The following is a 55,049-nucleotide window of genomic DNA, read 5'->3' as shown; positions in this document are numbered from 1 at the left end:
GAAAGCTGTTGGAATAGAAGGTATATTCAAACTATGCTCGAACTACTAAGGCTATTGCCTTCTCAAACGAGCTTTTTAACTCGATGTCGACTGTATCCTATCTTCTAAACTTTTGTAGGTTAATGCAAGGTATCTTTACTCCCATATTTAAAAGGCCGAGAAACTTGTTAGGGCTATTGGCACATAAGTTTGTTATCCTGTAGTGGTAAAGCCGCGGGAACTGTGATACTCGCTTGAATAAATAATTTAAAGAATAAAAAAGGTATTATTTCAGAGTTTCACTTTAGTTTCCGTAATATGCATTTTACTACTCAACAAATCCTAGGACTTTTAGAATGTTTAACTTTGGTCTTTCACGATCAATTTAATACCGCCATAGTATTCGACATAGAGGAAACCTTTAAGGAATTTACTATAACGGGCTTGTGTTTCACTTTCCTATAGCCTTAGTCCGTGTGATGAAGAGTTTTGATCGAACAGAAACCTAACAGTGCGCATAGGAAGGGTTAATCTTATTGTGAAAGCAGCGCAGTTGTATTTACATATATACTTGTAAACAACGCTATTCATTTCACCAGACATAGTGCACAACGCGTGTGGTAGGAGCCACACCTGACTCTACAAGAGCGGCTTTATACTAAGACATATTACACCGCACTTATTGCGCCAGGTCTGGTTCGAGCTACCTATGATTCGAAAAATGACAGAATACAGCATAACTGTATTATGGTCTAGGAATGGGGCAAGGTATTATTTTTGACCACTCATTACAGCCTGTTCTTACGTTTGCTTTCGACTTTGTTAGCCATCTTTTGAGGCACGTCGACATATGCAACTGCTTGTGCAAATCCTTCATTATTAGCCTGAGTTAATCTCCTCATGAATGGTTGGAGAATCTTATTGCTAATTTAAAATGTCTAGGTTTCCTTTAATTAACTAGCAGTTATATAGTTAACTTCTCTTAGTGAGCTGTTGGGTAACACTAGCTAAACTATTTTCCTTATGGTTAACGTTCCGAGTACTTTCAAATTATAACCCTTAGTGATTTCATAAAGAATGATGATAATTTAAGAGTGCTAACTTTAAAACTGGTATCTAAAATAGCCTTGATGGCATAACGCCTAGGTTTATTATGGATCTTCTTAACTAAAAACCCCTAAAGTTGTTCCTCACCACACCAGGGGTAAAATTTCATTAGTTAACTACAAGCGCTAACGCTATATTTCGACAACCCTAGGGCTAAAGGAAACCACTTTAGTAGAACAAAATTAATTAACTACTTCTGAATTGTTAGCTAAGTAGCTTGTCCTACTAGATTAGAAGGGATAAAAGAAGGGAGGAATTTATGTTTCTCTCATAATGGCCATTATTTTTTCAACTGCCCTTTAGTTGTTGAAAGTTGGGCTACCGTTTGAGTTGGTACACAATTTTTGTTACTTGCTACAAACTGAAAGGGAGAAACAAAAGTTTTCCCCTTTTTTCTCGTTCTTCTTTGGTGGAATAAGCTAATTAGTATTTCTAGAGTGTTCGTTAGTTTTGTTTTGCCAAAGTAGAACTTTAGTGTAGTTAATTAAGTAAAAATTCATCATTGGAGAAAAACTAGTTCAATTCTAGTCAGTATTATTGTGTAAGTAACGAGCTAACTATCTTCCAAACAACCTTGAGATTCTGCCTACTTTTTGCTTACATAGCCATGGGTAGGTAAATTAACTAGTACTAACTTTAAGGCTAAAAGTACTCAAATTAAGTCCAGCGATGAAACAGTAGCAGAGATAAATTGACCATTGACGAAAGCCTAACTCTCTCCCAAGGGGGCTATCAAGGAAGAAGCTAACAAACTTTGCTTTTAAGTCAACATACTTCATTTCGATACTGCGCTTAAGCACAGCTAGGTAGATAGAAGCTCTCCTGGAAAGCTCAAGTCAGTTGCGTAGGTTGGGTGTCTGGTCAGTATTCAACTGGGGCCTAATAATTGAATAATAATTGAACTTACCTTTTAACTTTGAACTAAAACCTTTAAACCTTTAAACCTTAAACCTTGTTAGCCTGACAATCATAGAAGTATACTAGATACTTTAACAGTGTTTTTGAGTTTCTAATCCCATTAGGGCGATTATAGTAATTATGCAGCCTCTAACGGGTCTTTCATAGTTGAGTGCAAACTCCTTAACTCTCCTTAAAATAATCACTAACTCCGGTTAGACCGCCATCTTGGGGAAATTTCTTGACTTAGGCAGTTTGAAAAATCATTGCTGTGGTTAGTAACCCTCTAGAATTAATAGCTTGTTTTTGCTTTAGCTGAACTATCAAGTAGATCCGAGTTAACATTTTTGCATACAAAGTAAGGTCTCAGTTCACAATAATAAAACCTAGGGGAAGAGAGAAACCACGGAATAGCGTTAACGCACGGTTCGGAAGGACTACTAGTAAAAATACTGGTAAAACCTTATCAAAACAGCTTTCGGATATCCATCTAAGCTGCGGTTATTTTAATTTATTAGCTCTATTGCCTACTTGACTCAAATGGTTATCTAAGTGATAAAGTAAATCCCTATGGGTTCTAGGAGCTAAGTTGACAGAATTTGAGTGTATTCGTACTCACATAAGCCAATATCGTATCGGCTCTACTAATGAGTTGCACTGGATTATAAATTTTCCATCGATCCCAGGTACTTACTGACTAGTAGAACGTGAAAGTAAATAAACTGGCTCTAATATTAGCATTATCAGAGATATGGCACACTCTGGTATGGTTCTGAATAATAGTGATAATAAAATAGTATCTTTCACTGGTGCAGACTATGTAAACTTTGCAGCTGAGCTCAAAAAGAAAAGCTTTCTATCTTTAGGATATTGCTGAATTAGACATTGAGGATAAAGTAGTAATGATACAAGCTTGCACCGCCGTCCCGAGTACCCTTCTAACAACTTGGGACGGCGAAGAAATAATTAACAACTCTGAGTATAAGCACCTTTCAACCTTCAAAAAGGGTCAAGTTGACGCAAAATGATGCTAAAAACCCTATATAAGAGAGACGGAATTTCAACCTTGTCTGGTTTCTTTCGCATGTCCCCGCAGGCTAATTATACCTTTATAACTTATACTGAAATACTTTTAACTCAACCTTCGTCATTGAACTTTGGCACAGCAAGTAAATACTCTTTAGGATACTAAAACTAAATTTGGAAACTGTGAAGGTCAGGCTTGTGTTAGGAGCCATTTGTCTTTCAATTTTTTTTTGCATTCGACTATTGGCTATACCTAGCAGCCTTTGTTCATCGTTGTAAACTCTTTAGCGAAGGTAGGATTGCTTATTGCCCCGTTACCGGGCAGAAAAAGATCGATGCTATGAATAGGCGTTCTGCCTTACTTTTTTTATTTCTCTTAGCTTACTGTGGGTAGAATATCGAAAGTTGAAGAAAGGGTTCCACCTGGAGGTGAACTATAGTCAAAATGTAAATTATTCTGCTCAGGTCGTGTCACCTCCTACAATGAAGCAGTTCAAGCCCAGAAGTGATCACCTAATCGCGACGTTGTGACTACGGTACCTTCTCGGGTTGGGTTGTACTTGGAGAATTACGTGAGGTATCGGAAATATTCGAATAGTCCTCGGACCGAAAGCTCTGCACTTAGAAATGGTAAAAAACAAGGTTGGCTGAAGTCCTGTGGCAGGTTTTAGCTTATCTGTGTTTTGCTGACCCTGACAGTTAAAGCTGTCTTTTAAATAGGCTGGTCCTGCTTAGACACGAGCCCATGAGACGAGACCTTGAGTGACGACTTTTTTTGTTACTTTGAAAACTGTTAGGCTACTAATCCGGCTGAAGTAGAAGTTTATGCCGTGTATACTGGAGATGCTTGTGAAAACTGTCTATCTTTACCGGCAGCCCTAGGGCCATTGGCGAAAATTAGCTAAGTTATGTACACACAGTCCACCTTTTAACCATTCGGTGCTCCTGAAGGTTCTCGGTTGTAAGAGTTGCATAATGAGTGGCGACAATAGCACTATGGAACCGTTAATACAATAGGACTAAGGTATAGCTAAATAACTGAACTTAAAAGCGAACAGTATGAATGTGTAAGAACGCTGTGGAATACGATTGGAATACGGTTGTATTTGAGCAGTACTCAAAAAATAGTGCTACTAACCAGTATATTATATACTTAAGAGCGCAGCTCCCCCAATCCAAAGTCTTTCAGCTTTATAAAATTATTTATTTTAGTGCTTTTGCCTAGAAGAAATGCAAAAACCTTTCAAATATTGAAAATATGCTATTTTTATCTTGGTGTAAGCACTGTTTACAAAGTAATTAAGGCGCCTAAAAATGATATATAAGAGTTACGAAATTAGTTGGGGATTCGAAAGGGACCATTATTGGGCATTGATTACAGCGATCTAGTCTAATGCAAGGGTCATGATTTAAAGTTAAGCTGTTAGGCTTCAGCTATGCAGGTCAACCTCGTAGTGGGAACACTTGACTTCATTGGGGGCCTTCGACTGTTAGCTCTACCTTGCATTTTTCGACCAGTAATGCACACATTTAATTATAGTGAAGGTTGTTCTTTGTCCCTAGGTTAATATCGTATAGTGAAGGTTGTTCTTTGTCCCTAGGTTAATATCGTAAAGCGCCCGAAAAAGATCGTACCTATGTCGAAAATGCGCGTTCACCCTTCGCGTTGGCCCTTGCGACTTCTGCGGGTTACGGCCTAAGGTTAACCAAGAGGTTTCATCCTAAGGTGGGCTCCAAGGTAGATACAATACTAACTGTCTAGGGTCATGTCACCCTTCTACTCTTCCTAGGGGTCGGCGGCGCAGTTTCAGTAAGTCTCTTTTTCGTTAATTTTTACTCTTAGCTGAATACGGCTAGTATCCGATTTAATACTTGAAAATACTTATGACGGTTCTAGCTCATTTATTATAAAACCAAAGAAGCAGGGTTATGGCACCTTCCTGAGGTCAGCTCTAGTCTGAGGGTTGTCTCAAACTTTGTAGAGCTGCAGGTGATTAACGCACGAAAAGAAGGAGCTGCTCTTAAAATTAGTAAAAACCAAAGGTTGGTTTGAGCTCTGTGGCAGGTTCTATCTTACCTGTGTCTTAGGAAGTACGTTATCGTTGGTAGCATATGTTGGACTTATTACTTGGCACCTTTGTGCTCACTAACTATACTCGTATGGCTCTAAAGACTAGTTTTTGTAGTATTTTGAGTATTTAAGCTCATAACTTTGATACTCAGGTGCTGATGCGTTGTATACTGGCATTGCCTTTTGAGGTTATTTATTCTCATACATAATTTAGGAAGAGATGTTAAACCTTTAGCGAAACATTGGGGAAACTTGCTAAGTTGATAACCTTCCATGTGAGTAGCAAAGTTGAAAGCAAACTTAATGACTGCTCTGGTAATGGGTGATGACAAATAACACCTATTCTGATCCGGAGTCATTAATACAATTAAACTAAAGTAATAAGCTAGGTAACCTTGAATTTAAGTAAAATTGTATAGGTGTAGTGGTAGTGTGTGACTCGTGCCACACGCTGCGCAATGACAAATAGTATTGTTTACCAGTATATAAAAAGATATAATCACACAAAATTTCGCAAGAACCGTAATCTTAGGATTCCTCCCTTCTGGTTGGGGGCGCTAGTTTGGGAGGCCTGGCTGGCAGTCGTCTCCAGGTTGCCTCGGGACTTGTGGCTAAGGCCATCTCTCCCGGCGGTGGTCTTTTGCCGTTTTTATACTACACTAGGCCGAATAGCGGGAGACCAGGCCCGATATTTTCCGTTTTTTCGGTCCTTTGGGTCAATTATTATAGCTTTCTAAAAAGCGTACATTGGTGGGCATTCGCGCCCCAACCCCTGCAGAAAAGGAGAATTCAGATTAAGCGGTTTAAGGTCTTAAGAAGACCGGCCGTAGTACGACAGCTATTATGCATTTCTGATACGACGACTTTGACTCTAAGACATTTACAACTTCATGTGCACACTTTGGAAATGTGGGTTTGCTGCTTGTAGGATGAAGGTTAATCTTTCTTACAGTTTAGCATTGCTGTTTACAAGAAAAAAAATTTAAAATTAAAGCCGAAAAGTCCAGCAGATGTTTTAAAGCGCTATTTTGTAGTTAAATTGGAAAATTGTTAAGTTACGTCACAAAAAATATGAATCGCTGCAGAGAATGTTTAATTCCCGTCAATATGTAGGTGTAGCAAACTCCATACCGAAAAGAAGCTGCTATTATATATATAATCGGGTCAGTTATAATGTATGCTCCCTTTTGTTGCTTCTACTTTAAGTGCCATGCAAGTAGATTGGAAGTCCCTCTTAGGATGATCACGGGCGCTGTTTATTGAAGACAAATGAAATTTTGTTCCTAAATCTGCAAGTAGATGCTATAAAAAATATGGTAAAAATTTGAATAGTTTATTAATTCTAAACTAATACAACAGATATAAAAGACCCAAACATTTTTGGAGGTCACTTTCTATGAGTCTTAATTTACCATTCTACTTGTTTGTTGTTAATTTATTTTCAATATTAGATTGTACTATACACTTTTTTGCATACCTATAGATAATCTAATTTAAATATAGATAACATATTTGTTATTTTAATATACTAAAGTCAAAGTAATTAGTATCATACTTGAGTTAACATATATAGGAATATAGAGTATATTTTTATATAACTATATATATAATACTGTCATATAGTTAACAATATATAAAATAGATTTATTTCTTTACCTTATTTATTTTTAACTTTTAACTTTATTTTATACTATTGCTACTAATGTATACTTATTTGTGGTACTCCACTTGTTTAGTATAATTTGCTTATGGGCAGGTACGCAAACCACGACTCTTCAAAAGGGGCTTTACCCCTTCTTTACCTCTCTTTTGTCCTTGAACAGGAATAAGTAATAAGCAGTAATGATGCGCTGCGTATATCCACTGCGAAATGTGACAGAAAAATGAAAGGAGTGATCAGTTTATTATTTATTTATTTATAAACGACAGTTCCTGGAGCTGGATCGAGTTAAAAAACTTCGAATACTCGAGCTCTCAAGAAATAGTAATCGCAGACTTATTGACATAGTGGTTTTTGTTAGGACTTGACACCTTAATAAATAATTTTCTGCCCCCTCGAGGTGGGAGTCCACTTTTGGGCGTGGTGGGAAGTCCAACAGTTTTCAACCAAAAAGGTGTCATTATTTTCTGACATAAACAAATAAAACTAGCGCTAATGCGGTCATGTGGACGGCGATAATGTACCTTCCCCCAGGGCTCGTAAATAAGTTCGCTCATCAGTAGGCGACTACTGTGCCTGACTAGCCTGTCGGCGGAAATTCGTTCTGTCGCACTTGAAGTGGCGACGCTATTGCAGTGGAGTCGTAGGTTCAAGAAGCAGACGCATATATCATTATTAGCTGGATGTAAGACATATACAATCCGTTTGTTTCGCAGAGAAAGCTTGCTCTTACCGCATAATGAAGGGTGAAGCGTCTTAGTTGCTGCCTTAACCTTCGCCATTGATAGTCCACGTGCGGCTGCCAGAAAAGTTTGTTGTCTATAATGACTCCGAAGTATTTCGCTTAAGAACACCATGGAATCTTTGCGCCATCAAAGGTTAAAAGGGTGCCAACAAAGGAATGCTCTTTTTAGTAATCAAAAGCGCTTTGCCCTTCATAGGATTTATAAAAACTTTCCAATTACGGGGCCAATCAGCAGGAGAATCAAGATAGCTCTTGGTTAATTGAAGTTAACACCACATCGACTAAAGTTGATTGAACTTAGCTAAAAATTGACCAAAATAAAGGTTCTCTTCTTCCAGTACAGTTTAAACAAAGCTTAGCTGGTGTTTTATTTTTAACGGACCTTTGGAAGGCATTTAGCTTGCTTTTGATCCGTACAGGTAGCGCCTTATGGGTTGTATATTATGGTGTCAGTTTAGCTTTGAATTGCGAGTCAGAGTTATACTGCTGGTGCAGGTACTCGCCCACTTACTAGGTAACCCATCGAGTTGTGCAAGTTATTCAAGCATTTTATTGGTAAGTATTGTTAGAGTTCATTTCCTTCCCCCTATGAATTAGGAATTAGTACTATTTAACATAGAACCACTATCTTAAGCCGTCATCCGAGGCTCGAAATCTGCTTGATTACCTAGGAGAATCCATAACTCCATCAGGGATTTTGTATTTGTCCTATTTTACAGGATAAGTAAGCACTCTTCTTCTTTGCCAAAATTACCAGTTTTATAAGAGCTTAGTAGCTTCCATAGAAAGGCGGGTGACTTCGACGATGTGTAAACGGCCGTATCACCGACCTAGAGGGCGATTTTTGTGTGCGAATTTGATGGAAGGGCACGTCGCTCATATAAAATGCAAATACAAGGGGCGATAGAAGGTAACCCCACGGGGCTCCGGCTGTTAAAGATCGTAGCGGCGACTGTGTTTCTCTCACGCACACACCGAATTCGCATTCAATTGAATATAACTTCAGCACGTTGTTAGGGCCTTGAGGAAAGGATAACAAGCGTAGTTTCCGCAGCAGGCCTTCCTGCCAAACTTGATTAATTTTCAACGTTAAGACAGCGCTTATTGCCTTCTTAAAGTTAAAAGCGCTAGTGGTTCATTCAGTTAAGCGGAGGAGCTGCTAGGCCATTGATTGCCCTTGTCGATATCCAAACCGACTCCGGCAAGGCGTCCCGTACGTCAACAACCTCTTTTAGAAGGCGCAGTAAAACGGTCTCACCCTCTTTGCCAACTGCTGACAGGAGACTGATGGGTGGGTACTTGCTAGTTGCTAATTCCGGTTTAAATGTCTTTAGCAGCATCACAACGGTCGCCCTCTTCCATCGTATCGGGAAGGCGCCAAGGACCATTGCAGATTTTACTAGGTATTGCAGATAATACATCCCTGTTAATAACAATTTCTTCAGCATCTCATTACTGATGGCATCGGGTCAGGCGCTTTTCGTTTGGGTAGTGCTTCGACAATCGCTTGAACCTCGCCAACATTAACTAGCTCAACTGGTTCGTGGACACCGGGAAGAAGGAAGCCCAGCTGTTGGAACGCTTCATGGGTAGGTAAGTGAGCAGCTGGTACGTTTTGGGTGGCAAAGAGATTAGTGAAGGCGTAGCTTTGTCTTCATCACTCTCGGCCACTATATTTCCTTCACGAAGGGGCGGTAGTGGTTCATGTCTCCGATTTTTTGTCTTTTCAACACAAATTTACAAAAGGAGGGGGAGCGGTCACTGTTGCCTGACCCATGCATATGGTGAAGCGTGCCCTCCAACTTATTGTTAAAACGGACCATTGAGCTTCTTTCTTATGTATTTGTGCAGTCGATTAAGCGCAAGTTTGTCTTCGGCGCTCTGCGATAACATAGCCACTCGGATAAGACGTCGACGTTGGCAGATAAATGTCTTTAGTTCGTTAGGCAGGCAGTCGGGGCGGTCGTTACCTCACGAGTTCAGTAGTGCGAGTCATGTTTAGTGCGCTTTAGAATAAGGCGACAGCATCATCCGGCAGGCCAGGTGTAGGCGGTAGTGATGGACACAGCGGGAAAGTGGTTTTTAAAAACCTGGGCCTATTTGTTCCAGTTGGTAAAAAGCGGGTGATAATCTTCGGTGTCCTCCTCGCGCCTAATTCGAGAATAACTGGAAGATGACAGCTCGTGGTACCCTTCAATTGCCGTTGTAAGACCTACACCTTCTAGTATGACGATACCTAGAACGTCCATTGCGCCTGCGGTCGCACATTGTGTTAGCTGCTGGGGGCCTAGTATGCACAGTCCGTTCTCAACAGCGTAGGCCTCAAGATTGTGGCCATTCAAATTATCGGCTCGGCTGTTACTTGAAGGGTACTTGTAATTGAGATCCCCGCACAAAACAGCAGAGGAGTCACTCTCAAAGATAACATTAAAATCGGAGGGCGGTAGTAACTTCCAAGGAGATTTGTAGACAGCGTTCTCAGACATGGGCCCCTTGTCGGCCCTACATAGAGAAATTCCCACTGCCTCGACATTTTGTAGAGCTGGCAGAGATATCGAGTGATGTTGAATGCACCGTTTTACCACTCGACCACGCCCCCGCCGCGTGCATCGATCCGGCCTTGAGGATACGTAACAAAGTTGCACAGGTTAAATGCGACGTTAGGAGGATGCATCCCATTGATGGCGCACACATCAATTCTTTCACGTTGCAACAGCTCCTGAAGCTCATGCTTTCTACTTTGAACACATTCGCATTCCAGAATAATAGAGAATTGTAGCGGCGCGTCTTTGGTTGAGAAACTGTCTTGCAAACAGACTCTAGTCCTATCACAATTTCAAGCATAGTGTATAAATTCGTCGTTAAAATTGCTAACAGCTGCCGTAAGGTAGGCCGTGGTTGTTGCTGTTGCTGATCAGTTTTTGAAGTAGAAGCGTGGCCAGGAGCTTATGAAATTAATGGAATAGTGGGCAAGTATTGATGAGGTTTTGTCCTCAAACGGGACGCGCAAGAGACTCCCGGAGTAACGGTGTTGTTTGTAATGAGCACCGACGGAGTGGACTTTGCGGGCTGACTGGCTGCCGTTCGCGGGTAGTATTTGCAGCTTTGATGATTAGCGGTGCGCTTCACCGCAATTTGCACAAGTAGCAGGACTATTTCGTGCTTTCTGCATAGGCTGTCAAGTGACCCTCACCGCAAAGCAAAAGCTTGCGGTGCGCCCAAAGCTCTGACAACGATGGTCTGGCCAACGCGCTCTTCCGAAGTCCTCCAATTGAATTTGAAGATGTCTTCAGTTCTAACATTTATCTCTCAATTCTGGGTGTATGTATTAAAACTGGTGGTAAATAACGCTTCTTACTTTCGCCATTGACGATGTCCTCCGTGTGCTTTCGCTCAACACGAAGGGGTGTGACACCCTGAGCGCGCAAATCCCCTTCAACGGTTGAAAGGTCGAGTTCACAGTAAATCCCACGGGGGACAAATTTAAAGGCTTTCACTCAGGTAGTTGACACGTAAACACTTGTGCTCGCAAGATCGCGAGATACCCACGCCGCTGTTTTGCAAAAGTTAAATAGTAAGGGCCAACTTTTGTTTTTCGCATAGAACAACGAGAGGAATCTTTCTTTTACGAAATCCCGTTTCATTCTAACATTCATTTTTCTTAGGAGCAGTACCAGAAGCACTACCCACCTCAACGTCTACTCTGTGTTTTAAAATTTTACAAGATTTTCAAGTCTGCGTAGTTTTCAGTACTCTCACTACTTTTATTTAAGCTATTATAAGTTATACTACCACCATAAATATTACTAAAATTTTTACCACTACTTAAATTATTATTAATACTGATAGTGTGGTCGCTCTCAGCTATATATTTAATAGAAACGCTATTATGAGAAGTATTAACATTAATACTACTACTACTATTAATACTAAAACCTACTTTACCGTTAAGAGCCTGGTTTTTGGTTGGCTCTCAATTCTCGCTTTCTTCTAATATTTCAAAAGTCTGTGGCTGACTAGATTTCGCAAAGCCGAGTAATCATTATTATTAGTTATCATACCAACAAGCTCCTTTCGTCTCTTAGATTTTAATTTGTTCTGAGTAGTTATTATGTGCTCATTGTTTAGCTTTGGTTGAGTCTAACTCTCTTCTGAGTTCTTCGTTGACAGCTAATAAGTTAGCAATCAAGGTTCGCAGCTCTTCTTCAGTAGAGGGACTCATTTTTAAAAGCAGATATAACGTAGATATATTAAGATAAATAAAGAGAAAAGAGGTTACAACGAAAAAACAATAATAGTAATAAATTAATATAATAATGTAAGCTTTAACAAGTCTCTCAACTGTAAGTAAAAAGTAGTCGAGGCACAGGCCACATCCGAAAAGGTAAAAAGATAGTGCGAGGACAAAAAAAACTTTCTTTTGGGGTCCAGTTCCAAATTATTTATTTTGTAGTTTTGACATACTACAGCCGTTACATCTGCTCTAAACTTAAACTGCTTAGTCTAAATTCCCTCAGTACGGAGAGGGTGGACGAGGGTAGTCTCTTGTAAGATAAAGACAGTGATGTCTTTGCGATTTAAGCGTTTAACACATTTTCCCCTTTTAAATTAATGTTATAATCAAGTTATAGATGTTCTAAAGACGTTTCCCTACTTAGTTTTCTAAGATAGGTACAAAAAATGTTTAGGTTGTTTATTATTAAAAAAAATGTTCGGGAGTATAGTTCAAGGCGTTAGTTATTAAATTTATGGGATGTTCTTCATATTGTGTAAAACATTTTATAGCCGTTTAAGGTAAAGCAAAAGAGGTTCAGTTTCACATTCATGATGTAATTGGGAATTCCGCAGAAACTAAGGAGCGCCTGTGAATATTCTAAGATTGTTTTGATGAATTTGAAGTCTGTATATGCGAAGTGGCGCAGTAAGGCTATGAAAAAGGTACGTAGTTAATAATAGGTTTGATAATAGCTTTATATATAAGGAGTCTATTTGCAAGCTCAAATGACTTCTTTTGCATATGAGAGTACAGAAGCAGAAGTTATATTTCTTAATTTTATTAACAAGAAAACCAATATGAGACGACTTCCAGTTAAAGTTAGAGTCAATAATAGCGCCAAGGTATTTTACTAAATCCACCAAGGAAGAGGTGCTTGCGATAGAGTTAGAGCTTAAATTTTTCCAATTTTTCTATTCTTGAGATGATCACAGCATGGCATTTGGCTGGGTTCCTCGCAATTTTCCACCTTGCAAACCAGTTTTCAAGTGTATAAAGAAGGACCTGCACATATTTAATAGCTAATGTAGTTGATTTCGAACCACAATATATGGCAGTGTCGTAAGCGTATAGAGCTAAAGAAGCTCTGTAGATAAGGGAGAGAATGTCGCATATATACAGGGAGTATAATGAGGATGATAGTAGGGACCCTAAAGAGCTCCAGCTTTAAGGACCCCTGAGGGTGGACAAGTGTTCTCTTCGTACTTCCAATGATCTACTGCAAAGAAATGAATATAGCACGCGCCTAAGATATTCTGGCGACTTGTATATAAATTAATTTATAAATAAGTCCTTCATGCCAGACTCTATCAAAATCTTTTCCAATATCTAAGGATATACCATAACTGTTGACTTCTTGTAATTAAAGGCTTTTGTATAGTGCTCTACGATCCTTAAAATGTGCTGTGTTGTGGAGTGTCCTTTTTGAAAGCCACATCAGAGTGGGGGGTATAAGATTTGTAGAATTTGCGAATTTTTTTTTAACTAGAAAGTACTATAGATCCAGCATTTTTGCCAACACTAAAGTAAACCAATTGGCCGATGATCTTTAGCATAGCTGCTTGTATGGTTACCTTTTAGTACAAATATAACGTCTGATTGTTTCCATCTTGTAAGAAAGTAACCCTAATGGAAAATAGAATTAATTGGTTTTGAAAGATACACAACAGCCACTGGAGGAAGATTTTTTAGCACCCGATTTGATATAACGTCCAGGCCCCTACTTTAATTAATTACAATTTGAACATCCTTTTCATTCGTAAAACATCTGAGAATTCATAGGTGACGCGACTTTGAGGAAGTAAGATAATATCCGGTTATGCACGAAATATTCATTTGTATTATTAAAATAGTGGAGGGCTTGTGCTGAGGGGACGAGCTTTCTGTGAATATATTGACCTTTTCCTTATTGGAATAAGCAATTTCTCCTTTGTCATTTAAAAGTTGTATATCAATCATTCTTGTTTGAGTTTTAAAAGATTTTTTGTCTTATTCCATATAGAATTATCGGACGAACTTAAAGATCTTAGCCAAGGGTTGCTATAAAAAGCATTTAATTCGCATTTCCGCATTACTCATTTTGTGAGAGGCTAACGTGTCCCATTGGACCCTTCTTCCTATAAATTCTCTTTTTAATCTTCTACATTTATTAATAAGTTCTTTAAGGTGAGAGGGAAGGATAAAATTTAAAGTTATATAGAATTTTCTGTGCTGGTGTTGTTTTCACTGAGTAATTTAATTTGTTTTCAAAAGAAGAGACAGCAGCATCAGCTTCAGAGGAACAGAAGGAATCGGATAGAGTGGTAAGTTAATCCACTGTGTTTCTAAAAAGATTCCAATTGGCTGCCTCTTTGGCTCCTCTCTGTGTTGGCCTGACTTAAATCTCCAACCAGCAATAACACCCAAGTTAAGCAAAAAGAATTCACAATCTTTCAAAAAAACTAATAATCACTTTTATGATTAACCCTTTGGTCTTATGTAAGCTTCTGTATAACTTAGTAATTATATATAACGTAAATTACATTTTGTAAAAGGTTAATGACAACTTTGAAAGAGGTAAGTTTTTATGGCAAGAGTTTTTAAAAAGATAATCTAAAAACGCATGTAAAATGGCAATAATAGCCCAATATGGGTAGATAACAATTTTTTTAGACAAACAATGCAGCATATCGACTACTTTCAGTTATGCTCATAAGCCTTATACCCATCTCATAAGCTCAACTGAACAGTGATCCACATAACAAACAAGATTATTTGTTTGACATAAGAAATGTCCTTCCTTTAGAATCAAATAGGCTAATGAATTTAAAATATACAGAATACACTTGAAGCCCCGGAAGATGTCCAATGCGATATATTCCTATAATTAACAGCAAGCTAAGCTAAGCATACTAACTCTTAAGCCCACAGAGGCTTTTATATTATAAAAAATAAATGTGGAAACTTTACACAAAATATTTAATATGTTTTAAAGAGCATTCATGTGATGGTCTTTAAAATTATAATAGGTCAAATGATTTACGAGTATATTTGTAAGCTGTTATGATAGATGTTTAAGCTAACTTTTCTTGGGAGCTCCCTTTGAAAAAAGTTTTATCAATGCAAAGATACACTAAAAGGTTTTGGTTTATTTTTATTTAAATACACAAAATTTTTAAAAAAAGGCTACTGAAGCTTCAATGGAGAACTAGATACAAAGGCACCACCACCACTAGCTATAAAATTGAAGTGTAACTTCTTTGAGGTTGATTTATAAGGTGTTACTCCTAACTGTTTAGAGCTTAGATAAAGTTTCCACTTCCAAAGGGTTATCAACTTACATGGGCAAACTTTTTATAACGGTGTACTAATTATAAGTTAAATAGAAAAGCTTCTTTTTCTTTATTATATACTCTGTAAAAAATACTGCGAAGGAGCTACAAGCATTGCAAAATATATAAATTTAAGAACTTTAATTTCACAAAATGGGGATGCCATGAATACAAAAACTGAAAGTAAGTGTACCAGATGGGCGAGTGGCCGAGTGGTCTAAGGCGCTAGATTTAGGCTCTAGTCTGTAAGGGCGTGGGTTCGAATCCCACCTCGCTCAGGGTTTTTACATACCTCCCCCCTTGAGGCGGTTTAGTCATTCCTCTGCGGTTTCCTGGTTTTTTTTCCACCTGAATTTCTCTTGACTGTCAACTACTTATGCATTCACTTTTCAAGACAGTTATAGCCTCGACTTTTTATAGATTTACTTCACTTCGAGATTTCTTTTTTTTATTAAAAAGATAAAGCACAAGTGTCACCATTTTTTTATTTTAATACAACTACGCTTTTCCTGTAAGTTACTTGACATTGAACTTTATCTTTTTAAATTCTTCTATCAAGTATAATTCAATAGCAATTATTTTTCTATTAAAAATTTTTGGTTAGACCATACCTGTACACTAAATTTTTCTTAAGCGAATCACGTAACTTTGGACTTTAAATTTAATATCAAATATATAGGAGTCCGAGGTCTTATTACAAAAAAAATGCAAATTATAAACTCCTTTTAAAAGACGCCTTCATATAAGAGAACATTTATATGGTTTTAAACAAATCCCACTTTAGAAAAGTACACTCTACTATACATGCTAAAAGCAAAATCTTGCTATAAGTTTCTATTCTTGCAAACTTAAATCGAATATAGAATTTATACTTTTACAAAAAGATTCCAAGGTGTGAAAACATAATTTCTCGGCTATCCAACGAAGACCTTATTTCTTGCTTTTTCATTATTTTTTTACTAAATACAACTGATACTCTAAATGTAGCTTAAATTCTGAAGCTCCCCCCTTTATAGGTACAACTAGCACACCTTCATAAAAAGTTTTCTATATAGATAAAGGGTAGTCTTTTAGCTAATTTAGAGTTGAAGACAGCAAAATAGCGTAGATTATTATAAGCGTGTTTTATAAATAAGAGAATAAATAACTATTCAAAGATTTAAATATATAAAGAAAGCAAAACGACCCTGCCTAACTCCAAATACAGCCGTGCAAAAAGTTTCTTTAAAAACAAACAATAAACGCAGATGGGTTTAAATACCAATATAATGGTGCTTTCTTCTAAATTAAAACCCACTAAACCTTATTCTTTAAAAAAAATTACATTAAGCTCTCCTTATTTTTAAATAGCGAAAGGTCAATTAATAAAATAAGGCCAAAAGTTTTTTATTAAAAATAACAATTTAAAGCTGCCCGCAATTTTCTATAGCAATCTTTTTTGAAGTCTTTCCACTCTGACTTCCGTACGACTCTATCACCTTCACTACGTCCATCCCTATTAACGTAAAAGTGAATAATGCTACAAAATCTACGATTTGCTTTAAACAAAGGAAAAGCGTTTATTGTCTTCCTACTATAATGCTAGTAGTCGGAGAATAAACAAAAACAATAAGGCAAAAAAAAGCTAGAAAATCCAACAATGACGATAAGAAAACAATAGCGGAAACAGAGTTGAAGAACAGTCTTACAAACATATAAACGCAGACCCCTATACAGAAGCTATACAAACTTCATAACAGAACTTATACTTCTATAAATCTAACTGAAACAATCCCAAAGAAATTATAAGTTGAGAAACTCAAGAAAATTTTAAACTCAACATTAATAATTTGCAAGCGTACCTAATAAAAGTTGAGTACAAACGTATATAGCAAAAAAGCTAAAGATTTTACACGTTACAACTCAAAAAAAAATAAGAAAACCAAAGAAACCTTCAGTGACTTCACCAAAGACAACATGCTTTCCATTCAAGTGAGAACACGAAGAAGTGCAAATGAAAAATTGGGATCCGTTGGTGTTCGGGCCGCAATTAGCCATAGAGAGAGCGCCTAACCAATAGGAAGTTATTTATTCATATAGTAAAGAACAAGTATGAACTATAGCGACTACAGTACCGACTTTGTGCGGAATCTTAAAGCTTTCATCTTCAAACTTGCTGCCATATATGGACTTTCCGCCAGTCCCGTTGTGGTTGGTAAAGTCTCCGCCTGAAATTCATATTTTTTTCATAAGTATAGCTTTTAAGGCATAAAAGAAGGCAAAAAGAGACCTTGACACATAAAGTTTGGAATAACTCTGTGAAACGTCGAGCCTTTATAGCCGTAGCCATTCTGGCCAGTGCAGAGTTGAAGAAAGTTTTCAGTCGTTTTAGGACAAACATCCTTTTTCAACTAGAAAAAAATGGTAATAAAGGTAAACTGAAAGTTAATACTATCTCTACCGTAAATATAATTCTGCCAAGCGGAGCGTTGTCGGCAGTCATATCAAAGAAGACCTTTGGATTAGCCATGACTTCTTAAATAAATAAGTTAACATCAAAAAACGATATTTACTAGTTAAGTATAGATATAACTTTCACAAGATTAAGTAAAATGATAATCCCAGAGTAGTAAAAGCGTGCCAAGAGAACACAGAAGAGAGACAAACCGGAGGCTTCAAGGAACTAAAAAATAGTGGAAAGGCGGGAAGCTCCAAGCTTTTTATAGCTGAGAAATTAAGCCGATCTAAAGTCACGTGGGCGTTAGTAAGTAACCCCAAGTGATAAAATCCTGAACCTCTAATAATATTCTCGAACATTTTTTTAAAAATAGAAAGGTTTGGAACAAAAGACAACTGTATAATTTTGTTTTGGTGACTATCTGTCAAATTGGGTCATAAAATGATCCGAGGTGCTGCAACAAGCAAGGATATGCGCAAAATAATTAGTTCAATACCGTTCGTAAGGTTGCTGAAGCTTTAAATATTGCAAAATCTACTGATTTTAACGTCCTAAAGCGCTATCGAGAAAATGGAGGCTGCTGTCAAAGGTAAAATTTCAGGCTGCCCTAAGCTGGTTTCATCAAGAAATCAATGAACTCATATAAATTTGTGTAAAAAAGGGCGACGTAATACGTTACTAGACATCACGTCACAGTGAAACGAAGAGCCGGGATTAAAACTATACGTGAATATTGTAAACCATAAATAAACAAAGCTGGACTAAAATTTTATAAGGTAATGGCATATATATTGTGTACATTACAGGAAAGCTTAGGAAAAACCCTTCCCGCCAAAAAAAATAAAAGAAAAATAGATATGAATAGGCGTATTTTAAACTAATATTATTTCAGTAACTAATCAAAATTCGATGTTTGTGTGGGGGGTTCTGGCTTCTGGGAGACAAGTTGTCAGGTCAAAAAAATAAACTTTTCATGCAGACTGCAATAAACGCACCGGGAAATCCCCTACAGGATTGATGATTTGGGGATGTATTTTAACAAAAGGTTTAAACAACTTGGCGTTTGTCAACGGTACTGTAAGCGCAGAGAACTACCAGAAAATATTAACTAGTCTTCTTCCGAGAATCAACAAGCTGTATTTTGAAAAAAATTGAGTTTTTGCGACAAGGAGCCTGTTGTCCTACAGCTAAGCCAACAGAAATAATGGATTTGAGTTTCCCAGCCTTTAATATTTCTGAAACACTAGCATAAGACAAAGCAGCAATTACAAAATAACCCTAAGAGAACTAACAAGAACAACGCTGCTGCTTTAAATCTCTCAAAAAATTAAGAATAATCCCGGATATTCCAACCCTCATTTTGGAAAAAAAAAAGTTCAAAAAAAAAAAACTTTATGTAAGAAACACCCGTAAAATAAAGTTAGTCTTATCGCCAGTCTTACTACATTCTCTTCCTTCTCTCTTTGCTTTTGTCAAGTGCAGTTCCATATCAGCAGTTTCTTATTTAAAGTCAAAACTGGTGGACTTGTGGACTAAGTTTACTCTTGAGTTTTGTAAATCTTTAGCAGCGACCACGCCTGCCAGAATGGCAACGGTTTTTATTCAAAAGGAAATGTTAACACCATACTAAACTGCACATTATCGATTTTGTCCCAAAATATAGTTGTCAACGATTTTTCATGTTTCTTGTAATTACTTTGTAGGGTCTGATTACCGACCTCTGTTATATATCAGGCATAGTTCAGTAGTAAAACTTCCATTTTCTTATTAAACTTATTTTATAAACCTTACTGTTATAAATAATTACACAATATATTAAATGGCTTGTTTCCACAATTAGTTGTAGGCTCGTGGAGTGTTCCACGGCTAAGGTTACCCTCATATATGGGCCAAAATAAGTTCGTATCATATCCTTTAATTTATTAAATTTAATATTGATATTAATGAAAAACTATTAATATATACTATAACTATTTTGCAATTGTTTATTCTGCTGAACGTTGGGTAACTTGAAGACAGTACTTAGTCTTTACGGAAATGTAAAGAGGGGGAATGTGAATAAGTATCCGGCCTCCTAGCCCCTTTACTTTAAGCACGCAATTGAGTCAGTGATCTGTAAAAGAAATTTTTTCTCACTGTTATAACGCTTACAATTATAGTGTCTTATATTTAAGTTATATTTCTTTAACAAAAATAATTATAACTTTTATTTTAATATGACTTCAGGTATAAATTTTTTTCACACTATTATAAAACTTACAATTGTAAGAAAGTCTTTATTTAAATGATATTTTTTAAACATAAGTTATTGAATTATTATTTTTATACGGCCTTAGGTTCCATACTTGCAGCTATAATTACGCCTATTTTATATCATTAACTTTGTTTTAACTTGTAAAGATTGCGTTAATTATTAAAAACTCCACTATGTTCACTTATTATATGTTTGGAGTTATTACTCAGTGTGTTTAAAAGCTACATAAACATTTTAATAGTTTCCGAAAGAGAACTTTTACTCCTTATAGTTGACGTCAATCCCTACGCATGGAGTAACAGTAAACTTTTAGAAAAAGTAATCTTTTTTTTTTATCAAGCGCAAAATAGCTAGAATCGTTATAGAATAAATTTTTAGTGTTAATCAAGATTTTTGGCTGCTTTATACCAAAAAAAAGTAAATTAAAAATAATTATACGATTTGAATTTGCTTAAAAAACTATATTATTATTCCTTTCATGTTTTAGATTAGTCTTGAAAAGTTTTTAGACACCATTCTTGTGTTTATTAACTCGTATCTCTTACTTTCTCACGGTAATCTTCTCGCTGTGGTGGCAAGTCACAATCAATCCTGGTTTCTCATTTTTATATTCTTGTTTTATTTGGTATATTAAAATATATATTTTTTGTTAACCATTTTTTTATTAAGTTTTTATTTACTCTTTTTACACAATTGCTATTTTTTAGTTTAAATAAAATTTATACGCTTTTTAATTGTTATTATTAGCGGGCTCGCTTTAATACTAAATTCTCTAATTTAGTTATTTTCAAAAAATTTTGTTATGCATTGCGAAAAACACTTTTACTTTTTTTTTCATTTAAATTTGTTCCTTGAAATATTTTTTATATTTAAATTTTAATATTTTCCTTTAATTTTAGTTTTATGTTTAAAACATATTTTTAAACACTTTATTGAAATTTTTTCTTGCCTTCATTTATTTTGCATTTCGCTATTTTTTAGCTTTAGTTTTGTTTTTTTAATGTTTACTAGAGTTTTTATCAAAATTTTGTTATCAGTTTTCTTTATACATTTATTTTTATTATTTTTACTTAAAAGCTGTTTAAAAAAAAAATCAACTCTATTTCCTTATTTTTCAAACTCTCTTAATCTCTAAGTTTTCTTACTTTTTAGCTTGATTTCAACTCTATACTCAATTAAAAATAGTTACTTTTATCAAAAAATTTATATTTATTATTAAGATTTTATAATACTTTTGATTGTTTCAACTTTTAATAACTTTATTTTATTCTATTATTACTTTTTATTATTGTCACTTTCGTTTATTTTTGAATTTCAGTTTTATAATCTTCACGATATAAATATATCTTCTTACTAAATGGTTTACTTAGTTGATAAAGTTATAGTAATTTTAATTTATTATTAAATTTTAATTTTAGCACTATACTTTTTCCTGAAGGGAGTAACGCTGCAGATTCACTTCTCCTATTTAAAGGTTTATATTTTAAAAAATAAATTTGTGTTCATTGTAATAAATGTTACAAGTATAATAAACTTTTTATAATATAATAAAAAAAATAAAAAATTATTATCTGTATCTTTTTATGCAGTGAAGCACCATATAACTGATTTAAGAGTGGAGGTTTGTATACTTTTTATAATTGAAATAATAATATTTTAATATTATTAATAGAATAATTAATAGAATTATTGTTATAAACTTATAAAAATATAATAATAAGAGTAATAATTAATAATATTATATAATAAACGTAATATAATAACGTTAGAGAGTTCGCAGTACGAAGTTTTTGCACTCGCAAATGCTCAGCTCGTGAAAAATATTAAGTCTTTTCTTCTTAAAGAAAGTAAACTCAATAGAAAAAAATATTAGTTTTTATGAAAGTAGTAAAGTTGTAGCTAATTTATTTTTTTTAATAAAAATTCTAAATGTGTTTATTTTAATGTAATTTAAAATTTTTTTATCGGGTTTTTGCATATTTAATTTAAAATTTAAAGGTTTTATTATAATTTTAAATAATTGTTAGACTTTTATTTTACTATTTTACTTTTTACTATTATTTAATATTACTGTTATTTAGTTTTGTGGCATAAAATATTTCTTCCTATAGAATAATTATTTTTAGCAAAAAAATTATGGAAGCTCTCAAGAGAAATGCTAATAATGATAGTAATAATAATAAAATTAGAAAACGTAATGCTCATGGGCATGTCCAACACTGCCAAATTTATTTGGTAGAATTTTTTTCAAATGAGTACCAGAAGTTAAAATAATTTTTTTCGCGGTAGAAAACTTTTTAGTTTGCTAAAAAAAAGAATAATGAAAAGCGTGAAGAACCGCCCAACAGTGAATTGAGCAGCCGATTCACGTGCTGTTGGACAAAACACGTGTTTACTTTTTTTAGATTCATAGAAGTTATGGATTATTTTTATTTGGCGAATAATAAATTTAATACAATGTTTTTACTCTTTATTATATTGTAGAAATTATTATTTTTATTTATTATTAATGATAATATATAATTATTATATACCCTTGATAAATTTTATAAAAATTTATAAAAAATAGAATTTAGTTAAGATTAAATATATAATATTATTGTTTTATAAATATTTAACGTTATATTAATAAAACTGATAGAAAATTCTGTTTTTTAAATTTATAAAAATTTCGAAAAAATCACTTTTCTAAAAGATTGCTTTTTCTATATATAATTAAGACCCTTTAAACACCGTATATAGAGGGCGGGCAAGAAACTTGCTCTCGAGTTTCATTTTTTTGTTTTATCGTGCATATCCAAGACTTTGCTTTGACTGTAGTAAGTAAGTCCTTTGGATTTATAGTTGAATTCATTGGCTACTGCATAGGTCGGTTACTTAAAGGATAGGTCGCACGGGGGTTATTTTGAGTACACATCTTCAAGTTCCCTCATAGGGCCTGCGTGCCTTTGATTGTTAGCAAAATCTTGGTGCCTTCGTAAAGTTTAGTACATTCATTAACGGAATTTGAGATTAATGTGTCGTCTTACGTTTCGTTTTCGTAGAAGCGTCCGCAAAGATCGGACCCATTCTAGACCCGAGTGGTTCATTAGTTTTTTTTAAAGTTATTAATAAATCGTAAACTCTTTTTCTATTACTATTGTTGAAACATGACTGTTATTATTGAATACTCGAGTTCATTTTACTATTATTATATTAACCTCGGTTTTATTAATAATATTATTTGAGAAAGTATAATATTTATATTTGAATGTAAATTTTTATAATAATATATAAATGTGGTGATTTATAGGCATAATTTATTTGTTTTTTGCTTATTTTAAGTAAAAAATAATTAATATTGATATATATATATTATTATTTTACAGCGAAGGCGGATAACTTTAATGCAAAACATTCATTACTCGCAGCCGCCTTAGGAAAATCGCTTTGTTGTATTGCTTTTCTGTAATAAAATAATAATATTTATTATAACCATTATCATCGTTTCTTACAGATATTCATCGCTTTAGAAATAACGAAAAGTTTCAAGAACTTCTAAGCAGAATACTCGTACTTTCCAGTCTATATTCTATATATAATACTTTATATTCGAAAAATTCACTAATAATAAAGCTTCTTACCGTCTCTGAAGATCATTCAGTTCAGTATTTATCTATAATGAATTCTATTTATGCCGCTGAAAAGTTGGTATTTTTTTTTTCTTTATTCTTATTATTGTTGTTATTATTGTTGTGTAGAAAATTCCCATCGACTGCTGTGTGATTTCTGAAAACGACTCTGGTTTTCTGCAACAGGCTTCCACCTTGACAAAAGGTTCAGAGATAAATTTATTATATAACAAGAATAAGATTATACACATGTGATCTAGGGCTCTACTACAAAGTTGACTTGAATGGAAGTAAATATTTACTTCAGTATTTATTGGTAATCCTCTGCCTCATTTTTATGACAAATACTACTACTACTACTACTACTATTAATAATAATAATAATAATAATAATAATAATAATAATAATAATAATAATAATAATAATAATAATAATAATAATAATAATAATAATAATAATAATAATAATTTTGCTCATGGCCAGCGCGCTTGGCACTTGCAACGGCAACGAAATAAAATAAACGAATCAAAAATTTTATTGAAACCACTTAAACACTCATGACCCCCCGTTTAATTTCGTAATGACAACAAATTTGCAATTTTATTGGCCTTTTTAGTATGCATCTTTTAATCACGTAAACAAACAGTAGTGATTGGATATTATAAACTGTTAGCGCTTTGAAAAATTAGCTTCTTCTAATTAACTGATTTTCTTTTTTGTATCTACAAAATTATATAAATATGATTGGCTATTGTAAATTTCATTAAACTATTAAAAAAATTATAAGCTGATCATTGGCCTAACCTTTTTTACGGCGACCATATTCTCCAATAGTAAAACGTTTGAGCTCCTATAGTCAAACTTTATAAATAGAATTAACAATAAATATAACAAAAGTAACTCACTTTATAATAATTGACCAATTACAGCTAACTTTTGCATCTAACTTTCCTTTAAAAGAAATCTTTCATAATTTCTATTATATATGAGCTTTAGTGTTTTTTTATTGGCTCAAAGGCACGTGCAATCGAGTGTAATATAAAAAACTATCTTATAACAAATTTTATGAAAAGTGTACAATATTTTGAATGACTCTCCAAATTATCTTTTTATGCTTTTTATATACTCGACTTTGATAGTTCTTATATCATTAATAAAGTAATTCAAAAACTTTTTATATAAAGAAAATTTATGTTTTTTCATAATTTATATATTATATATATTGTTATATCTGTTTTTTTGAAGTTCATAATTAAACTTTAACGCTTTATCGTTGCAATGAAACTTTTTGCCAAACAATAAAATTTTTAATTTCTTACTTTTTGTTGGCTAACTAAACTATTTATTGGCACGATTGGTCATTGCAGACTATTTTTCTTCCGTCTGTTGAGTTGCGAAAGGATTTACGACTGCCTATACAGAAAGAAGTTGATTTCCGGTTTATTTTAGTTTTTTAACACTTTTTAAAATAATTTAAAAAAAAAAAAATTATTTTTTTATTAATAATTTAAGTGCTTCTTGTTTTTGCCATAATCAAGTGATCTCGTTGGGCTTCGTTTGTTCGGTTTGTCTTTCCGGTATTTATTTATTTATTTTTTTTAAGTTTTATAATTTTTTTTTGCTTTTATTCAGTTTATTGTGGGGATGTTCCGATTTGCTCTACTTGCCAGTAATTTCTTATACGTTTCCTTTTTTCTTTAAAAGAATACTGCTTTATACAACTTAATATAACTTTTTTTATACATCATGTCAAAATTTGTAGTGATTAATATTATCAGGTCCCGGTTTAGGCCTTGGAACTCTGAATAACTGAGATTTTGAGTTTTCTTTGACTTAAATAACTTATAATAAAACTTTTTATTTATGTTATTTTTTACGGCATTTACATAAGTATGTTATTTTACTTTATACTTCTCTTTTCACTTAGTGGAGTAGCTATTTTTCTTTGTGCTTTATGAAATTTACAAGTTTTTTTCTACTGATCTTTTTACTCGTTTATTTGTGTAGTGACTACTTTTTTTAATGGTTAGAATTAAGCTTTTATTATACATATAAAATTTATTAAAACTTTTTTGGAACCAGGCTTTTCAAATTATACGACTGATCCTTAAATTATATAACGCTTTCGTAAGTGATATTTACATTTTGCCAAAAGTTCCTTTGCTTTTTGGAAATAAAAGTTTGCCTTTTGGTAGACATTGTTTATATTCCTCAAGTTTTTACTAGTTTTATTCTCTTGCTTTCGTGATGAAGCCATTAAATCAAATAGATAGTAGAATTGTTTAATTTATCAAACGCCGAAGATCTGACTATTTTAAAGTGAAGAGTTGCCCAGATAAAACTTTTAATATTCTGTAATTGTATAATGCAGTATGGTAAAAATTTTGACTTACTAAACTATAATATTAAATTAGACTTAAGTTAGAAAGACAACAAACAAAGCCAAAGCAACCTATAACTCTGATTTCTATAAGTATATCTTCTACACTTTAAAAAATTGTATTTACATTAAGTATAACCGTATTAGTTTAGTCCAAATAACTATGTAAGGTTTGCTTCTCTTTCATACTACGTATGACCTTCAACGCATGAGTACGAAACTGAAGTAAACCTTTTAAATTGTGGGCTTCTTTATTACAAACAATTATATTTGACTTTATATGCTAAATAAATATTGTATACAAGACTAATTATAAAAACTATGGTCGACGCATGTTTCGCAATAAAGGATAACCAAGAAAAAATGGCAAATTGCGCTACAAATTTCTTGTTATGAGATAAACCATGTTATTTATTTATTTTTTAGCAGAGTAGTAAACAAATATTGAGCACAAACTTATTTTGGTTCCAAGTTTACAAAAGGACCATCTGTTTGCAGAAAGACTTGACTGGTAGGATTCTTTTAAGTATGCTTCCCAACGAATTTAAAGCGAATAATTAAATAAGAGTGAATAACAGAAACACAAAAAAAATGTTTTACTAAAAAGGAAGAACTTAAAGCTATGATGTAATTTGGTCTAATTGACTTGGCTCAAAGTTTGCAAACGGTCCACCCGAATACTGATTAAGATATATAAACATTATAAAACTGCTATCCTGCTGTGAGAAGTTCTATATTATAGTGCTCTCTTAATAAAAATTAATTGTAACTTTTCTCAGACTTTCTTAGTTTCTCTGTGTTTTGTGGAAAAGTTAGAAGAGCGGAAGATAAATCGGTGTTAGGCAGCATCTTTGTGTCTGGCTTTGTAGTTTTTAAAAGCTTAGCATGTAATATTAAAAGAGTCTGAACTTTATTAATAGATTTTAAAATAGCTTTAAATAATTTCATATCTATAAAATGATCAAGTTATATCTATAATATTTCACTAAAGACATCCAGCCCTTTAAAATTCCAACTTTAATTTACCTCGGTTAAAAATGTGTGTAACGAATTTAAGTTTCCGTAGATCTAAGAGCTGGTCCAATTGATATTGTTTTGAAACAAAATGGTTATACTGACTACTCAGGTTTAATATGGCCTTCCAACCACCCTTAACTAGCTTTAGACTTATTAACCAACTTTTGCCAAGCCTCATTTACGATTAGTTAATCAAAATAAAGTCTCTTAACTGAAATCTTTCGGTTGTGACAACATTTTATTTTAATATCTTTTTTTTTCACAACCCCATCAAGTAACGACTACTCCGGAAACTTTACTTAAACTATAAAACCTAGGAAACCACCACTTCCTCTATGCGAAACATGAAAAAGCGCCACTTTTCTTCTTAGAACACCACCCTCGCTTGGTCGCGTAGCTTTTAATAAGCCTCAGCCCCTGCTAGCTAGTAAACTTTTTAAACCTAATCCAGTGGTGTTACCTAAAAATAGTAGGCCTCACGCCGAATGTGGTAGGGGTCTTAATACAAAGAAATAATAAGCCAACTGAACACAGTTTTATTAAAAGTTTGTTTAAAAGTAGCACACCAAGCAAAGTGAAGATGCAATACTAATTGATTTCTATCTTTTTATGCTGGGGCTTGATTTCATTCTTAACAGCAGTAACCCTCAGCACGCCATCCTCATAAGAAGCGGAGATGTCTTCAGGCTTAACAGATTTAGGCAGAGAAAAACAGCGCCGATACGAGCCACAGTATCTTTCTCTTCTGTGCCAAACAACTTTCCCTTTTTCCTCCTTTTTCTCCTCTTCTTTCTTGGAGGTAGCAGAGATTGTCAAACAATTATCTTTCACGTCAATAGATATATCATCCTTTTTGAATCCTGGAATATTCATTATCAGCTTAATAGCGTCATCGGTTTCCCTTATATCGGTTAACGGAGCCCCCTCACGTTCGTCCTGAAGGATAAAGCGAGAAGGAAAGAAACCATCACGGGAAATAAGTTGGTCACCAAGAAGGCCAGGAAACAGAGTCATTGCGCTAAGACCAGCAGAGTTAACAGCGGGCACCTCGCGCTCAATCGACCCACTTATATATTATCTACTTTTATTCCAGAATTTTACTTTGTAAAACTAGCCAATTAATGTGTTAAACGGATGCACTTTATAAATAAATTGTCCAATAAGAACTTTTTAAGAATCGGGGTTATGCATGCAATTATCGGGAAAATTATCTTAGCTTGCCTTTCTTTTCCTGGTCTGGCCATTTTTAGAGTAGAATTATGATTTATAAAACTTAAAATAAAATTATTTAAATAAAAAAGATTTTTATTTAGGTTATAACTACTTTTTTAAGCTCTTACCTTTACTATTTTATATGCTAAATTGTGTTTTTAAATATAAATTGTGGAATAACTTTTGGTGTAAATTTTAGTTTTTCTTACTTTTAAACTGTAAACAATTTGTTTAGCTTTATAAGTGATAATTTACTTAAACAGCAATGGAAAAAACGCTTGAATTTTACTTTATCGGTTACTTTTTTGGTTTATCTAATATTATCTCTTTTTCCAGACGAATAGATGTTTTTTATTTAACGTAAATTTTAAGAATTATTTTATTGAAAAATTTACAAATTTGTAAAGCATCCGTCTTTATTTTTTAATATTTTTTAAAGCTTTTTAAGCTTATTGTTTTCTATAGGCGGTTTTAATGTTAATCTATAGAAAAGAATGTTTTATTACTAGATGACTGGAAACAATAGTTAATTAAAGATTGTAATAAGAATGCAGGTTGAAGTGCTTTGGTTGTAGAAAACTACTTTTATAAACTTTTTGTTGTGGTTACACCCATCTTTTAAAACTTAGCTTCATCTTATGTAGCATTTCATATAAAACTATACAGACCAATTTATATCAATTTTAATTTAGCATCCTCTCGCTATACCTGCAGCAAATTAAAAGGCTTTGATTTTTTATGTAAAAATGTAGTGCATTCTCGGTAACACGGCTTGGAAAACTTAAATTAGGTTTCTCATGTTAAAAAAGGCTATATACAAAGCTGTGTATTGCAATTCTAGCTTCACGCTTTTAGGTAGTACGTATACTATTGGTGTTATCGGCTGCAGACGCTTTTTAAATTAAAAGTCGTCAATGTTGTAAAAGAGAGGTTAATTTTTGTCTAACTATTCATATATAAGGAAACATTAACTTAAAAGTTAGGTAAACGAAACCATTTTCATATACGTAAGAAGTAACTATTAAACCCCACTCATTAATGATTGAGGGGAAGAAGATTACAGCGTATTTCACTTTACAGATTGCAAATACCTTCTTCCTTCTTTCCTTTTAAATAGTAATAGAAGCACCCTTGGGTTTAAGAGGCAGATGACTTTAGAAAGTTAACGTATGTCAGGTTCACAAGGCGCTTAAAAACGAAATTTCAAAATAAATATTATAAAAAGTATAAGCCAAGATAAAGTATACAATCAAAGAAGATTTTTATTTGCGTTAAAAAAGGGGTAAGGAATGACTTCTGCGTTTCGAGACCTTGAAATAATAAGTTATGTGCTGCACTTTGAATTGGTGGCCATCGAAAAAGGTACATGACTACTTGACGGAGGTCATATTTTACTTTAAGTTGAGCGCTCTTCTTGCATAGTTTTAAAGCTGTCAAAACTTGGATGAGTTATCTCAGTTAATCCACTATAGAAAAATAAATCGTCAGATTAGCATCTCATTCAAACTATCCAAAGTTCGTTTTAGGATTGATATAATTATGTAAGATTGCTAATTTGTATAGCCATTGTCTGCAAAAATTAAATTTTTTTTTTTATTGAATAGAATGGCAAAAAAGTAACAAAAAAATTGATAACATTATTGCTGCTAATAATTCTTTAAAAATTAAAAATATTTCATTTTAAAGCCACTAGCTTTAAATATAGCTAAATTGATGTAGTAAGAAAGTTTTTCGTAACATTAGCGCCCGAGCTGTCAGGCGCAGGCAGGAGTATTATTTTATTAACGATTTGTGAGGAATGTTTATTAAATTCGCGCGCAGAGTACTTACTTTTACTGATAACTTAGATTATATTGCTTAGTTTGTTTCTAGCTTCCACGAGTCATCTCATAAATATTTACATACATACACACATATAAGGGTGGAGGTTCACAAACTATTTTTAAACTTGATACCTTAAATGATTATCGTCCCCTTAGAGCGGGCATACATTTTTTGGTGTGGCAGGAAACCTAACAGAAGAGGTGCAATTAAAGCACATCAAGAGACCGGCGGAAGGCGTGTGCCTATTCAGGGTTTATATGGAAGTACTTAAGTCCACTGGTGGTTTGGATGCTACTATGCATTTTTAAAAAAGACCAAGTCGTTCTGGACCAAATCGTCGTAGAAAGTGTCATTGCGTACGAAGTAAAATGCTCCGGTCGATAGTTGCAAGCTCTTTCTTGTTGCGTCTGCAGGAGTGCAACTGTCGATGGAGTACCCACACCTTATAAGGGCGAAGTTATCGTGCGGAACATTAAGCTTTTTGTGCACAGCAGCTGGTAAGTGTGTGGGTTGCCGCTTTGACCTTTACCCAACGTCTGCGTGTTACCATCACGTTGGTCGCTTAACCACTGGTATTTGGCTTAAGGGTCCCACGGAATCTAAACATCTTCGGGGGTTAGAGGTGCAGGTAGTGTCCATACCGTTTCCAGTAGAGAAATGTTTTTAAGTAGCGTGTAAGCGTTGCCTTAATGTCAAGAGTTCTTGAGGACGCGTTAACTGCAGTGTCTTCGGCGTAGAGTGCGATACTGGTGAGGGGATTCGCATAGAGTGAACCTTTCAGTATGTAAAAAACGAAGAGCAGTGATAAGAGCAGCAAGCCTCGCGGAGTACCAGCTGTCAGTCGACGATTTGATAACAGTACAGCGCTAATCCTTACACAAAAAGTGCTTTTGCATCGATGCAAGTTTGGAAAAGTAGGAGATTCTGGTGCCATATACTGTCAAAGGTCTTTTCGCCTGTGCATTTCCTATAATTTAATGTCCGAGTGGTTCGCTAAAAAAAGTGTAAAAGTTGTTATTTTGTTGAGTGGTCTCCTCTAAATTCAAATCAAATTTTGAAAGCGTTTTTTGTGCTTTTACAAACCCTCCTGGCCTTCCTAGGAGAACCCGTCCGGTGTTGCGGCTGTTGGGCAACGTTTGCTAGGACCTTCTGAAGAGAGCGCGAAGTTTTGAGTAGAATCACAACAGTGGCTGTTTTCCTTCCTGTTGGGAGGGAGACACGTGACGTTGCAAAAAAAAAAGTTGCCAAACAAGAAACGTTCTTAGCAGCCATCGGCGGCAACTTTTTTAACACTTGCTATTGCAGGTCAAAACCAGGTGTTTTCAGTTGGAAACCAAGAGACTAAATCAGCGATTCCTTCAACTGTGCTCGGTTTGATAAGTTCAGCGCCGGCGGTTAAGGACCTTGTAGTGTCTTGCCCTTAGTCTTTTAAGGTCGTCGAGTTATAGACACACACTAAGCAGCTGGATGGTTGGCAAAGAGCGCCAACAAACCACCAGCACGCCAGTATAAGCGGTGAAGGTGGTGGCTGACAGGGGTTTTAGTTCTTTTAACATGCGTTGAAATGATTACCTTCCTTCGTCGGCCGCTGCGGGCGCGTCCTGCAGCCTCGCCTCTTAGCAACTATTGTGAAAAGCAGTTAGGTCGTCGGGGTTTTGTGTAGCAGCGATCATGAGAATTGACCAGCGGCGATGACGAATAAGGTTTATTAAATAATCTGGTAGACAACCAGGGTGAAACCCAATTTTACGGCTGGTTCTCGCAGTTTAGTAGTAAACAATGCGCTCTTAAAACTATCAACTGTTTCCCCTAATTAAAACTAAGTTGGAGGGGAACATATAAGTATAGTGTCGCTTCGACTGTAGGTGTAAAGTAAATTTTGTTCAATCCGTAAAATGACAGTGACCAGCTTCCGTTGAGGCCTCCACCTAACTCCAATGGGATGCTCAGGTGTTCCGACGAGAGCTCATTCAACTCAGCAAAAGATACCGGCTGGTGGCCATCTTGAGAAAGTCCAAATTCCCCGTTTTTGCCATGTGTGTCGAGCGTCTAGGTGCCAGCGGTACGTACTTATTAATTTTGCGTTAAAAGTTTTAAGACGACTGTAGCCAGTACGAAGTCAAAGGCGGTATAGAGAACGGCTGGCAGACCGCGTTGAAGCGGCTCATGCAAGTAGCAGTCTCTCGGGGGTTCGTAGAGAGAAATACCCTCGGTCCCCCTCCTGTTAGTCGAGTTGGGGCGGTCTCCTCCACCCCATTTAAGTTTGGGAGAGTAAGTGGTAGAAGAAAAATATTGAGCGCGGGTTAGCTGATATATACATAATTTAGCATGTCTCCTAACTGGCCCACTTCTTTTTTTATGGATCGATCTTTGTAAAAGTAAACTTTTTTTAAAAAAAAAAAAAGGCAAAGAAACACTTTGGGTAAATAAAATTAATTTAAGATCTAAAGGATTTATTTTTGAGCTCTTGTTTTTAACTTGTGCTTCTTTTCTTGCTTTGATAAGGCAGGCCTTTTTTTATTCCATTATAAGTGCTCCTTACTCGGAGTTGAGTTCACTTTATAATTAATCTATTAAAGTTATGTCAAAACTGTTCAAATTTATATAATAAAATGGTTTTAAATAAAAATTTATCAGATATAATAATAGCAGAAAAGTACATACTAAAAAAGCGAATCGTACACATTTTTAGACTTTAACTAGTCAGGTACGTGTGGCAGTGACCTGTACTGCTGGCGCTACTTAAACTAAATAAAGCTTTTAAAAAACTCTCACTCAGACGTGCTGCGTGAACTTAATGTTGCATTTAAGTTTTAAATTTTCTAATAAAAATTTTAAGACATAATTTAGTACGTTTAAATGACTACTATTGTTACAAGATGATTTTCTAACTTTGAAATACGTCAGCGCTCAATACTTATTTACAACTTTTTCTACAGCAACCTTTACAGGAACACTTTATTATCTTTAATTTTTCTGGATTTATTATATCAAAATATTTTATATTAGGTTCTTTTAAAGGCCAGCTTTTTCTTTCTAGTTTAGTGAGTTATTTTTACTTGCTAAATGTATTCAGTTCTTCCGTATTATTACATTTGGTTAAGATAAAACTATCATCCGGGTCAGACCCTGTAATTAACTGTGTTTTGCCCAGTATAACTGATATATAAAAGTGTACCAAGTTGAAACTAATTACGAATTACGCAATATTATATAAGTTATTATCAAAAGTAAGCGATTTGCTCATGATTTTGCTGAGAATCTGCAAAAATCATTTATGATATTAGAAAAAAAAGAGGATATCAGGTTACTAGGTAGACGTAACCTATAAACAGAATCTGTTGTTTTTTTCTGCTATGTTACGTAAAGTGCACCTATCTTGGGCGTCTTTATATGAGTTTATTAGTCAGTGGTGTATTACACTTCTCGGTTTCTTAATTTAAAATTTATTAGTCATCCTACAACCATTTTTACGATAATCATCACTTAATGAAACATTCATCCCTAAAATATCTTGATTATGGTAAAGTCATGTCAATAAGTGCACCGAAAATTATTATTTATTTACGCAGATACTTCCTGTTACTTTCTTTTCGGTAGAATAATATATGCAATTAAAGGTATTTCTTGTTTACATAATAACTATTGTAACTAAAGATCTTCACTTAAATATATGTGAGTTACTTAAAGTTTCAAATTATAAGAGCCCAAAAAATTATATGGTCAATGTTTTTAACTTTATAACCAAAGTTTTATTAAAGTAATAATAATAAATTTAATAGTTACTCACAAATTTAAAAGAAATAATAAAAAATTTTAATTACTATAGTTTTCTAAGATTTAAATATTTGTAAAACTAAATATATATTAGGAAACTGTCAGAGCCCAATTAAAAGCAAAGTGCGAATGCTAGAGCAGGAGTGGAGGGAGAGCTTTGTTTAACAAGTTTTTATTAGGTAAACTAATTTATTTTATTTCCCGAAATGACTACTACTTCATAATAGGTAATTGATTAATAATTGAATCATGGGCCACCAAAAATAAAGTTTCTGTTACTGTTATGAAATATTTTTTAGTATTTGAGCACACACTTAATAGCAATCTAGCCCTTAAAGTATACTGAAAAGGAATGAAAAAGTCAGAATTATAAAAAAATTGATAAAAAAAAAAATTGGTAGATGTAATAATGATGCCTAACCACCTTTTTCTCACCTATAAGTAACGAATTTTCTTTAACTTAAAACAGTAGGAGATTTACAGTCACCTCTAAAAGCTAGCTGTCTTTAATATGCTTAATATTTTATTAATAATAGTTTATTTTGGCTTCTGTGGCTTCAGCATAGTAACTTGTTAATTAAAAGCTCAAAAAAGTAAAGGGTGCCTTTCAATCTATCAAAGAAACTTTTTTTTAGAGAAATAGATAAAAAATTTAGAAGAACTGCACCAATAATCGAATAATAATACTTTATAATTCCTTCTCAAAAGATTTTATGTTTCATACTACTCCAGACCTATTGAATTATTTCTGTTTAACTAGTAACATAATTAGTGTAACTATAGACTTAAGACATGGGTAATAATTCGTTTTAAAAATTTAGAGAGCTCGACATTACTATAACATTAAAACAATAATGAAAAAGACGTCGCGCGCGAGTCATTCCATTACTGTAGTGTTTTGTCTTCCAGCGATATGCCCGTGGCTACACTATATATCGTAACCTAAGTAAAAGATCTGCGATTGGAATGTGGGAAATTACTACAAATTCAAATATAGTATATTTTATAGAACTAGATACTTAATAAAATGAAGAAGTTGATCAGATAGAGAAGACTAAAGACCTATTTTTCTCTTTCTCTAGTGCAATTCGATGTTTAACAAATTTATTTAGTATAAAATTAAAATAAAAAGTAAATAAGAAAAATACCCTTTAAATTTAACAGTTAAGATGCGGAGCGATAAATCATGTTATGCTATATTTTAAGTTTTTAAAATTTATTTAAAACATTCTTGAAAACTATTTAACACTTAAAATTTACATTAAGAACTTTAGTATTTGCTTATATAAAGGAATAGTATTAAAACAAATACTGTCATAATGTCAATATTGTTTTAATACTCCCTTTACTAATTCTTCTAAAAAGGACTAGCAACAAAAATTAATCTAATAGGTACTTTTTCCCTTCAAAACATAAAAGAAGCAGATTTACCTAAAGATATTTATAGTTAGTTATCGTAACGTATGTTATTTATGTCGGGCCAGCTAAGAGGAAACAACTTAAACAGTCTCCTTTGACTAAATATAAAAAATTGTCAGCCTCCCTATAAAAGCACCTTAGTTCTTAAAGTTACTCAGGTAAGCATCTTCAACTAGGGTACTCCCTGAGGTTTAATAATTATACCGAGGCAAACTTTATTTAAACGCAGTAATATTTTTTTAAGTTTCGTTTTATTTAATAACGTCATAATATTTATCTGTAAATAAAACCAATAAAAATGTGACATTAAGGCCTTTATCTTCTTTCGCGCAAAGGGCATGAAAATAGAATTAACGGTTTGCATATCTGAATCTCATTTCTTTACCCTTCTTCAGCCTTTAATATAATAAAATCACTTTTTTCGCTTCTCTTGCTAAGTTTGCTCTTCACTGATCAAAAGCATGAAGGTTTTTAAATGAAGTATAGCCCATTAAACTTTTAAAACAACGAACTCGACCCTTATGTAGGTTGTCTTAAAAAAGATTCAAAAAGGGATTAGACGATACAAAAAGTTTATTTAAACTTTACTATAATTAAAATTCTACTTTGCTTGGTTGTAATAAAGGCTTACATTTTTTTTTACACTGATATCATTTCTGTATGTGAGAAGCTACCTATCCCGGTAAAATAGAAATCAAACACCGTAAAAACACTAAGAATTCAACTTAAAAACATTAAAATTATGTACTGCGAAAAATTGTTAGAACTTAGGGTTTTGTAAAATCTCAACATGGCGTTTTTATAATCAACATAATTTGTTAAGTTTTAGCTATGCCTACTTTCTTTAATAAACTCAAAAGTTTTTAAAATAGACATATTATCATGACATGGCTTTCAGCCTAAAAAGTCCGCACGTAGAAATATAAACATGGAGTGAGATAAAACGCTTATTTACTTAAATAGTTTTGTCATTAATGAATCATCATTATAAACAAGTAAGAAAATGGCGAAACGGAAATGAGGCTTTATATTCATGTGACTTCTATTTGAAATAATGCATAACGCAAAGCTCAATGATAACGCTTAAAAAAAAAGTCATATATTGTGTTTTTTGTTAATCTATACCCTTTTTTAAATTATATGACTTGTGTATAATAATGCATTAGATGTATGTCAACTGCGATACCGCTTTTTAACTTATCGTTTATTCCTGTCTTAATGGGGGTGAAGATACCTAAACTTTTTTTATTTAGATTTTTAAACGACACAGTGCGGCTGGATAATAAATTAAGCGGTAGGTACACTATGTGACCTGGGTATTATCCACTTAATAGCTATTTTATCGCCTTCGGTTTATCTTACAACAACTAGTAAGTATAAGCCAATATTTATACGTTCTGGACCACCCAAAAGAGTTAAAGTTACAGATAACTTTAGGATATGTTTTTGATAGTATGCCATTTACTTATTGGTGGCTATGTTTATATAAAAATAAACTTTATTTAAGAGAATATCCTTTAAAATTTTGAAGATGATTATCACTTCCATTTAAAATTAAATTCTGTTTAATAGTGGGTATATAAGATGAATTAGAAATTTATCAATATACTTGTACTTGAATACAGTCACTTCTCTATTTTTTTGCTTTAGCAATGTCCGTGCTTCCAGGAGTGGCTCCTCCTATTCCTGAAGTTACTCCTCCTTCCCTTCCTAATCCGCTTCCACCTCCACTTTCCAACCTTCTTCCTATAAATTCCTCCTTTCCTTGCCGGGCCAGTCATTGCAAAAAGCCTCCACTGACAGATATTTTAGAAGATGAGAAAAACATAATATTTAAGATAGATTTGCCTGGTTTCACTAAAGACGAAATCTCTATTGAACTTAAGGAATGCTGCTTAATAGTATGTGCTACTGACAGAAATATAGTAAAGAAGATAGCTGAAAAGATCGAAGACACAAAAGAAGAACTTTTGGGAGGAGTTATTTGTCATAAGAAAGAAAGACATTGCGGAGCATACTATCGTTGTTACTCAGTGCCAAAAGGTATCAAGCCTGTAGACGTTTTTGCTTCCTATCTTAGTGGAGTGCTTAAAATAGTCATTGTTAAAACTCCAAATCTCCTTTCAACCTTAGCTAGAATACTTATTAACTGAGTTAGTTTGGTCTTCATCCTAATATTAAATAATAAAGTGATTTAACTTATTAATCATGCTTTTATAAAGTTAAGTAGGATTGTTTTATTGAATGCACTTCAATTCTCTCATATTATTTTTTTAACCTTCTTTCAGTGATGGCGTGGGATTGTTTTATTTGAACCTTTTTTAAAAAGTTGATAAAAATAGTAACAGGAAAATCTTAGATATGTGTGGCAAAGATTACAGCCCCAGTGAAAAGTGTTGAGACAAAGTTATACTCACCTCCAAGCAATTAAATATTAATAGCGCAAAAGCATAACTTGTTAGCTATGCTTCCGAGTTAAAGATAAAGCAGTAAAAGCAACACAAATATTAACTTTTTAGCAGTATTATTGTTTTTTAAAAGGGGGTGCAAAGCCCCAAAAAATTTTTAACTTTTATTAAAGATTTAACTTAAAAATTAATTATTTTTTAATCTATCATAGTTAAGTTTTAAAATAAATAGTAAAATAAAAGGCCGCCTATTCTCCGTGTTTTACAGTAATGTAGTTTATTTTTCAACTAGTCGTTATAGTGTTACAATTGAAAATAAAAGTATACTTGTCCTACTTTATTCCTCCATTCAGATAATATGTAAAGCTTATCCATTTTCCCATAGACAGAAAGCTATTTAATAATTTTATAGTTTTCATAACTTAAGTGCGTATATACTCTTCATATCTTTTACAAATTATAAAAAAAAAGTTATATATAAATATAGTCTGTCCAATTTAAGTGTGCTTTCCTTTTTTATTATAGTTCTTATAAACCATATAAAAAGTAAATTAAAGGTCATTATACCCTCGAGGTATAGTTTTGTTAAGCTTTTCACGTAAATCTTAATAATAAAACAAATCTTACCCTACTCTTTTTTATTAATTTAGTTAACGGCAACTTGCACCATTTTTTCCTTAAAGCTACTAGGATTTAATCCAAACAATAAACTAATTGACAAATTTGTGAAATTAATATTTTTCTTTAAACTTTATTTATTTATTAATCTGTCAAAAGATTAAATTAAAATGACTTTTTTAAATGTAAATTAAATAGTTAAAAAATCATTTATATACATAATTATGTCCAAAAAAATTTGGTGCTTAACTTTGCTAAGCAACAATTACACAAGTGAACCGCAAATAATAAATAGTAATAGTGTATAAGGAATGTCAAATTCGCTATGCAGTTTCAGTAACCTTACTCATAACACTTGAACTCTTGTGCTAACATTAGTAGCGAATTAACTACGAAATCTAATGGAACGTGATAATAGGTACCCTTCCTGTAGATTGCTCTGGCTCAAGGTTGCACGTTGCTTAGGTGAGTTCTACAGTTGCAATAACTAGCTAACTAAATCAAAATTATGCTAGGGTTGCACGTATAGAAAGATATGCTCTTAAAAAAGGTAAAAACTTCGAGGCAGGCTTAGCCCATTGGCAGGTGAAATCTTCTATGTAACATTAAGATAAAACACTTGTTTAATGTTTGGCTTTAAATCGTAAACATAATATATTACACAAATAGAACCGACTATTTCCATGTGGTGACCACTTCGCGTTGAGTACTGGCATCGCCTTCCAAAACGGTTTTAAATCTAATATGCAGAGGATGAGCGTGGGAATCCCTTGGTGAAATCTTGGGTATGAATATGCTACGTTGCGAACGTTAAGCTCATGTTCAGTGCAAGTAAGGTCCTCTGAAAGCAAACATGAAACCAGGCTTAGCAATGAGTGATGACAGATAGCAATATTGTTTGATTCCAAAACCATTTGTTAAAATCATTAAAGAAGCGTATTGTTAGGCTAACTATAGAATGGAAACAGTGCTTATATCTATAAATGGAAATATTAATGCCTTTAGATTTAGGAATAGCGTATCTACCAGTACACTATATATACCGCTACCATCCGTGAATTACACTTCTTAAACGAAACTTTGATGCTTACAATGGTTTTCTAACAAATAAATCTTAATGGGCTAAGTAGATTTATTTAAAAGAAAGAAGTAATCATAATTTGTTTGACTTTCGAACTGGAAGGACTTGACGAGGCTTCAACTTCATGCTTGGCTCGCTTATTACTACTGTTACTATTGCTGTTAATGTTATTATCATTAATTCTCTTTGAATTATTCAGGTCACCATAACAAACGGGAAGTTCTATAATAAGAGTATTATGAAACATAAATAAAATATAAAAGTAATTAGTAATTTATATAATAAAACTTTTTAGAAGTTCCATTTATTTTTAAATTTATACGACTAAAGGAAAATACCAAGCCCGGGGCAAGTGGGAAGGAAGTCTTTTTGCTCTTCATTATGGTTATTGTTATTGTTATTATTATTTATATTAAAAAGTTTATTAAAAGCATATCGTAGGGACTTTCTATTATTTATGCAATTTTTAAAAAAACATGTAATTTTCTCCGCCGGCGTTCGCTTTCTATTAATAAAGTAAATAATCACCATCAATAAAAGTCGCTTGGCTAACACACCCATCTATTGGTGTCAGCGGGCCAATCATATCATTACTTTTATAACAACTAGCCAATTGCAAAAAAACTAATTAAAATTTTTTAATGAAAAAAAAGAGAGGAAGTTTTTTTTACAATATAGAAGTGTATAGTAAAGATAATAATAATAATAGTAATAATAATAATAATAATAATAATAATAATAATAATAATAATAATAATAATAATAATAATAATAATAATAATAATAATAATAAAATACGACACAACAGTGGGAATAACTTTTCTTGGTTTTATATAAGAAACAAAGTCCAGCAGTTCGTCAAAGCTGGAATGCTCGCTGTAAGGAATATTCAATACCTCAATAGTAAAAATAATAAGTCTATAAAAATATATAATAAGTATTGATAATATAAATAAATAGTAATAATAATGGTTTATAGATATGTATAACATTTTAAAAATAAATATATTTAAAAAATAAACAATACTACTAATGAAATAAATAACATGTAATAACTGAGAAGTAAAAAATATTCTAAGTCGGTAATAAGAAAAATACAATTATTTTTAATAGTATAATATATGAAAACATAATAAACAATAATATTTTATAATAAAATAATGATAAAAATAAAGAAATAATAAAATCACCAGGAAAAGTGCTTTAAATATAGTAAAAGTATAAAAGTTTATTAGTTATTTATACTTTTATGTATTTTCAAAAAGTTATTATAATAAAAAAATTTTTAAGTTAACAATAATAATAAGTAAATTATAAACTTTATTATAATAATAACAAAAATAATAGTAAAAGGTATAAACTTACAGTTAACTAAATTTAAATGAAAAAAATATATATATTTTTAATATAATAGTAAAATTATATTTAATTCGTAAACTTTTCAATACTTTGAAATATTTTTTTCATTACAGTTATATAATAACAATAATAAGACAAATTTAGATATTCCAATATGAATTACCAAAAACATTATTAGAAGTTTTCATTAATAGTAATAAAAATCTTTGACGCTTTTTCTTATTTTTTTAATAATAAAAACTTTTTTATATAAAAGTAATATAAAATCTAGAGTTTATAATTGATTAGTAATAATAAGTAAAACTTTTATACTTTTTATACATTTTAAGCTAATCAAAATTTATATTGATAAAAATTATGAAAAATATAAAGTTTCTAATATCAATAATAATAATAAATAAAACTATAAAAACTATAAAAACTTTTTTAAAAGAATAACAACTGTAATATAATAAAACTTAATAAATATAATATAACATTTTTAATTATAATAATAAGTAGAAATAATAAAGATTATAAAATTTACAAAAATATTATTAACAAACTTTTGAGTAATAATAACAAGTGAAAAACTTTTAACTATTTATAATAATAAAAAGTAAATCTTATAAACTTTATAAATAGTTTATAAAAATTTAAAAAGAATAACAAACTTTTAAATTATAATAAATAAAATTTTGCTTCGTATAAAAGTTTATTAGTATAAATAAATAAAAAAATAAAAATAACTTCATAAAAACTTTTCACCAGAAAAACTTTTATAGTACAAATAAAAGTTTATAATGACAAATGAAACTTTTTAGTAATAAATAAAAGAAAAGTAAAAACCGTTATATTTCCTTTATTTTGCGCAAAAAACTTTACTTTTTCTAATAATTTTTCGGAATTAAAAATATTTTTTCCTTCTTTTATCTAAAATTTATTTTGTTAATAGCAAAATGTTAAAGAAAAAAAATATATATCAAAAGTTCTTTTATATAAATATACGGAGAAATAAAGAATAGTGATAATCAACTATAAATAAAAATATTTTTAAAAAATATATTTTCAAACTTTTTTCTATAAAAAGTAGAGTTAGTAATGGTTTTAATTATAATAAATACAAAATATATTATAATACATGATAATATTTACAGTAAATACAGAAGAAAGATATAATAATATTAATAAAAAAAAGTAAAAAAAAAAAAAAGAATTGCCCAAGAAAGAAAATTATTGGTTTCGTATTGGTTAATCCCTTCAAAAAGACACGTAGTCCAGCCAGTAGGCACAATAGCAAGCACTTTAGTGATAGTAATAATAATAATATTATTATTATTAATTATATTAACACATTTTTTAAATTTCCAGCGGCTTCGATACCGCTCAAGAAACGACCAATTAGGCTCGTACTTCGACATACCACGTACAAACTGCCCAATCTTTCCTACGCAGGAAAAAAGGACCCGATAAAATGATATTGCAGCAATTTAATATATAAAAGCAGTATTGAACACGAAGAAGACTACAATAATAATAAGAATAAGAATAAAAATAAATGACGAACCGATTTTCAATACATGGACTTTAGCAGATGAATGATTTGTAGTAAAATGAGGAAGTAAAAGTTCGTGCGTGACGCCCAAAAGTTTTAGTTTTGCTAAAGGAACTGCAATTTTTAAAGTGGCGTTTTGCTAGTAAAATATATAATAAATATAAAAAGTTATATTTATTATTAATATAAATTAATAAATAAACAAAATTTTTTTATTCATCATTTATATTTATTTTATTAACAAAAAAAGTTTCCAAAAAATATTCACCAGTATAAATTAAAAAGCCAATCATAAAGGAAGCAGAAAAGAACAGCTGTTATTCCTTAATAAGTTTTGAAAAGAGTATTTCTTTTTTTATTCAGTATAACTTTGAGTTTATTGTAATATCAAAGTCAGTACAAAAAAAGTCAAAGATCCATAATAATAATAAGAAAGCTTTTATAAAGCCGATCAGAAAAGGCAGATTTAAATAACTAATAAAAATTCTTATTTTAACGGGCCAATCATTTAGGGTTCATTTTTTTATAAATGTTAAAAGTTGGTTTTAATTTCATCACCGAGGATAAGTAAAGTTTCATTATAATAATACTAACATAAAACTAAAAAATAATATAAAAAAGTTATAATAATACATAAAAAATATATCCGATCATAAAAGAAGCAGGTATATTCGAGCCAATAAGATAAATGATTTAAATATACGGATTAAAACTTTCTTATTATAGTAAAAGTTCCTTATCATATTAGAATAGATACAATATAGTAGGAGTTTCATAATAATGATAATAATAGTAATAGAAGTTATTAAGAAAGTTTCGGAAAAAAATTATAAATAGCCAATCATAGTAGCGAGCTAATCAGATTAATAAAGAAACGTATTTATTTATTTTTTATTATTATTAAAAGTTTACATTTACACCAGAATCGGAACAAAAAAGTTCCCTAATAACAAAATTTTATTTGTTATTATTAAAAGTTTATTAATTTTATAATCGACAAAAAAGTAAAGTTCCATAATTATAATAATAAAAACCTGAATTATTTTAGCCAGTATATTTTCTTTTCCTAAACTATAACAACCAATGACTATCAAAACTTCAGAGTAAAGAGTGAATGTTTCGGACACAATTATACTGATAAGATCGAGAACAGTTTCCTTAATATTATTAAAATAGAAAAAAAAAAGGGAATTCTTAAGTAAAAAATAATACAGAAATAATAAAGGAAAAAAATATTAGGAATATGCAAAAAAGTTAAGTTTCTATAAATAAAGAAGAGTAAAAGGTAAGTAATAAACTAAAGAGAATAAAAAGGAATAATAATATAAGTAAAATAGAAAATATTAATATATATCTTTTATAGTAAAAATAGTAAAAATAGTAGTAACCAATAGTAAAACTTTAGTATGGATAATATTGATAAAAAAATAAAATATATGAAACTGTAATTACTTAAAAGTTTTAAAACTAATTAATAATAATAAAATAATAATAATAACAATAATATTAATAACAATAATATTAATAACAATAATATTAATAATAATATTAATAATAATAATAAAATAAATGGGACCTGCGAAGGAAACTGGTGCTTCGGATGACAGTAAGTTGTATCCAGATAAAGTACGTCAATTGCTTCCTGCTTTAGAATGGTTATATATTAAAAATTTAATAATAATAATAATTATGAATTAATAAAAAAAATATTATTTTCCGCAATTATAACAATGAAAAAATATATAAGAATAAAAAAAATAACTGTAATTTCGCCTCCCAATAGCTAAAAATTACCAAAATACATCTATGAAATATAATACGGAACCGAAAATGGTTAATTTGATGATTATTAGAACACATGGAGTTTATGACGTAAAAATAAAATAAATAGATTACAGTTAGTAAAAAGTAGATAACAGAATTATTTTATTATTTTTCAAAATGTCAATATAAAATAAAAAAATATAGAATATTGATAGTAATAATAATATTTTAATAAAGTAATAAAAAGTTATCATTTCACATGATAATATTAAAAATTATAGTAAAACAATAATAAAAAAAGTTAATTATACTGAGAAATTAATATTAATTTTTATAATAATAATAATATAAATGTAAATATAATAATAAATAATAGTTAGTATAATTACATAAAAAATTTGGTAACAACTGAAAGAATATTTTTTCTTTGGGTTTCAATAATAATTATTATAATAGATGTAAAAAATACAGAAAACATTTATTATAATAAAAAACCATAAAAATATATGATTGCATATAAAATTTTATTGTATTATTATATATTTTAAAAATATAAAATACATAATTATTATTTTTTTTAACTTCTTAACATAAACAAAACATATAAACGTGTTATATATTATATAGTAGAAAATTGATGAGCATATAAATTTATTTCTTATCATGTTATAATAAATAATAAAAAAGTGAAATATAGAAAAATAATAATTAGTTAATAGAAATTTGATAATAACTAAAATATTTATATTAAAAACAAATATTTGCGTAGAAGTTATAAATAATATATTTAATTCTTCACTTCGTAATGAAAAAAATTAAAAAAAATTAATTAATAAAAGTATTGTAATAATAACTGTTAACTTTTAAAATTTTTAATATTAATATTCTTAAAAAAAAAAAACATTCAAGTTTGAAAAATATAAAACGTCAATAAAAGTAAAAAAATTATACATACATTTTTACTGGCAAATAAAATAATAAATTGGCCAATCATTAAGTATTTTCTAATTAAAAAGAATGCCAACCAATAAAAAATAAACTAAATGCTTTGCTTTTCCAAAAGAAGTATAATAGCGCTCATTACAGATTTCTTACTATACGATACTCACGTGCTAGTGATTTTGTCCACCAGGTAATTTACCAAAAAATAAATTTTGTGGAAACATTTATGAAAAAAACATTAAAATGATAATAAGCAAAAATTAAAACGTTAAAAACAAAATAAAAATTCATGATAAAAATAAAAATAAACGAAAGTAATATTAATAATTATTTAAAAAAAAAACTTAAAAATACCAAAAAATATGTTTATCATAAAAATAATGAAATAATTTATAAACATTTTATAAAAAAAGTAAAATAATAATAATAGATAAGTATAATAAAGTAAAAAATTCTTATATCATAATAATAACACGTAAATATTAATTATAATAATATACGAAGTAAATAGTAAATCTTTTATAAATAATACTAAAAAATATCGCTTAAGCAAAGAACTGGCTCGAAAGTCTCCAGTGTGCAAGTAAAGAGTGCCATCTAATAATAATATTAGTTATAAATATAAAAAATAATTATAAATAATAAGAAAACTAATATATTTTTTAATGGTAGTTATTTCTTATAATCTATTAAACACTTTATAATAAAAAACCAAGAACCAATAAATAGAAGTTTTCTTTTTATACAAAATTATAAACCATTAAAATTTTTAAGAAAAATAAAAATTTTACCAAAAAATTCAGATTAAACTCTATTTTTTATGATAAAAATAAAAAATACTTAACACTGCTACCCTGAGAAAAATTTTATTAGTTTTAAAAATACTATAATATTTTTATATTTATACTATATAGAGTTTTTTTTTACTAAATGTTTTACGCATATTAAGGTTTTAATAGAAATTATATACAAATTGCGGCCAGAAAACCTTTCTTTAAATGTAGGACCTGGCTTCTCTTTCGGCCGTTGTTATGAAACTTTCTCCTATAAGCTTTTTGGTTTGTTTTTACCTATAAACGTTTTTTAATAAGTAATAGATCAATAAGTTTTTTAAGGATAATAAATAAAATCTTTATAAATATCGTTTGAAGTTTCGATGTTTTTTCGACTTTGATGATTAGTTCAACAACTCTTAACTGCGGCAAGCAGGTCAGTAGACATTCTATTATAAAAAGTAAAGAGTTGCGATATCATAATGATCCAGTAAAAAGTGTTTCTCTTTACTTTAATCTAAAAATTGATAATTATAAACTCTTTTGCGTTTAAATTTTAAAGTACCTACAAAGCATGCAATTTCCTCTGGCGGTTCAATTCTTATCTTTATTTTGACTTAACATTGAGTTTACTTTCAAAGATGAAAAAAATTTAATTTATTGATTTTATTTTTTTAAAAAAATAGCAAGTGGTTTTTTAAAACTTATGAGACTTTTTACTTAAAGAAACAAACAAAGCAAACTGGCTAAATAATTAAAGAGTTTTATTTTTCTGAAATAAGTCATAAGAACACATCGAATCTGTTAAAGCCAAGTTTAAGTCCAGAACTTGATCCACCAAATCGTTAGGAAACCAAGGAGCTGGCCTATAATTGCCATTGTCGCCGAGATTACTTATATTCAAGTAGTCCATTGGTGGAAAAGGTAATGTAGAGTTTAAAAGTGAGTTTTCGTTGGTAGTTCTATAGTGTGAATTGCCCGGAAATTTTTATTCCAAAAAAGGAAATCAGATGATTGTAAATAAAAAACTACCGGAATGCTGGCAGTTCGAGAAAATCCAAATCACTGAAAAAAGGAGTCGGCGCTTGCGATTTGGCAACTTCCTCTTGAGTGGGCTTCAAATTTAAATACCCTTTTGGCTCGTATGAGCGAAAGCGATAGAGTGTCCCACTCGGAACTCCGCTTTGCCTCAGCTTTTTCTTTTGTATTGCCCTCTGGTTTTGGAACCAAACATCGACGACCCGAGGCGGTAAGTTAATTAGCTCTGACAGGGCGTTCCTCATTTTTTTGTCTGGCATATGGTTTTCATTATAAGCCTGTACGAGTGCAGCTGTAGGGAGCAACGTGAACAACGTTAGGACAGCTCAGTTGGATTTTTTATGGTAACTTACCGAGCTGTTTATTAGCTATTTTGGTTCTTTTGCGAACTTTGACCTTGATAGACTTTTCTTTGTTGTTTTCAACGTTATTCTGTAAAAGAATATTTGAATATAATGAACCATTCATTTTGACTGCACATGGTTTTTTTTTAGATTATCATTCCGCTTATATACTTTTGCATTTTATAACTCTATTTTCGGGATGTATAAAAATTAAATGGGTCAATTGTTAACTGCTAAAGTGGGGGTGCGCGTTTCTTTATAAAGTATTTTCAAAGATAATCATATTTTTCGTGGGTAATACAAGGAAAGGTTATCAATGGGTGAAAATTAATATCTATAAAAAAGGATATTATGCACCTGCTTACATGTATTACTTACCCTTTTTGTTTTATGTAGAAAAAAAAGTTTTTGTATCCTAAACATGGCATATAAATTTTTCTAAGGTTGCCTTTATTGTTGTAGGTTTTAATATTTAATGTATCAGACATGCCTGGACAATAATAAGTTGGATTCAAGAATTCATAAATATAACTTTTAATTCTTGACAAATTGGTATATATTTTAACGAAAAAACTGCTTGAAATCGTGAAAATTTTAAATATTTGATGTGGAATTTTTAATTTAAGAAATCATGGTATCTATTATAGGTGGTAACTGACACACGGAACTAACGGTTAAAATCCGGATCGCGTTATAGAAAGTTTTTCTTGTGAACTTTGCCTAACTCGAAGCTTCCTTAAGTAATATACTCATAGCCAGTATTATGAACTTAGTATTCTTCTGTTTTCCTTTTCACTTATCATAAAAATTAAGGGCCTTACCTTTTAAGAAATTAAGTAGCCCTTCTTTATAGAATAAGTTCACTGTGAAGTAACATTCACTATTTACACGTTTTTGACAACTATTAAATACTAAGAACTTTTTAAACAAGCATAATTTTAATATCTGTATTAATTACTTTAAATCGATTATAACTCCTAAAGTTATTTTTTTAAGGTAATTCCTTTGGTTGTATCTATATTCCACTTAAACAATTTTTTATTATCGTGGAATTTTCGAATTTTTTCAGGAAAGTGGTTGAGACGGTTTAAAGTGCCAAAACCTCTTCAAGATCATTATTAGGAACATAATATCTGTTTACTCCTGTGTCTTTTTCTCTTTATTACGAGATTGCGTTTAATAAACTTTCACAAGAAAATTTTTCCTTTCACATCAGCAACGTTTGGCTTTCGCTGCACCCAACTTTTATTTTATGGAATGCTTATTGGTACAAAGAGGTTTTGGATGAATAAAAAGGGGGTTGTATTGTCTTCTCCAAACCTTTTTTTTCCGTTAAGAAGTTTTTCGGTCTAACTCCACTTTTTTCTTAAGAAACCTATCATTTGTTATGCAATTTCCTGAGGACTCCATAAAGCTGGTTCCGTAAATTTGCTTATGAAGAATAAGACCCTTCACCTTTTTTGCAATTGGATTTTTGTAAATGTTGCGGTAACAACTGTTCGATATGGAAATTAAAGAACTCCTTTTCCTTGTTCAGGAGTATCACATTTTTTTTTTATAGAATTGATAGAAAATATCAACATTTTTTCAGGATAATTTTGTAGTCTTCAGCCAATCCGGCCTTATTTTAATTCGTCGTCTTAAGATCAATCAAATTCTTTAACCACGTTTTGGTTAAGACTTACCCGATTAAAAGGTGCGTTTGTAGGGCTCCTTTATCATGAGCCAGAAGTATCAGAAGTGTTAGAAGAATATTGAATCGCTTTCAAGTCTGAAGAGAATGATATAGATTTAAGTACAATAATGATAGCTAAAGGTGGAACTACATGGTCCTATAACCCGCCCCTCAAACAAAAACCCAGTGACGTAATATTTTAAAAGTTACTTAAAAGAAAGTTGTTCTTCCTTTTGGAAGAAATATTATCCTACAACAAATTGTTCATTTGTTTTTACTTGTTTACTAACCAAAAGGCTTTGCAGGGTTTTCAGTCTCTACAGTTTCAAACGACCGTGAGAATTTTGTGGTACTGTGGAACCCGAGCATTTAAAATACTTATTACTATAGGAAACCTAAAACTTACCAATCAAGTTAAGAGATTTTGTGATACCTTATCTTCGGTTCTCCGATTTTTCCCACTAAAATGGGGCTTTGTCGTTTAAAAATCGTTTAATGTTTATCAGACCCGTTAAAAAAGGTTAGCTCCTATGCGTAGTTTATTGGATTAGATGGTATGCAATTCCAAGAAATTTCATTCCTGATAGTAACTTATCTGCTGACGAGCAGGCGGTACCTTTTCGTGGTAACTGTAATTTAGACAATACGTGCCTGCTAAGTCAAAGAAGTGGCCTGAAAATATGGTGACTATGCGATATAAATTTTTTTTCACATGTAGGAAAGGAGCGAAAGGGACACGGAGAAGCTGCCAGCTTGGTTTCAAAACTTCCAGAACCATATTATCATACAAATCGCAATGTAACTTGTAATATTTACGTTGCTAATATTGAGTAAGCTTCGTCGTTATTATCAAAAGTACTAATACTGGGGTTGGTAAAAAATATGAGATGCAGTGGAGAAGAAAATTTTTCTATATTAAGTTTAAAGAAGTCATTAACTTCTTACGTGCCTAAAAAAGGAAAGTTGTAAGACTTCTTTCCACCATGCATATCGCCCCGGCAATAGCATCATGTTTAATAAAAACAGTAATTATACTAAATGATAATGCAGCCAAAGGTGTTATAACCAAAGTAAAGATTATAATCGTGCTATGGAGATAAAAAGCTCGAAAGTAGCAGCAGTTAGAGTAGTAGAAATTCAGAACTTGATAAAAATAGTAAAGCAAACTAAAAATTAAAAAAAAATAAGCAGAAAATAAGAAAAAAGCAATTAAAAACAAATAGGAAACAACCTGAGAGTTAAGTAAAACAGTCAAGAGCAAAAGTAACAAAGCCCTTGCTATAAATTCATCCGAGCAACAAAATTAGTTACAAGGTGGAAACCCTTTAGAAATATAAAGAGAGGAGGGGTGAATGCCTTAAACCAAGTAGTGTAGGAGTTTATGTCTAAGAGAAAAAAACAAATCATTGGCCTTTTTCCTTTTTATTATAAAAAATTCTGGACAGCTGCGGTACTGCAGTTTGGGTAGTTTGGACAAAATTACATACTTGCTGGGCATGTAATAAACATGAAAAAAGAATTTTTTTTTTTAAAGGAAATTGCAATAATTCTAATTTCTCCACATATTGAACGACGCAAAAAAACTGCCGGTCGACAAACGAACCAATTTGCAAACACCCCATTAATAGAAGAAGGCGAACCAAGAGACGAAGAAACACTAAAAAGGTAAGGTGTACACCTGTACTATAACAATTAAGAATGTAGAAGTAACGTTGCGACACATGCAAATATAGTGTAGTCGACGAACATTCTCTAAGGACCCTAGTAGATAAATAATGTAAAAATTACTTAAAATAAAAAGTTACAGATAAAGTTGTTGTTTTTCTTGGTTTATTTTAAGACTTGGAATAAGTATAGTAAAAACTGAAAAAAAAACAGGTTTATCATGATCTAACAAATAGCCTACCAGAAACACCTTATCCGTTGGTGGAATATAAATAGTTCATTCAGACAAGGGTTAAAGGCTTGGTAACAGAGCTTAGCCTGTTATGTAGCGAAATTTTACACTTTTCTTCTGAATAACTTAGTGTTCCCGACAACTTTTTCAAAACTGTCCTTTGTTCCATCATTGGATAGATGTTTGCTGTCCTATAAATGATTTTTCTTAGTCAATGTATACAATTTAACAATGTAATTAGAGCACGCAGTTTTGATGAATCTTCGTAGTTCTTATAATAAACTTTGATAAATCAGTTAGTAAACGTGTGATAAAATTCGTAACCCTATACTTAAAGTTTCTACTCCAAAGTCTATAAATATATAAACTTAACTTTTTTTTCTTCATTTTTTCAAGTCAATTTGCAAGTGTACCACAGGTGTCTTATTTAATCAGATTGCCTTAATTTTCATCAAGGTTTAACAAAAAGGTTCTTGTTTATTTTTCAAATATATTGTAATTGTTCCACAGGTTTCTATTTAGTAAGATTGTATTAAGTTTCAATAAGATTCGACATTTTTGGATTCTCTTTGTGGACAAGGCTTTGTCAATGAAAGTTGACAGTACAACAGAATTCTGCAAAAAAATTGCAAAGAGGGGGTCTAGATTAAATCGATAAAGTAGAACCACAAACTTTTATAAATTTCTCAGTGCATGTGACTAATCTCGTGAAGCATAAAAAATTTTAATCTATCTCGTTTTGCTTCTCCCTCTTGCTCACGTGTTTTTTTTTTTAATTTTTATTTTGAGGTCGTTTAAGTTAGTGTAATTTTTAAAATATTTAACAGATTAAGAGTTTTATGCTCTACGGTTCAAGTCCGGCGCATTAGAAAAATTCTTATTCACTAAATTTTGAAAAATGTAAGAAATGAAATTAGAATTAAATGATAATATATGAAAGTGAAAACCATTTAGTAAGGTAGGGAGGGGTGTGCTGAGTTTTGAAACCTGAAAAAATGATTTTCTGTCCCCTAAGTGGGCGTCCACTTGACGTGGCGGGAAATATAACACCTATATGGCGGGGTCATTAGTATGATTTTACACGCGGTATGAAACAGTAATTAATAAAGATATAAAATAAGACGTTTTAATAGAGTGTGGAACAGCTATCCACGCCCTCCTGAGGACAAAAAAAAAGCCTGCCCTTTTTTTTATTATTTATGATATTCCCTGGTGCTAGATCAGTTCATAAAAGGAAACACCGATTTTACGAGCTCCCAGCTGGGTGATAGGGTACACCATTAGCTTTAAGCTTGTGTTAAAGCACCACTCACATATATATATTTGAAAATAATTCTAGCTATTGCGCGGTCGGCGGTAGCGTGCTCCGGGTTAGATTTCGTAGTTGACCTCATCTGTCAGTAATCGTTTGGTGTGCTGATTGAGCCTCTCGTAGGTGGCGATAGTATTGCGTCGAAAAAACGTTACCCAGAGGTTCAATCTAAAGGTCTTGACATAAGCCATCGTTGCAAACAAACCTTGGCACCGTCATAAGGCGTAGCAGCTTGTTATGTTTCACTTGAAGCGAAGAGACTGTTGCCAGTGAGCCGTAGGCCCAGGCAGTAGATGCGTACGCCAAGGCTCTTCCTGAAGGGTCTTATATTATTCAATTGCGGATGCGCACGTGACTTTATCTGAAACCGGCAGTTTATAACGATACCAACACTGGCTCTAACTGCACAGCCCGTAGAAAGTTCAAAATTAGGAAAACCTAATGCGTAGCACCATAAAGGAAAAAAAACAATTTTTACTCTAAAATTAAAAAACATTAGATGTTATACATGCACTTTATCGTTAACAATAATGTTACGTCGTGACATTTACGTAACAAAACATTTAAATCACAATAAATGCCTAAGCGTTGCTCTTACATATTGCCAGCGAAAGTTGGTATTTTTTGGCGTACATTCTTGCTAATAAGGTTGAAGCCTTTATCATTTTCCTCGGATTTAAGTACACGTCTTATCTTTAAATTTTTTTTTTTGTTTCCATATTATTGTTTGCTTAACCTTTAATAATTTTTGATTCAGATTTTTACTAATATTGCGGTTATATATTATAAAAAGGGTTTCACAATCTTTATATATTTGTAAATTTTTGGGAATTAAGCGTACTCCTTTTTTTAAACCAATTTTTCAGCCTTGCAATGAATTAAACTTGGAAGTATTTAGAATTGAGGAAAGATTGCAATTTCCACAAATCAATAGTTCTTAAACTTGTGCCATTTTCCATTGAAAGTTTTTTTTTTTGAAAAATGAGGAAAGTTTTAATATTTTACTGTTATTTCTGCTATTCTAGACATTAATTTTACCTATCAGTTTAAGTTATTTGTTTAAAATATTTACGCTATTCAAATTGAAAGTATAGCCGTTATTATTATTTCCGAACGCGCGTTAAAGGTAACTACAGCATTTATTTAACTAAAGTTTTCGTTAAATGGTATTTTTAGAAAAATTAAAACTGTTTGTGTTACTTTTTATATTTTAGAAATCCTTTATTACTCAAGACACTTTAAAAAGTATTATTTTTCAAAAACGATTTTACCGAAAATAGAAAATCTTTAAAGAGTAGAACCAGGCAGCGTTATATTAAACAAAGTATATTATAACTTTAAATACAGCCATATATTAAATATTGACGGCCATTATTAAAGTGTTTAATTTTGAAAAACTGAAGTTAGTACTTTTTGATATAACGCAGTACTTTTACAAAGAGCCTTAAAAAACTGAACTGGAATAGTGGAAATTGTTTATAAAATTATAAATTTAAAGAGTTGGCTTTTTGTTTGCTGGCAAAAACTTTTACGAGCTGGGTTGCTTAAATCTTTTATGTATGCAGGAAAATGGACCCGCTCTTTGATAACGAATTTGAAGATTTGTTCCATCTTTTTGTGGAATACAAAAAAATTGCAATTATGGTCGTTGAGCATTTTTAAATTAAAACAGCAAAAGGCATGATTATTGTTGTTGGACTCCAAAAAATTTAAGAAAAAAAATATGTAAAAGTTGTGTTTAAAAATTTTAGTAACTTTGCTAGAAAAGAAACTAATTGGTTTTTTTTAAGCTCTGATAATAAAAAACGTTTAAGTTTTACTAAAGAGTTGAAAACTATAAGAAGAGTTAAACGCAATTCTACTTTTCAAGCTTTAAGTGACTAATTTTGGATTTTTTTTTTTTTTCCTTCAAAATTTATGGAGTCAAAGATGAAGTAATTTTCATTGTTGAGGGCTTATTCATAAGCAAATATGCGTCATAATTTCAATTATTTTTTTCCAAACTGCTTCTAACCTCAGTTTAAGAACTATTATAAAAAAATAAACTTTGCTTTCACGACATGGCAGGCGGTAAAGTCAATTGCTATAGTAACAAAATACTTTTTTAAGCAGTATAGAAGAGAGTCGCATGTTATTTAGGTACTCTGCTCCTCAGTGATTTATTATAAACAAAATATTATTTTTAAATAATTTGAAGGACTTAAAGTCCACTAATGAGTATAGAACGGAATTTAGACCTGGCAAGCCCTAGACTGTTTTCATTACTTAATAAAAAGAATACCGGAATCTTATTTTTACTTTTGTAAGGCGGAGGTGCTGGCTGAGGCAGTAAAAAATTCTTGGTAGGGGCTATGAGTAGCTTTTTTTACCCTAATAGTCGTAACATGTATTACTCATATAAAAATCATTATTATAGTGTTTCTACCAAAAAGGGGTCGGACAATGATTTTCTTCCATAGAGCTCTCTGGCCTCATTAAAAGGTTTCAACATAGACAATTTATTTCTCTTAACCTTTTAGAAAATTGGAGAAAAAAGTGTTTTTAAATGATATTACCAAAAAGACGTTTTGTTTAATTGGTAACCATAAATCTTTTACATTTAAAAAAAAAGATTATTAAGACCATTTCTGTATACTTTGTTTTTCTTGACAAAGCTCCGTTTTAAATAATGAGTACCTGTATATTTATTTTGAAATTAATAATACATTTATCTCTTTAAACTCAGACAACCATGATAAAAAATTAATAGAGCATATTGAAATTACTTTTGCTAGGGTTGCTCCAAAAAATTTCTCTGTTCAGCAAGTAAAACCCACCCCATCGATTATAATGGCGTTTTCAAAATTTAGCCTATCAAATAAGCTGCATTGCTAACTAAAATAGGGGATGTGTTTACCACACAATCTTTTAACTTAATTTTAAAAAATACTGAAAGCAACAAAAAATTGAAAGGTACCAAAACTACAAAAGGTTTTCTTTACCTCGGAGGATTCTCCGCGTAAAAGATTTTCTTTATACTAAGTAGTAAGTAATTTGAAAGTTAAATAACCAAAATATAAAGAGCAACTTGGGGATGGGGAAGAAGAAAGAAGGCTTATTGGTGGGGACCTCGATACTGACAATCTCGAAACATCTTTGCTTTAATTTTGATAAATTTCAGCTACAATTTTGAGTGGGTGGGTTTAATATCCATTTAAAAGACACATTTAGAAGAAGGGAAAGAAATAAAAAAGTTAAATAAACAACTTCTACAGGCAGCTTATCTGTCTAAATCTTGTAAAATATTGCCCTGGACTAAAGGGA

At 31.6% G+C, this 55,049-nt stretch overlaps 4 protein-coding genes, 3 long non-coding RNA genes and 1 other non-coding gene across 10 annotated transcripts; 3 read left to right on the top strand and 5 right to left on the bottom strand.

The window, feature by feature from the left end:
- The first annotated feature begins 6,170 nt into the window (after positions 1 to 6,170).
- LOC135142502 (uncharacterized) lies at positions 6,171 to 7,010 on the top strand. The gene is made up of 3 exons (XR_010282553.1): positions 6,171 to 6,243; positions 6,301 to 6,396; positions 6,837 to 7,010. It is a non-coding gene; the product is annotated as an uncharacterized LOC135142502 (long non-coding RNA).
- Positions 7,011 to 7,017: 7 nt separating this feature from the next.
- LOC135142501 (uncharacterized) lies at positions 7,018 to 7,755 on the bottom strand. The gene is made up of 3 exons (XM_064074217.1): positions 7,474 to 7,755; positions 7,265 to 7,419; positions 7,018 to 7,207 (listed from the first exon to the last, which is right to left on the bottom strand). Exons 1-3 carry the CDS (start codon positions 7,595 to 7,597, stop codon positions 7,055 to 7,057), a joined length of 432 nt encoding a protein of 143 aa, XP_063930287.1. The 5' UTR covers positions 7,598 to 7,755; the 3' UTR covers positions 7,018 to 7,054.
- Positions 7,756 to 15,267: 7,512 nt separating this feature from the next.
- Positions 15,268 to 15,347, top strand: Trnal-uag (transfer RNA leucine (anticodon UAG)). Its single transcript has one exon. It is a non-coding gene; the product is annotated as a tRNA-Leu (tRNA).
- A 1,092-nt stretch (positions 15,348 to 16,439) lies between these two features.
- On the bottom strand, positions 16,440 to 17,722 carry LOC135142494 (peptidyl-prolyl cis-trans isomerase-like). 2 transcript variants are annotated; one of them, XM_064074208.1, is made up of 6 exons: positions 17,642 to 17,722; positions 17,510 to 17,583; positions 17,339 to 17,459; positions 17,184 to 17,276; positions 17,001 to 17,117; positions 16,440 to 16,564 (listed from the first exon to the last, which is right to left on the bottom strand). In XM_064074208.1, exons 2-6 carry the CDS (start codon positions 17,576 to 17,578, stop codon positions 16,473 to 16,475), a joined length of 492 nt encoding a protein of 163 aa, XP_063930278.1. In that variant the 5' UTR covers positions 17,579 to 17,583; positions 17,642 to 17,722; the 3' UTR covers positions 16,440 to 16,472. The 2 variants fall into 2 exon arrangements, with proteins under 2 accessions (XP_063930278.1, XP_063930279.1); XM_064074209.1 differs by having other exon boundaries at positions 17,510 to 17,580; positions 17,642 to 17,720.
- Positions 17,723 to 18,076: 354 nt separating this feature from the next.
- On the top strand, positions 18,077 to 25,241 carry LOC135142508 (general transcription factor IIH subunit 3-like). Its single transcript, XM_064074223.1, has 13 exons — positions 18,077 to 18,095; positions 20,002 to 20,078; positions 20,248 to 20,354; positions 21,179 to 21,234; positions 23,129 to 23,194; positions 23,257 to 23,312; positions 23,376 to 23,450; positions 23,501 to 23,576; positions 23,632 to 23,687; positions 24,740 to 24,810; positions 24,885 to 24,949; positions 25,005 to 25,041; positions 25,151 to 25,241. The coding sequence occupies exons 1-13, from the start codon at positions 18,077 to 18,079 to the stop codon at positions 25,179 to 25,181; spliced, it is 792 nt and encodes a 263-aa protein (XP_063930293.1). The 3' UTR covers positions 25,182 to 25,241.
- Positions 25,242 to 39,031: 13,790 nt separating this feature from the next.
- LOC135142503 (uncharacterized) lies at positions 39,032 to 46,140 on the bottom strand. Of its 2 annotated transcripts, none has more exons than XR_010282554.1 (12): positions 46,046 to 46,140; positions 45,696 to 45,929; positions 45,240 to 45,304; positions 43,578 to 43,646; positions 43,036 to 43,158; positions 42,014 to 42,140; positions 41,801 to 41,893; positions 41,667 to 41,749; positions 41,296 to 41,379; positions 39,907 to 40,004; positions 39,447 to 39,613; positions 39,032 to 39,330 (listed from the first exon to the last, which is right to left on the bottom strand). It is a non-coding gene; the product is annotated as an uncharacterized LOC135142503 (long non-coding RNA). The 2 variants fall into 2 exon arrangements; XR_010282555.1 differs by having other exon boundaries at positions 39,927 to 40,004.
- A 94-nt stretch (positions 46,141 to 46,234) lies between these two features.
- Positions 46,235 to 46,986, bottom strand: LOC135142507 (uncharacterized). The gene is made up of 3 exons (XM_064074222.1): positions 46,872 to 46,986; positions 46,513 to 46,810; positions 46,235 to 46,442 (listed from the first exon to the last, which is right to left on the bottom strand). Exons 1-3 carry the CDS (start codon positions 46,984 to 46,986, stop codon positions 46,235 to 46,237), a joined length of 621 nt encoding a protein of 206 aa, XP_063930292.1.
- Positions 46,987 to 53,971: 6,985 nt separating this feature from the next.
- LOC135142496 (uncharacterized) lies at positions 53,972 to 54,414 on the bottom strand. Its single transcript, XR_010282552.1, has 3 exons — positions 54,369 to 54,414; positions 54,172 to 54,258; positions 53,972 to 54,116 (listed from the first exon to the last, which is right to left on the bottom strand). It is a non-coding gene; the product is annotated as an uncharacterized LOC135142496 (long non-coding RNA).
- Positions 54,415 to 55,049: the final 635 nt, after the last annotated feature.

Source organism: Zophobas morio, unplaced genomic scaffold (assembly GCF_036711695.1).
Source record: "Zophobas morio isolate AGI-343-1 ecotype UQ-CSIRO unplaced genomic scaffold, CSIRO_AGI_Zmor_V1 ptg000048l, whole genome shotgun sequence".
Taxonomy (NCBI): domain Eukaryota; kingdom Metazoa; phylum Arthropoda; class Insecta; order Coleoptera; family Tenebrionidae; genus Zophobas; species Zophobas morio.
This window is presented reverse-complemented; position numbering and strand designations above follow the sequence as displayed.

Excerpts from the sequence above, each read along its gene's own strand:
- LOC135142501 (XM_064074217.1), bottom strand. The coding sequence starts at position 7,597 with ATGGTGTTCTTAAGCGAAATACTTCGGAGTCATTATAGACAACAAACT. Across the intron at positions 7,420-7,473 it reads GCTTCACCCTTCATTATGCG|CTAATAATGATATATGCGTC; the intron begins GTAAGAGCAAGC and ends TCTTACATCCAG. Across the intron at positions 7,208-7,264 it reads TTTACGAGCCCTGGGGGAAG|AAAATAATGACACCTTTTTG; the intron begins GTACATTATCGC and ends TGTTTATGTCAG.
- LOC135142494 (XM_064074208.1), bottom strand. The coding sequence starts at position 17,578 with ATGGCTAATCCAAAGGTCTTCTTTGATATGACTGCCGACAACGCTCCG. Across the intron at positions 17,460-17,509 it reads TTGGCAGAATTATATTTACG|TTGAAAAAGGATGTTTGTCC; the intron begins GTAGAGATAGTA and ends ATTTTTTTCTAG. Across the intron at positions 17,118-17,183 it reads TAAGATTCCGCACAAAGTCG|GCGCTCTCTCTATGGCTAAT; the intron begins GTACTGTAGTCG and ends CCTATTGGTTAG.
- LOC135142508 (XM_064074223.1), top strand. Across the intron at positions 23,195-23,256 it reads CTTAGGAAAATCGCTTTGTT|ATATTCATCGCTTTAGAAAT; the intron begins GTATTGCTTTTC and ends CGTTTCTTACAG. Across the intron at positions 23,688-24,739 it reads ATTTACTTCAGTATTTATTG|ACTATTTTTCTTCCGTCTGT; the intron begins GTAATCCTCTGC and ends TGGTCATTGCAG.
- LOC135142507 (XM_064074222.1), bottom strand. The coding sequence starts at position 46,986 with ATGAATGGTTCATTATATTCAAATATTCTTTTACAGAATAACGTTGAA. Across the intron at positions 46,811-46,871 it reads AATAGCTAATAAACAGCTCG|CTGCACTCGTACAGGCTTAT; the intron begins GTAAGTTACCAT and ends TGCTCCCTACAG. Across the intron at positions 46,443-46,512 it reads CTCGAACTGCCAGCATTCCG|AACTACCAACGAAAACTCAC; the intron begins GTAGTTTTTTAT and ends TTCACACTATAG.